The sequence below is a fragment of the Lycium barbarum genome, chromosome 10, assembly GCF_019175385.1.
Source record: "Lycium barbarum isolate Lr01 chromosome 10, ASM1917538v2, whole genome shotgun sequence".
Lineage (NCBI taxonomy): Eukaryota > Viridiplantae > Streptophyta > Magnoliopsida > Solanales > Solanaceae > Lycium > Lycium barbarum.
This window is the reverse complement of record NC_083346.1, coordinates 5882666-5954754: the sequence shown is the minus strand read 5'-3', so window position 1 is coordinate 5954754 and position 72089 is coordinate 5882666. Positions and strand designations below refer to the sequence as shown.

The following is a 72089-nucleotide window of genomic DNA, read 5'->3' as shown; positions in this document are numbered from 1 at the left end:
ACGAAGAACAAATATTGAAGAAGAAAGCTATGGCAATTAGAGAACAAAATATCCAGTGGTATTGATCTCGAAATAGGGTTTAGTTAATGTAGTGATGCTATTTATAAAAGACTTGACTTGGTCAAACAACAAGTAGAATCTAAATTCGTTTTATAGAATTAAAATTTGATTCCTACGAGGATTACGCAAAGGGGGTCCCACAAGGACTCCACAGAAGAAAGCGTAGAAATAGGGAAAATTTGGTAAATCATAATCCTTTGATGAATCAACTTTTACTTCTATAAGGAAAGAATTTGGATTATATTCTACTTACTTTGACAAATTTTTAATAAATAGAATCACAAGATCAACCTTAAGTTCAATATTATGGCTATGAAATCCCTCAACAAGAGAATCAACAGTACTCTCTCATTCAGAATTGTCACCAATGGATTTTTAATTTACGGATTAGGATATGACTCTACCAATGATGACTATAAAGTCCTTAGAATTGATGGCGATGCAAATCCACAGGATGAAATCTCGTACTAAAAAGTGGTTGGTATAGAAAATTGATGAAATCGCAGGTATATCGATTGCCTCGTTATTGATATCTAATATGTATTGTTTGGCATTCGTACATGGAGCATTTCATTGGATCAGCTTAACACCAAGGTTCTCTATGGCTTCATTTGATATTCAATGAGATCTACAAGAAATACCATTACCAGAGATGATGCACATGACAAATGACGTGGGTGTATCTGTGTTAGGAGTAATGCTTTGTTGTTATAGAACCCGTTTGGATTAGCTGAAAAAAAGTAGCTTTTAAGTATAAGCGCTCAAAGTATTTTTTAAGTGCTGAAAGTTATTTTATAAATAAGCAGTTACATGTTTGGATAAAAGTGCTTAAAGAGTTTTTAGAAGTAAGGGTAGTATTGGAATTAACAGAAAATATAAGAGATAAAAGAGTAAAGTTGTTAGTCAAACCACACTACAACAAAATATGGTTTTAGCGGCAATTAATTTGAGGCAATAACTTAATTGCCGCTAATTATATTCTAGAATCAATTATTACCGGCAATACCAAACTTTAGCCCTAACAATAAATGCCGCTAAAGACTTTAGCGACCTTGGATCTAATGGCATTAACCAGTTGCTGGTAAATGTTTTTGTGGTAATAACTATTGCCACTAAAAGGAAAATATACTGCCACTAAAATGTGCCAAAATGGCTTTTAAGCCAAAAAAAAAAATAAGTTGGGGTTGAGCAAATTCTTGATTTGGCTTATTTTAAGCACTTTTTAAATTAATTTAAACTGTTTTTTATTTTACCAAACTCCCAAATAAGTTAAAAGTGGCTTATAAGCTGGTTTGACCAACTTATAAGCCAATCCAAACGGGCTCATGGTAACGGCAAGATTACTTTTAATTTATGGATAATGAAAGACTATGGTGTCAAAGAATCTTGAATGAAATCATTCACCATACCAAATAGTACTGGGATAACATCAGTCACACCCATGAATGGGTTTTGAGATGATGAAGTGCTATTTAGATATATCACAAGTTCAGTAAGAACCGTACGTTGGACATCCCCTGGATAAAAAAAGAAGAAAGACATCCCCTGGATTATTCAGATTAGGCAATTCAGACATAGGATACTACTATGTTTCTCATTACGTAGTATTACTATTCATTTATGACGATCGAGGTAGGCACTTTTTTTCATGTTACAAACTAACTACTATTCTCAAATTTTGTTTTATCAAGTAGAATATGAGTGATATTTTTTTCATCAGAGTGAGATAGTATAGGTGCAATTACCTCATTTTCATTGCCGAAATAGATAGAAACATCTTTTACTTTGTCTATGTTTGTTCTGATCTCCTTTAAGGGTTTGTTCGGTTTTCCTATAAAATATTTTCTTTGAAAATAAGTTGCTTTTTTACTTATTTTCCGGTGTTCGATTAATAAGGAGAAACTATTATCCAAGAGTATTTGAGTCTCAAAACTTTGGGGTCTAAAGCAATGGCTTTACTAGCCAACCCCCACCCCAACAAACTTGCTATGAAATATTTAAGGGAAAATTACAATCAAATATCATTCAGCTATCTAGTTTACAAAACATGTACACGATGTATAAGTAGTGCATACTTTGCCCTAAAATACATTTACTATACATATAATATACATACCTATACACAATATATATAATCGACGTGTATAGATAGTGTATACTTTGACCATGTTGGTAAACTAGTTGGCCGAAGGGTACATTTATGTAAGTTTCCTAATAATTAATCCTTTTATGTAAGTTTCCTGATAATTAATCCCTTCTTTTTGTTCGTCTCTTATTTACTGTCTTTTTTTTCTTTTCATTTCGGGTGATAATTGATGCAACAAAAATAGAGACTATCAATTTTTTTTCCAAATTGGAATCCTGGAGTGAGGAGGGTGGGGGGTGGGCGTGGGTTGGTAATCTTTTACGATTGTTCAATATATATAGTAGCGTATAATATTTATCAGAAATACGAATTGCTTTCGTTCTCTTAATTCTCCATTTAACCACTAAATATGTCATTCTCAACTACTCAAAATTTCAATAACCTCGTGAGGCTGCAAATAGTTTGAAAGTTAGGACTTTTTTACTCGAGCAAGGTCCGGCTAAGAACAATATTACTTGACTACAATAGTAAATATGCACAATGCTATAGCAAAGCACCAAAAGTACAACAATAACGTTCAACGCTCGGTGCTCATTTGAAACTTTTACGCAAATCGTGTGTCCAATTTCCCAATTAGCATTATTGAACCTCAAAATTCTTTAACGGATGAATGATAAATCCCTGGTGTTCTGCTGGTGGGGAGAGGGATGCGGAAAAGTGGGATCCTCCCACCTGTGCTCACTTCCGTTTTAGAAGTCAGATTAGATTTTCAATTAGTGCTCAACAGAAGTGTTCCAAACCTTTGAAAGGCGAGGCAAATTTAACGCTACGCCCTTGTTTTATTCATCCATAGATACATGAAAATTAAAGTAACTCAAATAATGAGTCATAAAATTTCATATTTTATTTATTATTTGAGAATATCGTGAAGGTAATTATTATTTGCTCATTCTTCTAACATTAGATACTCGAATCTTCACTTGTTATTGGTCATTCACTTTTTCATTCTGTGTCTCTTAAAACTATGAGACTTTTATAATTATGTTATTGGAAAGCACTTTTGTATGTATTCATGAAGGATTAAAATTATAGCAATGATAAAGTTTATTGATTGTTTACTTTTAAGTTTTAAGGATCGTTCGATAATATTTTTTAAGAGATTCTGATTCTTTAATTGTTCGAACAGATATTACTATCTCATGGTGATGCAGGAAAGAATGTCACTCATATTATATTAAAAAACAAATTCAATAATAATAATTTGTAACATAAAGAAAGCAGCTCGATATTACACAAACGAATAGTAATATTAATTACTAAGTAATGAGAACCATGCTTTATTATTTATACGGTCATCACACAATTTAGTGCTCCAATTTCGGAGAGATCAAACTTTCTGTATAAATAATATTATCCTGAATGGTAAGTGCATATATATCATCATAATCCACAGGCCATATTCGATTGCTTAATTCAAATGCTCCATTGGATGTCATATATACCATTCTACCCGAATTTGTGCAACAACTAAGTAGCACTTCATCTTCTGAAAACTTGTACATAGGTGTGATTGTACAAATCCCATTACTTGGTATGGTGAATAATTTGTCCAAGAATCCCTGATACCATATTTTTTCATGACCCATAAATTAAAAGTTCCCTTGTCATTATAATAAACACAAAGCATTTCTCCTAATACTGATACGCCCATATGATCTTTCAAATCCTTCTGAGGCAATGATATCTCTCTGTAGATCTCACCTGAAATATTAAATGAAACTACGCATAACCTTGATGAAATGCTCCGTGTAAAAATGCCAAACAATCCATATTAGACCTGAATAATAAGCCATTCGTCATATTTGGGATTTCATCAATTTTTCTCCGGGAGCCATCTTTTTTTAGTACGAGAATTTCATTGGGATCATTGGTATAATCATCAAACCTTAGGACTTTATAATCATCCATAGTAGAGTCATATCCTAATCCGAAAATAGAAGACTCCTTTGGTGGCAGTTCTGAATGGGAGAGCACTATTGACTTTCTTTTGGCGGGGTTCCACAGCAATAATATTGACGACTCTTCATCACGATTACTCCAAATTTCGATGAGAAACAAGCCATCACAACTACAATAGACTCTACTAAATTTGAGTTCGCACCAAATTTGAGTTCGCACCAAAAAGTCCCACGTCAAAATAACCTTTAAAAAAGCTTCGAGTTCTTTTTCAGTTTGCAACATCTTTGTTGTCTCTTCCAAAGCAGTCGCACTGCTATAACAGTCTTTATCACGCGCCTTAGCTTCCTCGACAATGCAGTAAGGCGTGTACTGCAGTTTCTCAGGCTCAACATCCACAAACAAAGTTTAAAGATGACTTTTGCCTCCAAAGAGTCTTTGCACTATCGCAAAGTCATCTTTTTTGGATTGAGGGAATATAGTTCTGAATCTGCAATCTTGGGGACATTTTTTCCTGATATGGGCACAGGCAGCACATCGAATTTCTTCAACCATGGAGATGGATGGTTAAGTTTCTTGAATTGAAAAAAAAATGTTGTGTTTGATTGGGACGAAAGGGTTCAGTAAGTTTCTTGAATTGGAAGTAATGTCCATATGTGGTATACTTTTTTTTTTTTTTATTCGAATGAAATGCCTATTTGTTGAACTGGAATGATCAGGTTTATAAAGGGGTAGGGAAATGAGCGCTCATTTTGTTCCACAATGCTAATTTGAATTTCACTTGTGGTGGTTCTGAAACACTGCTCCGTGAGTATGGATATTTTTGCAAAACTATTGCTTCATCAAAAGGTGGCTAATGAATTCTTGATTCTAATGACTTACGAAGTTATTGGCCTATTGAGATCCATTGACATTATAGCTGAAATTGTTAAGAATCTTTTTTTTTTTTTTTTAGTAGTATGAAGGAGGAATTGTCCAGAGGTTAAGACGTTGTCAAGCGCCACAGGACCGTGCGAAATGGTCACCTATTACACGGCTCGATAACTTTGTTCAGGGTGTGGGTATCTATTATTTATCAGTGTATCCCTATTATAAAAAGCCACCCCTAACTTACTTAAAGGATCTTGGTTAATTACGATGAAACTCCTTCGACTGATGCTTATTCGTTTCGATTCAGTCTATTTTAAGTGGTCCATTGGGTAAGCAGCAGAGGGAAGAGGTCTATACCCATTGTTGGAGCTAAAAGGTTCCCTTTCTTACTTGATTGAGACTGAGAATCAGGGCATAAGAGGAGGGACTCAGAGCGAGTCTAGGGTCTTGCAGGATCACTAGCCAATAGTCATTCTTTAGGTGCATTTGTTTTAGCTTGAGTGCTTTCATGCCCGGTAAAGTTGTTAAAATGAATAGAAATCTATTTTCTTGGATCGACGGAGAAGGAAAGAAAAAAAATCCTAACTTGGTATGGTGAATAATTTTGTCCAAGAATCCTTCATACCATATTTTTTCATGACCCATAAATTAAAAGTTCCCTGTCATTATAATAAACACAAAGCATTCCTCCTGATACTGATAAGTCCATATGAATTTTCAAAACCTTCTCGGGCAACGATATCTCTTTATAGATCTCACCCGAAATACTAAATGAAACTACACATAACCTTGGGCGAACACCTAGCCAATGAAATGCTCAATGTAGGAATGCCAAACAATCCATGTTAGACCTGAATAATAAGGCATTCGTCATATCTGGGATTTCATCAATTTTCCTCCAGGAGCCATCTTTTTTTAGTACGAGAATTTCACTGGGATCATTGGGATAATCATCAACCCTTAGGATTTTATAGTCATCACTAGTAGAGTCATATCCTAATCCGTAAATAGAATATTCCGTTGGTGACAATTCTGAATTGGAAAGTACTATTGACTTTCTTATGGAGGGGTTCCATAGCAATAATATTGACGACTCTTCATCACGATTACTCCAAATTCCGATGAGAAACAGGCCATCACAACTACAATAGACTCTACCATGATATGGTTCAAAGTTTGCCAATCAAGTCTTTGCATATCGTTAAAAGTATCATCACAACATGCTTGGCCAATAAGCATTTTTCGGGGATTCTGATTATTGGTATGATTGAGGTGCTTCTTCTTAAAGTAAGGTTCAGAGATTAATTTCTTCCAATATTTCGTAACACACTTAAATCGAAGAAGAGACTTCACAGGCAGCCCGCTAAGAATGTTCATTAGTAGTTCCTCTTGGATGTGAATTTCCGTTCCCATAAGGGACAATCAATGCTTAATGATGAACAAATATTGAAGAAGAAAGCTACGGCAATTAGAGAACAAAATTTCCTGTGGGATTCTCCAAATAGGGTTTAGTTAATGAAATGATTCTATTTATAGAAAAACTTGGTCAGAGAACAAGTAGATTCTAAATTCCTTATAGAAGTAAAATTTGATTCCTAAGAGGATTATGAAAAGGGGGTCCTAGAATTTAGTTGCTATTTTCATAGGTCCCTTTTTCGTCATGGGCTTGGGCGTGCGATCTGGCCCACGAGGATTCCACAGAAAGAAAGCTAGAAATAGGGGAAAATTAGTAAATGCTCATTTTTAATATTTGATATCAAATATTAGCCACTATTCTAAAAGTTATGTACAGTACTAGTTTTTTACCACTTTTGACATGAAAAAAATTTCTGGACAAAAATATTATAACTAAAATACGGAAGCCTGCAAACGGTGTTGGAATTCGAAGTATTAACAAATGATTTGTATTTTCACCTGTAATGAGATGAGTCCGGAACCTAAAGGGCACAAAAATACACGGTATAAATCAAAAGGGGGGCTGCCTTCCACTATATACCAAAAGGGATATAACGTGGAGGGGCCAACGTTATACCCCAAAAATTTTTTCCAATTGTCAGACCAAAAAAAAAAAAAAAAAATTAATAATATAACGTGGATTGATCCATGTTATACAAATAATTTTGTATGACGTGGATCAGTCCACGTTTTACAATATATGTTGTAAAACGTGGACTGATCCACATTATACAAAATTATTTGTATAACGTGGATCAATCCACGTTATACAATATATATTGTAAAGAGTCCGGAACCAAAATGCCCCCAAAATTTTTTAAATATACGCGGTTTTTTGTGCTCGGACGTCTGATTTACGCGATTTTTTTTTGCAACATATTCGAAAGAAAGTTACGCATTAAAAAATAACACACTTAAGGAACTTAGTGTTTTTTTGCATAAAAAGATCGCAACACTTAGTGTGTTTTTTCATACTTTGACTAACAAGCACTAAAAAAAAAGCAAGCACTATAAAAAAAAATTGGCAAACTTTTTTTTTTTGCAACACTTAGTGTGTTTTTTCATACTTTGACCAACGATTAGTCGTGTGTCAAGACTCCGAAACGTCAATATTTTATATAGAACCTGATATTTTTTTCTGCGCACAATAATGTAGGCTCAATACATCAAGGATACGTATACGTTCGGATCGTCATTTTAGGGGTTGAAAAGGTGCCCGAAGTAAGTTTTGTTTGAAAAAACTTAGTGTTTGACTGTAAGGTTATTTTAGTCAACTTTATATGTCGAGAAAATTAGTCAGCTTTATTTTCAAAAATTGAAACCGCAGAAGTGAAATTGACATTCACAGCTACATTACCCCGGGATTTTTACGTTGAAATCTATTGCGTATCATCATCTTATAAGTAAATAAAACTGAAAATTTCACGCCAATTTGGGGGAAAATTGAAATTGAATGGGATAAAAGGTATTGTTTTAAAAATCGGCTCGGCAAGGCGGTTTGTCCGCATAGATCTCAAAAAAATATGCAAGTTAAAAAAAAACGCGTAAATCGGACGTCCGAGCGCAAAGTTATAACCATCTAAAGTTTGATCACTTTACAACTAGTTTTTCACCTTATATTTTTTAGAATTAGATTTATATTCAAAATAAAGTTATGTCTTGATTAAAAACTAACACGCTTAAATCAAAATCTTAAGAAATAAAACACTTAAACCTTAAACAAAACTTACTTCGGGTACCTTTTCAACCCCTAAAATGATGATCCGAACGTTTACGTATCCTTGATGTATTGAGCCTACATTATAGTACGCAGAAAAAAATATCAAGTTCTATATAAAATATTGATGTTTCGGAGTCTTGACACACGACTAATCGTTGGTCAAAGTATGAAAAAAACACTAAGCGCTGCAAAGAAAAGATTTATTAAAATAAGATGTTGCGATCTTTTTATGGAAAAAAACACTAAGTTCCTTAAGTGTGTTATTTTTTAATGCGTAACTTTCTTTCGAATATGTTGCAAAAAAAATAATCGCGTAAATCGGACGTCCGAGCGCAAAAAACCGCATATATTCAAAAAATTTTGGGGGCATTTTGGTTCCGGACTCTTTACAATATATTGTATAACGTGGACTGATCCACGTTATACAAATAATTTTGTATAACGTGGATCAATCCACGTTTTACAACATATATTGTAAAACGTGGACTGATCCACGTTATACTATTAATTTTTTTTATTTTTTTTTGGTCTGACAATTGGAAATGTTTTTTGGGGTATAATGTTGGCCCCTCCACGTTATACCCCTTTTGGTATATAGTGAAAGGCAGCCCCCCTTTTAATTTATACCGTATATTTTTGTGCCTTTAGGCTCCGGACTCATAATGAGATCATGGCAATTGATCATCGAAATGGAGAGTAGAGTTCACTTCTTGTCAGGCAAGTGCACCACAATCGTTTACATAGTAACTTTTAGATTTTACTGAACTGAAGCAATCTAATTTATGACGAGATAGCCACCATTACTATTTATATAAATAGGGTGAATGGGTCACACATAAATTATCACATTTTTGTGAATTTCATAACTTAACTATCTAGCGTTTTCTTCATATACTTAAACTATCACACTCTTTGTGTTAAAACACAACTCGTTACTGAGTTGGCCAAATGTTTGAAGTCACTCCATAATAGGTTAGTGGGGGCTTGCAAAACCCGAGAAAGTCGAACCACGTCGCATCTATAATTGGTAATTGAACTAACTAATTTTATTTTAAAAAAATTCCTTTAAATCCTTCTCTTCTTCACCTTTTCCATCATTTCTCATATTTTCTTCCCCTTTCTTCTTCACTTTTTCATCATTTCTCATATTTTCTTCCTCATTTTTTGAATTTTCTTTCTCCTTGTTCATTTTTCCATAGAATTTTATACAACCCTAGAATCTATACAACTACACACTGAACTCTCGAATTTTATACAATCCCACAATGAATTTTAAAATTTTATACAATCCTAGAATTTTATAGGTTTCTTGATTTTTTTTTTTTTGTATCAAAATCAGAAGCTAAACAATAATTCGATGAAATTGAATGTTAATGAGGCAAAAATCAAGGCTGGGCACTTTTACCCATTTAATTATGAATTTAGAAACCTAATTTTAATTTTTAACCCCCTTAACTTTTACCCATTTAATAAAAATCACTAATCAATTAAAATCACTAATAAAGATCCTAATTGGATCAGGTGGACAAAATTAACCACGTGGAGTGCCAGTTTACTCTTCTTCTTCTTCTTTTTTTTTTTTGTAAAACGGAGTGTGTATTAGATGCTTTAGCAACTAAAGCAGCGAGATGTGTTTTAATAACTCGGTGTGATAGTTTAGGTATGTAAAAGGAATATTGGATAGTTACGCGACAGTACAATAATTTAGGTGTTTTAACTTAATTATTCACTCAAATAAATATGATGAATGGACCTAAGTATTCCTGCACCATAATCATTTGATTCTGGTCCACAGAGCATCAGTTAATTACAAGCTGAAGCATCTATATTGCAATGACTTCAGTACATTGCAACCAATAATAATTAGATAACTGAAATATCATAATCATTTTACATTTTAACGTTTTGCCTTATACTTTGACAATTTTACACCGTTGATGTCCACTTTTCGTCAAAACTAGTCATTGTTAACTGATATTTTGTTGAGAAAGTTTGTTATATTAATACTAAGTCGTAATATTATTCGAACGATCGATTAGCCCATTTTGGAAACTCCATTGTTATAATGCATATATTGAAAAAAGTTGGTTGATTTTATACTTTTATTAGGAAAAATCCATCTAGCTACTAGAAAATGCATTTTGCATTACTGTGACACTTATTCTACTCATAAGTACCTTCCTAAAGTATATGTCATGAAATGATTTGTTACGGTCATCCAGATTAGAAGAAGATGAAGACTTACAACATTAATACTATCTGATAAAAGATTATGGTGGAATGGTAAATACTCACCAATAAGAGTTGTGGTGAAGTGGTAAATACTTCTTCATTATTAATTAAAGGTCTCGCGTTCGAGCCCCTTAGTAGGGAAGTAGTTGCCGCTTTTTTAAATAGCGTTTTATCCTCAACGTGGGACTTTTTGGTGCGAACTCAAATTTAGTCGAGGCTCAATACGAGTACCAAACATCGGATAAAAAACCAAAAAAAGATGCAATCAACGACAAAAAATGGGCTGAAGAAGTTAGAAAATATAACACGAACGTACGTGTTTCTAAGAATCAAGGAGTTTCCAATCCATATTACCAATTAAAATTGCAAGTAGTTATTTACACCTACTTGGGTGTGTAGAAAAACTAAAATGGCAATCCCAAGATATGCAATCCACTACTATAGTCTACTATATATGTATTTTCCAATAACATGATTGCCGGTCCCAAGATATGCACTCACTACTATTGTGTACTACTATATATGTGATGTCCCAAGATGATTACCACTTTATTTTTTATTTTTTTGACGAAAGATCACTTAATTCTTTGTTTGAGTAATGTAGAAGAAGGGGCCTTCTGGAGTCATAATCTTGTTGATTTGAATAGGATCCCTTATCAACAGCTTATGTTTCGTCTCATATGTTACTCACCCCTCGGCTCCAACATTAACTCTCCATCGGTGTTGCTTGTGAGAGTAAGAACATATCTTTCATTTTTTGCTCCATGGGGTTCCACTTCATAAACTATTTTTCCTTCGACTTGTGGTAGAGATGTATTTGAGTGGTTCTTTTTAGTTTATAGCAGGTACAAGGGATTCACTCAAATGAAAATGTTTTCAAAGATAGGCTCATGGCTGATTCTGCAAAAATATGAATAGTTTAGTAAAATAATTAATTTTTAATAAATAACTTTTTAAGGAATGTGCCAAGTAGTTAAAAAAATTGTTGGGGGAGGAGGAGAGGGGTTGTATTAGTAATGACAAGACTCCACATAAACCGAGAATTTCAAACATCATTTTAATATTCTTTCAAACACCATAAGTTTCCTATAAAAAAAAATTCTTGTAAATTATCAATTATAAAAATAAATTATTTGCTTTGGGATGTTCAGGATATATATTCAGTCACCAAGCATATTCAAGTATAATTTTGAGAAAACTGACAATTTTCATGGTGTCAAAATCCAACTAATAAGATTGTGCATTCTTCAAATTTCTCTTCTGATATCATTTTCAAAATTAAATAACGGCCCATAATTTGGACAACGATGGAAATTATATCAAGTAGTACTTTGGTTAGTCAATGTTCACTAGACCTCTATTTGTTCCAATATTATAAATACATAATATTCTCAATTCAATTTATTTCCGGTTAGAAATTAACGTTTAGACTGCAACTGTCTGGCTAATATTGTTTATCTAGCCTTGGGGTGGAGTTTGGGTAGTGATGGGCTAACTTTGGATTGTTTCCCATTATTTTATGGGCAATTTGCAGGATTGCCCTTCGCTGGGGGTAGTCTTTAATTTTTGCCCCTCAAATTCGTGGTCTTTAACTTTGGTCCTTAAGGTCTCTGCCCATGCTAAGGCAGAATTTGGGCCTTAAGGCAGAATTTGCATTGGTAGAAATTCTGCCTTAAGGCCCAAATTCCTTCTTACGATTTTTATTTTTTTTACTGAGCTGGGGTTCGAACCCACAACCTCGGGGTATTAGGCGAAGGGCAAAACTTAAAGACCACCAATTTGAAGGGCAAAAATTAAAGACCACCCCAAATGAAGGGCAATCCGCGCAAAAAAAAAATTGTTTTATGGGTTGATTTTGGCTAGCTTTTGTTATGGGTCAAGAAGGGTTATGTCCAAATCAACCCATCAAGAAAAATGTTTCAGCCTAACCCATTAAATGTTAGACGGGTTAGGCAGATAACATGGGTTTGGGCTGCTTTTGCCACCCCTATTATACATCCATAATATGCAACAATAATATGAAAAATGGAGGAAATCATTGCTAACAGGGGCGAATTAATGTACCAAATTTGGGGCACGTGAACTGATATTCGGCTAAAAAGTATATATTTAAAGTACATTATCGCCTCATATCTTGACTATAGTTGTGCGGTTTATGTATTATTTGGTTGCTTTGAGCTTATTACGTGTTTTATGTGTGTAGGAAGTGTTTTGGATGGAAAGAGCTATAAAGGAATGAATTGCCACGAAATCGAAGCAATAATAATTGAAGCGAACTGAAGGAGGCCAATTTGCTTGCCTCGCGAGTCAGGCAAGTGAGCTGGTGATGTTGGCAGTGATACAAATCACCGAAGTTGTGCCAAAAACGTCCTCCATAGCGTGCAACTTTCTGAATCTTGGCGAAGAGGTGCTCGTCAACCTCCTCGCTTAGCGAGCCCACATGCGTGCGACTTCAGTTTTTCCTGTCAGACTTTGGATGGGCTTGAACAATCTCCTACACAACCTAAGTCATATATAAACCCCAAAAAGTATATTTTTGAAGGGAGGAGGGACGTAGAGAGCACGGCCACAGAACAGGAACGCACTAATTTGGAGGCAAGAACAAGCACGGAGCGGAAGCGACAGGATTTAGCTTAGAGTTCCAATTTCTTCCATTCTTTTACTTGTTTGTTATGGAATTCTATGCATGTTCTTAAACATCTATGCATATTCTTAAACAAAATTATGAGTAGTTAGATTCCTTATCTAGGGTTTTGATGGAACCTTTTGTAGGATGAATTCTTGTTATGTTTTTATATAATTAAGCCATTGGATTTTTTACTTGTTCAACTACGTGCTTATTTTAGTTGATTGAAAGGCCATCAATTGATCGTGTCTATTTATTATGTGTTGCTTGATAAAGAATGCATATTTAGGTTGTTGTTGAACAACGTCACTCCTAGGTATATAAGAGATCAATATTGTGGGTTTAAAAGCGGGTTTAGAGAAACGAAGCTTAGACGAGGTCATGGTGAGCGGTGAGAAATTGCTAGCTAGGGTAGTTCAAGAGAATACATCTAGTAAATTATTGTGATTGCTTGAGACAGAATTACTATAAGTTGAGTGCTCACGATCCGTAGAGAATAAATGGGTGAGATTATAGATAACGTAGCGAGAATGATTCCGATAATTGGGGAAATCATAACCCTAGACCTCCTTAATCTTGGCTCCAACTTCATCCTCTTTAATTGATATTTTTTACTGCTTTATTAGTTAAGTAGTTTAAAATAGAAATCTTAATCTTTATAATTCAGAATATTGTTCGAACTTATTTTCTCTGTAATATTGAACAGTTATAGCTAGCGTTAGTTCTCCGTGGGATTTGACTCCAGATTTATAGACCGGATTATATTTGCAACGACCGCTTATCCTTTTTAGCACTAGAGTTGGGCGTGATCATGAACCCATGGTCTCTTCATAAAACTAGGTAATTTTTATATATATTTTTAAAATTGGTATAATACTATCTGTTGGAATCCATGCTACAAGAAGACTAAGTGGTGCACTTGATTAAAGGTTGAGTTAATTACCTAGAGAACTAGTGATAAATTCCACTTAATACATCCCTTCTTTTTGCCTCTGATTGCTAAGGTTAGTAAATGACACTTAAGGGTTGTTTGGTTGGGAAAAAAGTTATCCCAGGATTACTTATTGTCACACCCCTTTTTTCGCCCCGCGCGCGATAAGCACAAGGGTTTTCTATTATTAAAGGGTTTTCCCAATCGAAGTGACGTTTTGAAAAGAGATTATTTATTTACAGAGTCGTCACTTGAAATTGAGTTTTGGTGTTCCAAGTCACCTTATGAATCCTTAATCAAAAGGAAATGACTCTTTTATTATTGGGCCGCAAAAACAAAACACCGGGTAAGGAATTATGTTGACCAGGGAGAAGGTGTTAGGCATTCCCCGAGTCCCGTGGTTCTAGCACGGTCGCTTTATCGACTTATACTTAGCTTAAACTATTTTTGGATAAATTATGTCCCAAGCCTTGATTTGCTCGTACTTTTATTGTTGAACTTTTATTAGTCTGAACCCGGATGCGTAACCGCATTCCGAATCTTTTAAGCGTCTCGAAATAAGATGCGTAACCGCATTCTTAATCGAAACAAACGTCTTGAAATGCACTTAAAGCTCGTCTAGCGTTAAAGGCAATTATTTGTCTCTAAAATTCGAGACTTAAAATTATTTGGTTAATCTTTCACTCTTTTGACAACTGGTTTTGAATAACTTCGCAACCCATCTCGCTCTCTTATATTTAAATATAATTAGTTAGGCCATAAATCAATTTTGGCCCAAAGTTACACGGCTAAGTAAAGATTAAAATACCAACAGTTCTTAACAATTATCATGGTAAGATATATCCAATCAAATAATGAACATCCAAATATTATAATATAAAGAGGAAAAGATCACAGTACTATGTTGGTCAATTATGTTTCCCAACTTCCACGTAAATTTTCCTAAGTTTCCAAATATTTGAACTTCAAACCACTATTTTACCATTACAATACTACTTCTAGATAGGCTTAAACTATATATCTTGGCTTATTAACACACTGGACCAGGCCTTTAAATGATGAACACACACACACACAAATAAAATAAGAAAAAGCACGTCATTAAACATTATTATCAAGACATTTAAATTATTACAAAGGCATTCATAAACGTTAATATATTACCCCAACATATCTATATCATATTTAAGTTCAAAATTCTTTAATGTCATTAGCTCAAACCAAACAACACTTTATATTTCAAACTAGAAATGAACCTAACCAAATTTAATAATAAAATAGTTCCTATCTCAATAGTGGGTAGCTAAAACATAACAAAGCTCACTGAAGTTTCTGAAGTAGTTAACAAACGAATTCATAGAATTGATCATGATTCACGAGCATAAATACAATAAAATGAGGATCGAGATGGACCTTTTTCACGAGTCAAGATTTTTGTATTAAAAGCAGCTCAGTTGATACACAGACAGCTACAACTTCTATTCCGAAAATGGAACCCGACAAACAGAGCTCAATGTAAGACCGCTAACTGAATTCGATCGGAGCACCGAAAACTCGCCGGAAGACCAGCACCGACCGGAGAAGTCGAACGAAACTTGCGACGCCTCCAAAATATAAAGGTATATGAGTGAAGGAATGGTGTTGGTTTAACAAATGGCTACGGACTGTTTAGTAATGGTTCACATGGCTATGAAAAATAGAGTTTTCAAGAGGTGGTTTTAATGGAGTTTTGGAAGGTTTAGGCAGCTTGGTATGCTGTCAATGGCGGCTTAGCTCTCGACCTTTTCCTTTCTTTTCTACTAGCCACGGCTGATAATGATGTCGGGTCTCTTTTTCCATCTGTATCTCTATATGAAGAAAAATTATGGGGACCACACAAAATAATATTCCCCCTCTCAAGATCAGGAAGAAAAAAACGTGACCCCTCCCCCTTTTGTGATAAGGTTAGTGAGGTGGTATAATTCCATTTGCTCATTTCCTCCTTTGTCAATCTTTTTTTTTTTTTTTTTTACCTTTTATTTAAATGTAAAATGAGAAATACTTAATAACTATTCCTAAATAGAGAAAAATATACTATTTAAAAGAAAATAACTAGCTAAACAAAATTAAATCCTAAAAATAAAATAAAAAAAAATTGTAATTTTTCATTCTTTTGAAACACCCCATTTGTACTCTAGAAATAGTAAATATTTTTTTCTTTTTTAATGTATACAAATAAAACCTGCTAAAAACAATACAAAAACCGAAATATCGAGATTAAATCTAAAAGAAATATTTAACTCTAAAATGGCGTAAAACCTAAGGGAGAGTCAAAAATCACGTGTCTACAGTTATCACACCCTATCACAGGGATAAAATAACACTATAATCCTGGTATTAGTTATACCACGATTTTATCCCAACCAAACATGGGATAAACTCATTTCAAATTTAATCCCGAAATTATTTATCCGTTATCCGTCATACCAAACGAGCCCTAAAGGTGGCAGCATAAGTACGTCGCTTAAGAGGGCCATAAGTAGGGGTGGGCATAAACACCGAAAACCGAAAAACCGGACCGAACCGAATTAATTCGGTTTTTCGGTTTCGATATTTCGGTTCGGTTTTGGTTTTTTTTTTTTTAATAACAAATTCAGTGTTCGGTTCCGGTTCACCAGTTCTTCGGTTAAACCGAAAATTTACTAAATAATTTTTAATGATCACTTTTGAATTGAGAGACAGAAACTTAATGGTCACTTTTGAAACTTATTTGTCTGTGTTTTTTATAAGGATTTATCTGTCAATATACTTTTGATCTGTAAACACGTTGTGGTCTGGCAGTTTTCATTTTGGATACTAATTAGCTTGTATGATAATAACTCGAGTCAATATTAATTAAGCCACCTTCGGGGAGTATTTTATGGTATATTGGTATGTCTAGAAAGCTATTTACATTCTTCTCTTTCAGCTGTTTATTTCCAAACTTTATTTCCAAACAAATGCCAAAGTTTCTGTATGAACCTTTAGTGGATTAACGTATTTGTTATTCAACAGAAGGTATGTTATTGTCTAGTAGTTAAATGCCATTTCCATGAACAAACTTCCTCTATCCATTTATTATTCAACTCTATCATTTACATCATCAAGAAGTTACAGTGGTGCTACCAACATAGCATGAACATAGCTAAGTATATCATGTTGTGATCATTCTCTTATGTTGTCTACATAGTTAAGCCATGAAGCGAGGCGCAAAACATGTCGATGAATTGAAATAGATCATTTTGAATTAAAAAAAAAAACATAAAATAGCTCATTTTTAGTTAAAAAGAAAGTCCATTTTACAAGCAGAAAATCGAATTAAAAAACCGAAACGAACCGAATTAATTCGGTGCGGTGCGGTGTTCGGTGTCCACTTTCAAAAAACCGAAACCGAAAAAATCGAACCGAACAACCGAACGTCCACCCCTAGCCGCCATAAGCATATTCCACCTAAAAGGAGGAAAATAGAGAAGATGTAAATTTGCTGGCTCACTTTAGTGTGTCCTTAGCCATACACTACTTTGTCAATCCAACCTTTCTAAGCTGCCATTAGGGTTATCTGAATTGCTTGGTTTTAAAAAAATGTAAAAACTTTTAATTGCTTAGGGTGTGTTTGGCATGAAGAAAAATGTTTTCATGGAAAAATTTTGTTGGAAAACAAGTCAGCTATTCTTACTTATTTTTAGTAATTGGTAAGTAAACAAAAAAAAATTATCCCAAAAGTATTTATATATAATCTAGCAAATTAGTGATTGAACTATGTCCCAAAAGTACTGAACTATGTTGCATCACTAATTATTATACAATATCTTCAAAGCCGAGAAAGAAGAAAAGAATGTTAAAAATGATAAAGAACAGAAAGTTGAACAAGTTCAACTAAAAAAGACAAAAGGAAAATCAGTAGTACTTTTGGATTAGATTATCATTTATAGAAAAAACCCAAAGCCTATTTTCAAATAGTTGCTTTCATGGGTTAATTTTTAGATTTTTTTTTTTTTTTGCTTTCATTCAAATTCAAACAATTGGTAAAATAAAAATATCAGAGGAGTAATTATTTCTTAATTTTTTAAGAATTATGAGCGCAGCCGGCACGTCGAGTTTTTTCAGCCATGTAAGTTTCTTGAATTGGATGAGTATACTATTTGTTTGATTGGAATGAAATGCCTATTTGTTGAGCTGCAAGGATCGGGGTTTATAAAGGGGCAGGGAAGGAGTGATCACTTTGTTCTACAATGCTAATTTGAATCTCACTTGTGGTGGTTCTGAAACATTGCTTCGTGAATATAGATATTCTTACAAACCTATTACTTTATCAAAAGGTTGCTAACGAATTCATGATTAATGATATATGAAGTTGTTCGCCTATTAAAATCACTTGACATTATAGCTGAACCTCATTTTTTAGGGTGATTGTATATTTCGTACTTGTTGTTTATAGTGTAATATTCATATGGTATTATTATTATTATTATGTATATTGGTAGGCATTACTTCAAGTTAATAAGATGTTAGCATTTGTTTGCAAATACATTATATTGGATGTTGTTTTACTAAATATATTTATTAATAGTAAGATTTAAGTAGTTTAATATAAAGTTCTAAAGTATTTTTACAATTAAAAAGTAGACAATATTTCTTTCTTCTATTTTTAGAAAGATTTTGTCTGTTTTTCTTTTTCCCCACAAATTCCAATATTGTCTAAGCAAAAATAAAATAATAAAATTCAATATTAAAAACTTTGGGGCGTCAAAACTTACGACTTCGCGGAGACCCGTTTTTGGTAAACAGTCGCCCGGGTCTGGTCACTGCGACCCCTTTGTGAGGAGGCACCCCTTCTCCCGAAGTTACGGGGCTATTTTGCTGAGTTCCTTAGAAAGAGTTGTCTCGCGTTAGTGGGGAAGAACTACGAAAGAATTTCATCGGCTCCTCGTCTCTTGTCCTCTTGATGCTATCTAGTTGAAATGGTTGCTGGATTGCCCCTAGTACAAGCTCTAATTCAAATTCCGACTCCTAAACTCAAAACTCACTGGAAATGCCCATTTTGAGCTCGCTCAGGCGGATGTTTTCACTGATCTTGACTTTACTAATTGTCAGCTTCTGTATTTCCATACGGAGTCTGGCACTTTTCTTGTCAGTAAAGCAAAAGCGTTACTAGCCTCCCGAGTGCAAATAACTTGAAAGTTAAATAACCTCATGCTCAATATTGTTCTCCTATGTTTCATTTAACAATTACAAATATCAGTCTCGCACTGAAAGTTTCAATAACCTCATGAGGATACAAATAGCTTGAAATTTGAGACAATCAACCAATAAATTTATTTGTGGTTTGGTTATAACTTATCATTTGATTTTGAACTGCCTTATGGGAGACAATATTATTAGATTGGGACGGGATGGAATCAATTAAAGTCAATTACTTGATTACAATAGTAAATAGGACAAAGGTGAAAATATACTCCTCAACTTCGCGATTTAGAGCGGATATATCCCTCGTTTAAAAAGTGGTTCGCCGTTACAAAATGGTGCAAATATACCCCTGCCATTACACAAATGGTGCAAATATACCCTTTTCGCTAACGGGATTTTTTTAAAAAAAATCATTTAGCTCATTTTTTAATTTAAAATAATGCCACGTGGATTGAGAAAAAGTCTACCCATTTTTTTAGTAGACATATTTTTCTAAAACCACAAGATAATTTTTTTTCTGGTGCGTCGGGTCTGGTTCGTTTAAAAAAAATATCTCCGTGACTTTAAAAAAATAAGTCTACCCATTTTATTAAACGAACCAGACCCGACCCACCAGAAAAAAAATTAGCATGTGACTTTAGAAAAATATGTCTACTCGAAAAAATGGGTAGACTTTTTTTAAAGTCACGTGGTATTTTTTTTAAAATTAAAAAATAAGTTAAATGATTTTTACAAAAAAATCCGTTAGCAAAAAGAGTATATTTGCACCATTTTGTAACGACAGGAGTATATATACACCACTTTTTTTACGAGGGATATATCTGCTCTAAATGACAAAGTTGAAGGGTATATTTACACCACTTGATAAATATGCTCAATGCAATAGCACGTGACTAAAACTTAATAGCGTAATGATATCAAGTGAGTCTTTCATAAGTGTAAATTCGATTCTTATTACCCTATCTTCCCTTTAAAAGAGAAGAATAAAACAACACATGACAAAAATCATATTTAGTCAAAACAGATGGACTAAACGTACAAACAAGGTACCAACGTAAGTGAATGTTATGTTTTACGACTGTAAACTCAAAATAATTTTATTTATATAATATGCCTAATAGATAATTAGATAAAATGGTCCTTCTTCTGAATTAAGGGTGCAATAGAGTTCAAATTAAAATGCATTCTGATTAAGGAGCCTTGTTTTAAATTTCTGGATATGTTCTTATTTACTATAGAGAGAGGGAGGGACTTCAATCTAATTTTGTCAAAATGAGCATACAAAAAGAGATTAAAAAATTGACCGGACACTTCTCTTGTAAATATTTTTGGGACATATTTAACTAAACCGCGATAGAATTTCAAGTTCCTAACTATGATTTCATCCGATATAAAATGTATAAACTCGTCTTCTTTTGTCCGGTAAATTGATATATCAGACACTCTTATTTACCTTCGTAAGAGAAAAATAAAATAACATATTGTGGTAAACGAAAGGTATTAATAGTAGTATTTATTGTCGGGGGAGGAGGGGAGGAATGTTTCAGGAGAGAAAATAAAAAATGGATCTCAAATATTATATTTATCATAACAATACAGTATAGTACGATACAATACAATACGATACAATGCATTTATGAAACAATATGTAACGTGAGGAGTTAAACGAAGCTACGAGCTTACCTTGCCATCATGCATAGTAATAACCTCTCAATTACCACACACCACCTCTTATGAAGGTAGTGATCACCCAAATTTCTAATGTCTTAATTCTGTTATATCCAATAAGTTATCAACTTCAGTCCCTTTCAAACCCCAACGTTGACAAACGCCAATTGTATGATATGATAATTTGGTGGATGCATATTATTGAGACCAAAGTTCAAATTTAAATAAGAAACCCAGAGAGTAGTGCAACTATTCTCAGGATAGAGTATGCACCTGCTGCCTTAGGGGAAAACTCTAAACAAGTCCCGTTACATGTTGAACTCAGATAGCGTGATAATTTTAAGATTTGTTTTTTGTTATTTCTTAAATAAAATTTTATGCGTGGTAGTTTATTTTATTATTTTGTTTATTCTTATATTATGATTTATTTATTTATTTATTTTAGTAAAAATTTGGTTCGTTTGCCCACAAAAAAAAACAGAGTGACCAAGAATGAATCAGCCCAAAATACATACTATAAACCCTACTTCTGAAGAGTGACCAAGAATCACCCCAATCCAACTAAATGAGGCCTCAACCCAGCCCAAAATACATACCATAAACCCTACTTCTGAAGAGTGACCAAGAATCAGCCCAATCCAACTAAATGAGGCCCCCAACCCAACCCAAAATACATACCATAAACCCTACTTCTGAAGAGTGATCAAGAATCAGCCCAATCCAACTAAGTGAGGCCCCCCAACCCAGCCCAAAATACATACCATAAACCCTACGTTTACCCTACAACTATAAAACGAGAAAAGGCCATAAATAGTCTCTTATCTATGGGAGTAGGTCTAAAATGGTCCCTTAACTATACACTTACCGATTTTAGTCCTTTAACTATCCAAAAACTTATCAAATTTGGTCTCCGTCTATTTTTTTATACAAACAATGTACAAACTCATAAACCTTCATGAGATTAATCGTTAAACCATTCCTCAGACCTATATTTCTCTCTCCCTACTTCTTTTTCCTCAAGTTCATTCTTTAACCTCAACTTTTTTCCTCAAGTTCTCTCTCGCGTTTCGTAACCGATGGACTGCGTCGATTAAAACCGGCAAAAAACCGATCCATTCCGTCGGTTTTGTTAAAAAAAAAAAAAAAAAAAAAACCGTCGGCCTCACGTCGGTTTTTTTTTTTTTTTTAAATTGAAGACTGAAATGTGGGAACATGGAATCGAACCCGGGTATGTTCCTTGGCATTAAAGGGCTTTACCACTAGACCACTGATATTTTTTGTTCATATACTTACATTGATTTAATTTATACTGTTTTTTCGCTCTAAAAACGGAGACGGAAAAAAAATCGACGGACTCCATCGGTTTATTTTAGAAAATAATTATATTTTTTCACGCATTTTTGTGCAAAAAATAACCCACGCAGTCCGTCGGTTTTCTTAAAAAAAAAAATTAAAAAATTATTGAAAAAACAGACGGAATTCGTCGGTCTTTCCGTCGATTTTTTCCATCGGGTTTTTTTCGTCGGTTTTTACCAGTGTTTTAGTAGTGTTTGAGAAGAATGGTTGCAGAAATTTTGTGCCTGAGTTTGTCTTTTCGAATTTTAGAGACTCAAGAGTGCCAGAATGCTCTTTTTTTTTCTTTTTTTTTTTATCAAGAGGAACTTGAAGAAAAAAAAGCAGGGAGAGAGAAATATAGGTCTGAGGAATGGTTTAACGATTAATCTCATGAAGGTTTATGAGTTTGTACGCTGTTTGTATAAAAAAAATAAACGGAGACCAAATTTGATATGTTTTTGGATAGTTAAAGGACTAAAACCGGTAAGTGTATAGTTAAGGGACCATTTTAGACCTACTCCCATAGATAAGGGACTATTTATGGCCTTTTCTCGCTATAAAACCCCCACTTTTGAAAAATTCATTTTCCCTAAAATTTTGATAAACCCTAAAATGTCGGATCTCCCATGCCAAGTTTGTTCTTCACTGGATGGCTTTATTCCCTATAAGGGATGCATTTTCTGTGATTATTTTATCACATAATTTTTACCTCCTTGAGAAACTCGAAGCACGATCAAGATTGATTCGTGATATATTGAAGTAAGTTTTTGCGGTTTTAATTTTTGTATTATTATTTTATAATATATCCTTGTTTTGACTATCTACTCTCTATTATGCAGGAAACTTGTTTTGATTATCAAGTTTTCTGCATAATAGATGGGAGAAAGCTCCATGGGTTCCACCTCATAAACTCTTTTCCCTTTGACTTGCAGTAGAGATGTATTTTAGTGGTTCTTTTTAGTTGATAGCAGGTACAAGAGATTCACTCAAATCCTCCGCAATCAAAATCTTTTCAAAGATAGACTCATGGCTGATTCTGCAAAAATATGGATAATTTAGTAAAATAATTAATTTTTAATAAATAACTTTTAAGCAATGTTCAAAGTCAATAAATGACGCCTAAAAGTTGATTTAAAAGGGCATCCTCTAATCATCAATGGAAAACTTTGTGGAAGTGTTTAAGTCGAGGACTCTTTCGGTAAGTTAGACGAACCGAAACCGGAGGGTTGGTGAAAATCTATCTGTACACCTCCCCAAAACCAAGATGGATTGGTGGAGCTACTATACTAAGGGCGAGCCTGAAATGTATATTCAGAAAGCAAAAGCTAAAAGTAGCAGCATTTTTTCATTTTTGGACAACATAAAAAATGCCAACAGGGGAGATGACGTCAACGTCGAGAAGGGAGATTTCTGGGACTATGTTAAAACATTTTCAAACGACGAGGAGGAGGATGTTGACACTTTTCTGAAATAGAAGCCACACTCAAATTACGATTACTTTAATGGTTGAGTTCACTTAATCATCCTAATCCAGTAATCCTAGTTAAAACTGCCAAACCTTTTTTGGGTCTATATTTTGTGTGTATTGTCTACATTTAATACTCTTTAGATGCAGTATGTTTTGTGTTTATTGTCTTGAAAATACTTTTTAAAGAGAAAAAAAAAAGGTAGAATTATTTCAAGTTAATAAGATGTTAGCATTTGTTGGCAAATACATTACATTGGATGTTGTTTTACAAAATATTTTTATTAATATTAAGATTTGAGTAGTTTAATATAAAGTTCTAAAGTATTTTTATAGTTAAAAAGTAGACAATCTTTCTTTCTTCTATTTTTATAAAATTTTTGCATGTTTTTCTTTTTTCCTACAAATTCCAATATTGTCTAAGCAAAAATAAAATAATAAAATAATAAAATTCAATATTAAGAACTTTGGGGCGTCAAAACTTACGATTTTACGGAGACCCATGCTTTTGGTAAACAATCGTCCGGGGTTGGTCACTGCGACCCCCTTTGTGAGGAGGCACCCCTTCTCCCGAAGTTACGAGGCTATTTTGTCGAGTTCCTTAGAGAGAACTGTCTCGCGTCAGTGGAGAAGAACTCCGAAAGAATTTCATCGGCTTCTCCTCTCTTGCCCTCTTGATTGTATCCAGTTTAAATGGTTACTGGATTGCCCCTAGTTCAAGCTCTGATTCACTCCGACCCCTAAATTTAAAACTAGCTAGAAATGCCCATTTTGAGCTCGCTCAGGCGGATGTTCGCGCTGATCTTGACTTTATAAATTATCAGCTTCTGTCTTTCCATACGGAGTCTGGCACTTTTCTTATCAGTGAAGCAAAAGCGTTACTAGTCTCCTCTTAACAGTGCAAATAACTTGAAAGTTAGATAACCTCATGCTCAATATTCAAAATTTGTTCTCCTAATGCTTCATTTAACAACTACAAATATCATTCTCATACTCAAAATATCAATAACCTCATGAGGATGAAAATAGCTTGAAATTTGAGACAATCAACCAATAAATTTATTTTGTGGTCGGTTTATAACTTATCAGTTGATTTTGAACCACCCTAGTTGAGACAGTATTATTAGAGTGGGACGGGATGGGATCAATTAAAGTCAATTACTTGGGTACAGTAGTAAATACGGCATAGGTGCAAATATACCCCTCAACTTTGCGATTTAGAGCAGATATACCTCTTGTTAAAAAGTTCAAATTAAAATGCATTCTGATTAAGGAACCTTGTTTTAAATTTCTGGATATGTTCTTATTTACTATAGAGGAGAGGGGCTTGTTCAATCTAATTTTGTCAAAATGAACATGCAATAAGAGATTTAAAAATTTACCGGACACTTCTCTTCTAAATATAATTGGGACATATCGAGTAACTAAACGTCTAAACCGCGATAGAATTTCATGTTCCTAATTATGATTTCATCCGAAATAAAATGTATAAACTCGTCTTCTTTTGTCCTGTAAATTGATAAATCAGACACTCTTATTTACCTTCGTAAGAGAAAAATAAAATAACATATCGTGGTAAACGAAAGGTATTAATAGTACTCCCTTTGTCTCAATTTATGCGATACACTTTTCTTTTTTAGTCTGTCCCAAAAAGAATGATACATTTCCTCATTTGACAACAATGTAACTTTAAACCTTCACTTTTACGCTTAACGGGATGATCTATAACCACACAAATATCTTTGACTTATTTTAGACCACAAGATTCAAAAGTCTTCCTTTTTAATTAAATTCCGTGCCCAATTAAACTATATCACATAAATTGGGACGGAGGGAATAGTATTTATTGTCGGGGGAGGAGGGGAGGAATGGTTTAGGAGAGAAAATAAAAACAGGATGTCCTCTTTTTGGTAACTATAAAAGTCAAAATCTATACCAAATGAACAACTAGCCCGAGGCAAAAAACATCGCTCATTCATGTAGGGTCCGGGGAGGGGCCGCACCCCAAGGGTGTGTGATGTAGGCAGTGTACCCTGAAGTAAGTATTGATGGCTGATTTCACTCGAACTCGTGACTTATAGGTCAAAAAAAGACAACTTTACCGTTGCTCCAAGGCTCCCCACTCCCCTTCAAAAGGGATAGATTACGTTGATCAAAATAGGCTCAAATGAAACGATATGGACATTGAAATTCCTCGTATTCTGCCTCCTTAACAACTAGTCAAATTTCCAATCGGGAACTCAAATCTAATCCAGGTTCGATCTCATTGAGTATGACTTTATGGCCTGGACCTGTAATGGGACCTTTATGAGCTTTTAAAATATCTTTTAGTAAATTATCAATATCTTAGTTGATCCTATATATGTGCCAAGTTAGAATACTACCAATATCTCAGTTTGTCCTCTATATGTGACATGTTGTTAGACAAAGAATTGCTTGGGATTGAGACATAAATATTATTGTAGATAATACGATCTCCTAATCTTATGGCAACAACTTTGGCATCAGGGGGCCAAAAAAAAAAAAAACCAGAAACCCAAATTGCAAATTTTAAATTCAAAAAGATGATCTCCAGTTTCTTTTCAAAAAACAGTATCATAGGATTACAGTTACAATCTAATAGTTTTAACTTCAACCTGAACCTGAATAGTAATGTTCAAATGACTGTGGCCTCCTTCCTCTATTCATTGGCCTATACTCCCACTGTTTCTGTAACTTACAAGAGCAAATATTACCAAACAGTGAAAAATGGGAGATCAGCTCCCACTCTCTCTTCATGATCTTCCAGCTTCTGCAGAGGCGACACCAGGATTTGAACTTTACAGGTTCTAAATTCTAGGATAGCGACATCATGTGTTAGAAAACTAGGTTCTAATTTCTACATATAATTTTTGTACTTATTCAGTGAATTTCTTCATACAAGTACAAGGTTTGAACTAAAGCTTCAGGGTTCGACCAAACCCATACATCGGCTTCAAGCTCCAGCCTTGAGCTTCTGGGGTCTAAACTCTGTTCGCCTGCAACATTTATGAGTCACCCGGTAATTGCATAATAAAGGCCATTCAGCCTATTTAAAGATGAACATTCACAAAGAGTATCAAAAGCAGGGACCTTGGTGCATCTCGCGTGCTCCTGGTGGAAAAGTTCCATCTTGCTTGGACAAGAACTCAGTGCTTAATGAGCATTCCAGGCAGTAGTGATCCTGAATTTTCACGGAGAGTCCAAAATTTGCCAAATCTAGTAAGTTTACTGGACACACATGTTAATTACATGTGCATTTCAGTTCATCCAGGAAGTAAAAGTCGGTGAAGTCCAGAACTTTTTCTTGGAATTTCATCTGCAAGTTCATCCGCTTGAGTGCTGTACGGATTTCTTGAATATTTGGATGAGAGGTATCCCCTCCCAGAAAATAATGCACCTTATTTTCAATCTCTGTCCAACTATATGCCAGTTGCTTTTTGATGCCATGTTCTTTCATCAAGCCTCTCACTCTCGTGACCTCCCCCCACATACCTGCTTCAGCATATATATTAGATAACATAATGTAAGGCCCTGAACTATCACCGCCTAATTCCATGACTTTCTCTCCAGCAAGCTTCCCCAATTCTACATTGGAATGAGCACGACAGCCAGCAAGAAGGGCACCCCAAGCAGTTAAATCAGCTTCAACCGGCATCTCTTGGATAATGTTGTAAGCCTTATCCAGCTGACCTGCTCGGCCAAGTATATCAATCAAACAAGAATAATGCTCGTGCCTCGCAGTAATTTTGTAGTTTTTCATCATTGAATCAAACCAAGAAACGCTCTCACTAACCAACCCCGCATGGGCACAAGCAGATAATAAGCTGAGGAATGTTATACCGTCTGGTTCACATCCTCTGAGAACCATTTGCTCCAAATATGCAACTGCTTTCTTGTACAGTCCGTGCTGTGCAAATGCAGAAATTATAGTGCTCCACGAAACAAGGTCTGGATTTGTGATCAGTTCAAAAGCCAACTCACACTCAAATATGCTGCCACATTTGCTATACATAGTAATCAGAGCATTACATACAGAGACATTCGAGTCTACCCCAAGTTTAATAACAACTGCATGAGTTTGTCTACCTACTAGAGGAGATGCAAGAGCAGCACATGCAGAAAGCACTGAAGCACATGAAGATTGATCTGGTCGAAGAGACATCCTAAGCATCTCGACCAGTAACTTGACTGCCTCTTCGCTGCATCCGTTTTGTGCATAACCTGTGAGATACCAACTGAATGAATACACAGAATATAGTGATTGACACCTATTTAAATAATACATAAAGAAGTCATCACGCATCAAACATGCTGATACTATTATTTTATTTGCTGGAAATAAGGGGCTTAAGCCTGAACTTTAAGAATCCCTCTATAGAAAAACCCTTATTAAACAAGCTAACTCCTGGAACCTTGCTGTGTTGCATGAACTGCATTTCTCCTAGTGCTCTGGGCAAACCCCTCAGATATTCATCCACTACAATTATTTGACTGTTGACTAGAATGCTGTCACCACACAAGAAATGCATTTTGAATTTATATGCCACATAATGTGATTTCCTAAACATTCCAACAGTTACCTAAGCCAGCTGTATGGTCACTCATAACAGAGGATTTCAGACTCAGAATGGTAGAGCTGAAGCAGTGTTAGTTAAATTAATGAAACCTCAGACCTAATTGATTCTTAGATGTAAATTTGAAAACTAAAAGATCATATTTCCCACCTAACAAATTTTTAGCAGTTACTCAAACAAAATTTCGGCTTTCTTGGCATCCCAAGTCATGCATCAGCTTGTAATTAACTGATGCTCTGTGGATCAGAATCAAGAGATTATGGTGCAGGAATACTTAGGTCCATTAATCAAATTTATTTGAACGGTAAGGTTGTCTATCTCTTCATAAACTAGATTGATTAAATTTAGTAAGATATTAATTAAAGTTACTAAGTAAAAGATTAAGGTGCACTTGCCTGACAAGAAGTGAACTCAACACTCCATTTCTACGATCAATTGCTATATGGTCGCATTACAAATGAAAATTTAAATCATCACCATGTCTATAATTATCAACTTAACGACAGGGAACAGACCATCTAAATCTTGAATATCATACTTTACATACCTGAAATCATGGCATTATAAGCAACGCTATCTTTAGACAGTATTCCGTCAAACAAAATCCTTCCTTCCTCCACCCTTCCCTCCTTGCAATACCCGACAACCATAGCTGTCATTGCAACGACATTCTTATTCTTAGCTGGCATCTTTTGAAACAGCTCCTTTGCCTCATCGAAACACTCGTTCTCTACATACCCACTAATCATCACGGTCCACGAAACCTCGTTCTTTTGTGTCATACGATCAAAAAGCAACCTCGCCTTCCCAATCTCGCCTTTCTCCATATACCCATCAATCATCGCAGTATAAGAAATGACATTCTTTTTTGGCATCTCATCAAACAACCTCGATGCTTCCTCAACCATACCATACTTAACATAACCTGAAATCATCGCATTCCAGGACGAAATATTCTTTTCAGGCATAGTTCTAAAATACATATTAGCATCATCAATGCAATCATTTTCCACACAACCGGCAATCATTGAGTTCCAAGACACTACCGTCCTCACAGGCATTGATACAAAGAGTTTCTTTGACTCATTTAGATACCCATTTTGCCAATAGGCAGTAATCATTGAATTCCAAGAAACCGCATCTCTTTGCGACATTTCATCAAACACCTTACCGGCGAGTCGGAGTTTGCCTTCCCTTGCTAATGTGTTTATCCTGATGTTGCATGCATAGACAACTTGGGGTGATTTGGAAGGTTTGCTGGTGCGGCGGGAAAAATAACGTTCAAATTTAAGGATAGATTTGAGATTGGAGCTAGGAAAATGGCGGATAAACATTAAAATTATGTGTATATGAATAAAGGTTGAAATGAAATAAGGAGTTTCATGGGCCAGTAACTAATGTAGGCTATTTCTTGATTCTAATCATATATTAAGTTGTCTGACTATTGAAATAAAAATAATTACTTGTCACTCATAACTGAAACTGTTGAACTAAACCATTGTGGTGCTTGAATAATATTTTTCTGCGTTTACACTGGAAAAAATAATTGAATTACGTAGGAGGAAGATAACAGAATGGAATAGTATCACATGGAGAGTTAAATTGGGTGGTTTGGTCACGCTATTCTTTGAAATGTTGCAACTCCGTCCGCGTTTAATATTTACTACTAGTAGTACTCCCTTCTTTCACTTTTACTTCACTTTACACACCTCTTAAAAATAATAAATGAAATGTTTAGTTTATCGTGATATTCATATTAATTGATGTATAATTTTAATGAATTTGAAAAATAATTTGAAATCGGTAATTAATATCATGAGTAAAATAAAAAAAAAGAATATTTCTTCCCTTCATATGCTAAAAATAATAAATAAAAAATGAAAATGTATTTTTAGAAACAAGTAAAAGTGAACGAGGATGTACATGCTACAGGTGGGAGGTGGTCAATTGGACTTTCAAATAGATTCATCAAACCGACTTTAACAACCTTCTACGGCAAGACCGCATGATTTTTTGTTTTGCTTTTGCTTTTGGAAGACCCCTAATAGTATGCTATGATGTGGACATCCCGTTCCCCAAATCCTCTGCGGAGAGCCAAAGAAGCGTATGGCCTTGTCTTGCCGTTTGAATTCTTTTCCCGTGACTAAAAATACTCAGTAACAATCTTTTAATTACAACCGACTGGCCTCTCTGGTGAAGCATCTGATTACCCAAATTTCTAAAACGGAAAAGGGTTAAATATACCCCTGAACTATCGAAAAATGGCTAAATATACCTCTCATTATACTTTGGATCCAAATATACCTCTGTCGTTATACTTTGGGTTCAAATATACTCCTGTCATTATACTTTGATCCAAATATACCTCTCATTTTAACGGAGGGATATGTGTCATAATTCTATTGGCCTATTTTAAATTATCCCTAATTAATTAAAATTCAACCCATGACCCGATATCCAATTGACAAAACCCTATCGGTATCCAATTAAAATGGAAGCTTCCCTCCTCCTTCGCATATTCCTTGTTGAACAAATCCAGAGCTAACTGAGACAATTTATCTATAGAATTATTCATTATATTTATGATAATGGATTGAAGATTGTATAAGACCTTTCAATATTCAATTGATTCTTTGCTGCAATATGTTTTCCAATAGATTAACAAGCTTTTGGATCTGTGGTCAGTATATAACTTGAATACTAAGACAAAAATAAGAATGAATAAAGATAAAATCCTCGTTTAAGTATTGGTCTGTGCAAATTACCAATTTAATTTTGGTCCATTCGTTGTGGTAAAACTACAGATCGCTTGGAAAAGAGCAGATTTAACAAGTTGATAAATCAAATAGAGCCGCGTCCTTCGCTTGAAAAGGTTTAACTAGACAATGTTCACGGGTTTAACTAGACAACGTGATGATGATTACATGGACAATGTCAATTTCGACAACCACAAAGGCATCTTCTACGAGTATATATCACAATCTGCAGGGTTTCACATACGGTGATACCAGACATTCAATACCAAACCTCAACTTGACCAAAAAACATCATCCCACTGGCTCACATCGAAACTTTGAAGTTGACGGATATAGGTAATTAGAGAGACAATTACCAAATAGTAGTTGAGCTAACCATTAGATGAAAATTCCGAAACAATGTTCGACACCAGTGGTGTGACAACAAAAACATAAAGAGATTCAACCAAATACTATGCATTTCCACCCCAAAACAGAACATAGAACATCCCTACTATTAGATTTCATTACCAACTTAAAGTCTTCACAAATAAGCTAACAAAAGCAAACAATAAAAACAGCCACAGTTGATCAACTTAAGCACGCTCGCCCCTGATACGCCTAGCCAGCTGAATGTCCTTGGGCATAATGGTCACGCGCTTGGCGTGAATGGCACAAAGATTGGTGTCCTCAAACAGACCAACCAGATAGGCCTCAGCTGCCTCTTGCAAAGCCAACACAGCATGACTTTGGAAACGTAGATCAGTCTGAAACCAAACAAGTACACAGAATAAATCAATCACCAAATAACCCCAAAAAGATCACACGTTTTACTTGCGAGGTTGGTTACTTTTAAACATAAAAGGTTAACCTTAACTGATTCTTCAATTGACTGTTACTTTCAAGGTGTAGGACTACAATGATCACTTCCTTACACACATTCTATTTTGGTCACATTGTATATATGGAGTACTAAAACATCACTTTTCCAATACACCATACATTAACAACCATTTTCTCCCTAAAATACCAAAGCAAGCATAAAATTTACCTTGAAGTCCTGGGCAATCTCACGAACAAGCCTCTGGAAGGGAAGCTTCCTGATCAAGAGCTCAGTACTCTTCTGGTACTTACGGATTTCACTGCATGTTGTAATTGATCAATACACAATCTAACACTAGTCATGTACACTATTCTCCTCAAGACAACAGGATAACTATACGATTAACAGCTTTATTACCAAAATACTTACCGAAGAGCAACAGTACCAGGGCGGTATCTGTGAGGCTTCTTCACACCACCTGTAGTGGGAGCAGACTTACGAGCAGCCTGATTCAAATACCACACAAAGTTAGAAATATTAAACACAACATATATCATCACAGCACGGAAAAAAACTAGATACCTTGGTAGCCAGTTGCTTCCTAGGGGCCTTTCCTCCAGTCGACTTACGCGCAGTTTGCTTCGTACGAGCCATCTGAAATACACGCCCACAATTACACCACTAACAGATTCACTTTCACCCATAACATAAACACCAAACAAAGATTCAATTTTCCTATACTATCAAATTTTGAAATTGATAAGGTAAGATTTTAGTCTAGGGAGTTAATTAGAGACACCCAATTAACTAAATCAAAAAGTACCAAAACTCAGAAGTATTCTACACTATAATTTTAAACAAAATTCATAAATCGACAAGCAAATTCAAAGAAGAGATGAAAAATTTAATTAAAACCGAAAAATAATAAATCCAACAAAAAAAAAAAAAACCCCATATGATTATCAGAAACCCTAACCCTAGAAATGCAGAAAGATCAATAAAGCAACACGTATAAGACTAAGAAATACCAAGAACAATTTAATTTAAATAAAGTAAGGCGCGGCAAAAAAATAGAGAATTAAAAAACATAAAACCGAATTTCACCTTTTTTTTGTTATTTCTTCTTTCTTCTTCTTGTTAGCTTTGTGGAGCGTATGCAAAAGATTCAAAGATTTGTTGGTTATCAGCTATTTATATTATTTTGTGATGGATAAGATCCGACGGTTGATATTTGTAATCTGTGTGCTTTTTTTAGTAGGGATCAACGGTTATTAAAGGTGCTAGTTGTGTTTTCTCAAACTGATTTCACGGTTAAGATTATGAAGAAAAGGGTATTTGACGGTTGAGATGCTAAGTGAGTAGTTTGTTGCGGATTGAGAAGACTCAATACTTGATTCTTATTGGTTGAAAATTGTTGAGTTTTAGGAGGAGTATATTTTTGTTTTGGGCCAGAAAAACAATATTTATTTATTTATTTATTTATTTGGTTTTGGGCGGTTAACTCCACAAAACAAGAAAATAGGATTACCATAATATTCTACGGGTAATCCTATCTCTTTTCTTAATATTGATTGTTACACTTTCTTTTGAAATGTTTAAAATTAATATTGTAAAACTTTGTTGTATCATTTAGGGGTCGTTTGGTTGGTGGGTTGGGATAGATAAGGATATTCTATGGATTGAAATATTCTTTGAGATTATATTATCTCACCTTCTATATAAGATAACTTACCACCATTTATATTAAAATGGTGGGATAAAATAATCTTGAGATTAAATACAAAATGACATACTTGAGACTAAATACAAAACGACATATACTCAGTGTAATGTCATAGGTGAGTCTGTGAGGGTAAAATGTACACGAAACTTACTCCTACTTTTATGAGGTTTTATGGGGTAAAGAGATCGTTTTCGAAAGACCCTAACTTAAAAAAGGAGACATCAAAGTGCAATATAGAAGATAGATGTAACAAATCTTGGGACTAAATAATATGCATTAATTGTAATATCTCAGGGCTATTATTCTTATCCCACCAACCACCATTTCTACACTTATGCTAAAAAGTCCTTTTGTTCATTGTAATTGCTATTAGTAGCATATTTTTTAGTGCAATAAGCTCAAACTACCAAAGAAAGATAACGCATCTGTTTTACAAGCATGGTAAAAAGTGTCAGCTTGTGTAATACAGAGTAAATTTAGAACACAAAAAGGAAGAGAAATTGCTCAACTAATAATTAAAGAATTCAACTGCCAGCTTCTATAATACAGGATACATATGAACAAATTAGCACTAATTCCTGTAGAAACAAAAATACATGACACAAAAAACTCAGGGTGACTCTTCTATCAGCAGCAGACAATTTCACCAACTATATGCTCCCTATCAACGACTAAATAATAAAGAAAACCCCCAATTTCTACACATGAAATGAGAAGATATTGCTATAAACTAAGTAAACCGATCACCTAAAAGAATGAGTTTGTACTTCCAATCAGCACTTTGGTTACTAGGGTGTCTTTCTTTATCGAAATGCTGACTGGTAAGTTTCTGGATCTCTTTACATCATAAAGGGAGCATCACATATTTCACATGTCTGATGAACAGACATTTATGATTATTCAAAATCGAAAACAATCTCCAACTTTTAGAAGCTTTGCAAGTCGTCTGATAGCTGGTTGGACAGTTTCAGAGTTCGGTGAGAATGTATCAGGAAGCTTCGGGAGACAAACAGGCAAATACTCATCGCCACGTTCGTGCAAGCAAAATAGGCCAAGCACAGCACGGCAGAATATGAATCTGCACAGGAGAAATAAAGCATGTTGTTAACATCCAAGTAGGCTACTGCGACAACTTGTAACTGAGTAATAACTAGAGATTGGTTGAAACAGAAAATGCTTACCTGAGAATAAGCCGTCGTAGAAAAGGGTCAGATAAAACTTGAGCCCAAACCAAATCTAGGCTAGTCAACGTACAGAGGATCACCTCCCACTCCGCAAATGCAGTGGAGATGATGTCATCAGCCTCATCATAACAATCCTGGAGAGCAATAATGTGAAAGTTAGAACAACATACAACTGCTCGGCAAAGCAATTAGCATTGCTGTCCATTTACCATATCCTTATCAGATGAGACAAGGCCAACCAACTGGCAGAAAGCCTGTAAGGGGGCAGCCAAGAATAAAGTGAACTGACTTCCAGTTTGTGTTACATCAGTGTCTGGGTTCTTGAATGATGGCCTCAGAGGAGAGAGAAATAAAGCACTTTTTTCTCCTCTTTCTGCCCCATGTAGAACCTGAAGAGCAATGGGCGATGTATCAGCAAAGAAATAGTCCTCCTCAAAGATAATAACTTGAAATTGAACTTGCAATACAATAAATCGTACGTGAAGTACAATATTTACAACAGTAATTTTCCAACCACCCAAACAGATGAGGAAAAAAAAAGCAATTGATTTTGAGTAGCTTTAAAGTACTTAATGAGGTGGAATAACAGCAATTATAGATTTGGAAAAATCAAACTGTCCCTTCTTCAACAATTGACCACTTCAATATGAGCCACTTCACATAATTCAACAAACGTGATCAAGAACAAAAAACACGTAATTTTGGACATTCAGAAGTCCAACATGTTATCAAGCACAGTAAGGACTCGATCAGAACAATGAAGACAGTACAACCATTTAAAGGTCTCAAGACATGTAGGCATTTGGGAATCTTAGATGAGTGTAGCTCAGGTACGGATTCTCTGGGAAACAACTAAAGCACCGAAGAATGACTATCTATAACAGATGTTTACCACCGAAGCAACCTACACTTGTATTCCACTTATTCCCAAGGAAGCAAATGAGAATAAGGTAGATTTTTACTGGACAAACACTCCACAGTTTCATAAAATACGGAGCTTTAGAAGGCCAGAAAATGGAATGATGGATCCTCTAATTTGAGACTATCCAATCATACGCTTACTGTGTTTTGTTTGGAAAAATATGCCAGATTAATATCCATAAGAAGCTGTGATAATGCCAAGTTTTTTTCTCGCATCATCTGCAAATTGCATCTCATACTCACTAGACGTCACCAAAATATCTCGTCATTTTCTCTCAAAAGCATTACACAGTTTCTAGACAACAAGCAGAATCCAAACACGCTTTGGAATCTGTGTCTTACTCAGGGATAGATCATCATGATTCAATGAGTTAGACACAAACAAACCTGCCTTGAATGCATCGCTTTTGTCACTATCAATTATTGCGAAGAGAGGTTTTCGTGTGAAAGGAATTAGATCGCCTGGATAGAGGTTATTTGAACCTGCAAGATCCCAATTGGTAAAACTTATGCAGTTAGATTTAGAATAGTATGAGACAATCATGAACCATTTTATTAACTGCACATAAAATATGTTCTGATAGTGTACCTCCACTCCTGCTAGGACCTAAGCACAAACAATTCTCGAAATATTGACCCGTATCTCCATTAGTGTTACTATAATTTTCATGCAAAGCACTCTTTTGTTCATACGACGTACGAGAAAGAGCACTGCCCTTCGAAGATTTTTTAGAACTTGAAGAGCTTTCTGAGTGAGAGGTGGTACTCTGAATTGTATTTCCTGGAAATACACCACAGGATTGAGATTTCAGCCACAAGGAGCATATCTAGAGCTGAATTTCACTGATTAAATAGCTAACCTGATGTTTCGGTTAGGAAAAAAAATAAATTAAAGTGGCTAACCTGATGCAGAAATATATATTAATACCACACTCTCTGGAGGGAGCTCCTCACACATCGTGGCGACGACCTGGGGGTGCCAGAACAAAACGACTGAATAAGGATACACACTAGGAGAGTCAGAAGCAATCACTCAGATCAGATATTATTCCATAATCGAAGCAGTTATGGGCACTTGGCAAGGTTCAATCTTAAAATAGATTAATCTAAATAGCTATCATGTGGACAGGTGCAAAGAAATCATTATTAACATCGAGCACTCAGGCAACATTCAGTGGGCAACATAAGCAACAAGAGCGAGATTTCAAATTCTACTTTCCACGTTTTGCATAGTATAAGGTGCTTCAGCATTTAGTTGTCCAATCAGTTCCCAAGAAAGGGAACCAAATAACTTAAACCAACAAATCAACCAGCAAGATTATTTTCTACATTCCCCTTTCCTTCATATTTCAGTATCGGACTCCTTAACTATGGATTAATCCAAACGGAAACACAGAGTAAACATAACGGAACTCACAGATATCAACAGTGGAACAGAAGGACGATAAAGAACAGCCTTCTTGGGATTTGGAGGCAAAGCTGGATCCATCATCTCAGCAGCCAAGTTAATATCTATCAGTCCAGAAGTTATAGATTGGTCGGTCACTGCACCATTTTCTCGTGGTTCAACTGGACTTCTATGATAGAAAGATCCACTGGGTTCCCATTCCAAGCATTGCAGCATTCTGAAAGTGTCCAGGGTTAATTCTGCAAATTTGGCCTGAAATAAGAATGAGTATCGGTTAATTGTGCAACAAAACTGAGCACAACTTAACACTGAGGTAATTGGATGTTGTCAATACCTCATTTTTGTGATAACTCGTCAACAGTGCATCTCGAAACTTTAGCACCTTCTTAGCATGGAAGCGAGCCACATATGGATGAGATGATGGATGTGAATCGTAGAGAGCACAATATCGCAAAGGCCTGGCATCAGGAGATGGAGAATCAGCTCTTGTGAATCTAACAATTTCTTGCACCACCAGTCTCCACTCTTTGAAGTTAGTACCCTGTGAAAGTATTACTATGGTTCATCTTATGGAAAGAAGTACAGAATTTCTGTTGAAACATAAATAGTAGTACAGGACTAAAGTGGCTGAAGCATCACTTCATTGGTTAAAAGCAATTGGAAAATGTAATTGTGCTTCAAGCACAATCAAAGTAACTTCAACTTCAAAGCAACTAATCTACCAGATTTGCATTTGGATATGAAAAGAAGAGGTGCTAGAACAACTAGTTCCAGAAATTAAAGTACGAGAATCATCTCCTATGTACTCAGTAACCATTGCAAAACATCTTTGCTGAGATGTCGACGGGCGTAACAAAAACTGCATCCACAGTTGGAGCCTTTTGAAGATAATATGCAGAAACTCTTGCATAATATATTAATATGTGACACTTCTTTCATTAGGAGTAAGTTAAATATTTCCTCAGACATACTTCCTTTTTGATTTTGGAGTGACGACCACTACCATTAATGATATAGCATACAACTCAATCAAACTTCTTAATGTGTCTCTCTTAAAATGTATATTATAACAGCTACGTCTATGTGTACATATCCATATATAAAAGGCAAAAGAAAGAGACGGAACAAAACAAAGAGAGCATTCCATGACACCATATAAAAGGCAAAAGAAAGAGAGTGAACAAAGTCATGGAATGCTTTGCAAGGTTCACCATCCCCAGTGCACCTCCCCCACATTCATAATGTTAACCTTATTCACATGCATAGGTGCAGAATGCAAGTTAAATATTCAAAACGGCTTGAAGTGTGTATGCATTTTGTTATACATCCTTATGTGTTCCTTTCAGAGTACAAAGTAAAGGGGCAATTAGCACTTTGGCAACTACGGTAAAATTAAAACCATTTTTCAGACGACGCCATCATAATATAGTGTGGAATGGTCAAAGCTTTAGGTCTGAACACCTTGAAGTAAGACAACAAAGGCACCAACAACAAAATTTCCTCCATCTCTTTTTTTTTTTTTTTTTTTTTTTTTAATCCTTTTCTTAGTTAAAGAAAGTCTTATCCCAGCTCAACTCTGGAAGAACTCGTGGTATATTAACCAGTAAAAATGTCATCTCAGCTGAAACCTTTCTCCATTTTTTAAGAGAATGACCATTCTTTACTATGAACTAAAAAGACAAGTCTCCATCACTACAACCAAAAGTATACTACCTGACAGAGCTGAGTCCAGAGAAGCCATACTATGTGACTCAATTGTCACAAGTTCCAATCACTTCAACCAATAATACATGACAAAGCTTAGCCTAGAGAATCCATATTACATGTCTCAATAGCTCAAGTGACACTAGAAAGTTTAAATGCCAGAAATTTGGCTTGTGGTAAAAAGCGCTATTAGTGAGGCACATAATTTGCTAGAGGTAAAGATGGATTCTCACTTTCCAAACAGTTGGAACGAAGCTAACTTAAGTGATCTACTGAAAAATGCTAAAAAAAGTCATGTTAATTCCTCAATCTAACAGCTAAATTTGTGGATTTTACCTTTTACCCTACATCTGACAAATTCCTTTTAATTGATAGACTTCCAAACAGTTTGACCAAAGGTGACTTAAAAATCAACTGAAATCTGTTAAATTTCATGTCAATTCTTCAATGTAACAGCTAAACTACTATATGTCTATCATACAAATAACAGTTCTTCTTAAGCTTCATTTCCATAAAATTGAAGACAAAATCTAGAAATAGCACTAACTGAAACCTAACGATTTAAATATTTACTCAAAGCTCATCCATCCGAGAGCGATAAACAGCAGCACCAAAACAATTACTTCCATTTTACAACAAAAAGAAAAAATCCAAGTATTTGTTACAAATGAGCTTCAAGGCCACAAAAATGGAAACAAAGTTACAAAAAAAAAAAAAAAAAGGTATTAGTACCACATGATTGGAGACAAATTTTAGAAATAGTGGTGACTTAAACCTAACAATTTAAATATGTACTCAAAGTTCATTCATCCGAGAACGAAAAATAGCAAGCACCAAAACAATTACTTCCATTTTACCCCAAAAAACTGCAAGTAGTTGTTACAAATGAGGTTCAAATCCACAAAAATGGAAACAAAATAATGTTAATTCCTCAATCTAACAGCTAAACTACTATATGTCTATCATACAAATAACAAATTCTTCTTAAGTTAAGCTTCATTTCCATAAAATTGAAGACACATTAAGAAATAGCAATGACTGAAACCTAACAAACTAAATATGTGCTCAAAGTTCATCCATCCGTGAACGAAAAATAGCAAGCATCAAAACAATTACCTCCATTTTACCCAAAAGAAAAACTGCAAGTTGTTGTTACAAACGAGCTTCAAAGCCACAAAAATGGAAACAAAATTAACCCAAAAAAAAGGAAGCAGTACGGGAAAAGCAGTTTTACTGTCATCAACTAAAACATGTTAAAATATCATGTTAATTCCTCAATTTAACAGTTGAATTACTGGATTTTTATCATACAAATGACAATTCTTCTTAATTTAAGCTTCAGTTCCACAAAATTGGAGACAAAATTTAGAAATAGCAATGACTTAAATCTAACAATTACTTCTATTTTACCAAAAAAACTGCAAGTTGTTACAAATGAGCTTCAAAGCCACAAAAATAGAAACAAAATTAACAAATATGTTGACGTTTCATGTTAATTCCTCAATCTGACAGCTAAATTACTGTATAATCTTATTAATTTAAGCTTCATTTCCACAAAATTAGTGACAAATTTAGAAATAGCAATGAAAAACCTATGATTTAAATATTTACTCAAAGTTCATCCATCCAAGACCCAAAAATAACAAGCACCAAACGATTACTTCAATTTTATCCCCCCCCCCCCCCCCACCCCAAAAAAAAAAAAACTGCAAATTGTTCGTACAAATGAGCTTAAAAGGAAATAGAGACCGGAAAAGCAGCTTTACTGTCCTCAACGATAGCTTTAAACTGCTCAACTAACAGCTTCACCATTTCAAAACTCGTTCAAAATCAAGGAAACCATTAAAAACCTAGCATAAAACCTCAACTCCTTAAGCCTGACCATCCTATCATTTCCAGAACCTTCAAAATCGCTTCATAGAAACCTAATTTCACTAGTCCTCATACATTGACTAAAGTAAAGTTGACCGATCCGTAAAGTGATCTCATACGATTGACAAATTATTCTTAATTTAAGCTTCATTTCCATAAAATTGGAGACAAAATTTAGAAATAGCAATGACTGAAACCTAACAACTTAAATAATTTCTCAGAGTTCATCAAAAATAGCAAGCAAGCACCAGAAAAATAGCCTAAAACTAAATTTTAATCCTGAGACCTTAAGTATAGGGGAAAAAAAACCAAATTATTGTTACAAGAAATAGCAATGACTGAAACCTAACAACTTAAATAATTTCTCAGAGTTCATCAAAAATAGCAAGCAAGCACCAGAAAAATAGCCTAAAACTAAATTTTAATCCCAGACCTTAAGTATAAGGAAAAAAAAACCAAATTATTGTTACAAGAAACAACAATGACTGAAACCTAACAATTTAGATATTTTCTCAAAGTTCATCAAACATAGCAAGCACCAGAAAATGACCTAAAGTTAAATTTTAATCCGAGGCCTTAAATACATATTAAAAAAAAAAAAAAGCAGATTGTTGTCAAAGATGAGCTTGAAAATTAACAAAGAGAACGAAATTAGTACCGGAAAAGCAGCTTTACTGTCATCAACAATAGCTTTAAACTGCTCAACAAGCAACTTCACCATTTCAACCCGGTTCAAAATCAAGCAAACCATTAAAAACCTAGCATAAAACCTCAACTCTTTAAACCTCACCATCCTATCCTTTCTAGAACCTTCGAAATACTTTCTATTCAGAATAGCTTCATAGAAAATACAGGATTCAAGTAAAAACCTAATTTCACTAGTCCTCATATATTGACTAAAATAAAGTTGACCGATCCGTGAAGCGATCTCACCGATCTCCCATCTTTGTAAACCACAATCAATCAACTTGACTCTATGCTCTTGTTGATATTTCCATAACTTCATATACGCTTTAAATACTTTGTGGAAATAATGGTTACTTGTTTTAGCAACTCCATATGCCGGCAAGTCACGTACACGCGCGTATTTTTTTTCGGCTGATTCTACTAAAGCTCGAAATGTTTTTGGAATGACGTCGTCTGCCATTACTTTTTTACTCACCGGAAAAATTTGTATACACAGACCTATGGATACATGGAGTATTATATATATGGTAGGGGTGAGGGCGTAGGGGGTAGGGAGACAGGTAAGCTGTTGTGACTTGTGAGATTGAGGGAATTTTGTGAACTGTGATGATCAAAATATTCTGTTATTTTGTTTTTCTTTGTATATGATTTTTGGCATGGTTTTTTTTTTCTTATACTGTTATAGAAGTGTGAGCAGTGTAAAGTGGACGGCGATTGAAAGAGTAGGATTCCGGGAACTTATTGGAGGATTTGTTTATGTGGTGCAAATACTAAGATTTAATTGGACCTTGAAATAAATACCTCTCCCGTCTTATTTGACATTATATTCGATTAGATAGGGAGTTTAAAAAAGTAAAACAAGTTTTGAAATTTATGGTCCAAAATAAATTTTTAATTTTTTTCTTAAAATGGTACTCCTTCCGTCTCAAATTATTTATTGTAGTTATTAAAAATAGTTATCTTAGATTATTTATCGTCTTTAATAAAAATAGTTGTCTCAAATTATTTATTATCGTTTTGGAAGTTTAAGGCACAATTAATTATTTTTTCTTCATTTTACCCTTGGTAGAATTTTGTTATTAATGGAGATGACACAAAAATAGAGTAAACATTTAGTAGAGAGATATTATAACTTAAACATAAATAAAAGTTAAGTTAGTCAAATTGTCCTCTTAATTAATATTTCTCAAGGAGCTTGTAAACCACAAAAACAACAAATAATTTGAGCCGAAGGGAGTGGTGTTCTATCTATCAAAATTAAGACAGATGGAAAAAAATTAATTTTTTCATCTCAAGAAACATGAGAACCCACACCTTCGAATACAAAAGTTTCAAGTACTTGAAAGACGAAACAGAGATGCGATCCCGCTTAGCAATTTCGAGTGTCTGCTGACCCCAGTGTTCTTGTTACAAATAAAGATTAGTCAGGTCACAAAATGAATTATAAATATTAGATGAAGAAAAAAGTATATTTCGTTGGTGAAATTAATTTTTGTTGATAATTTCTATTATTCTACTTAGTTTGATAAGATAAAATGAACTAGAATGACAGGAAAAACAAAAACTTAAGATAGAAATTCATCTTGATTGGGAAATTAGATAAATTGTGATTTAACATTTAGTTTACTTTTGAAGAATTGAAATAGTTACATTGAGCATTGATAATTTTAATAATAGTAATTGTAGACTGCGCATTGTTGAATGCTCAAAAAGTTTAGATTACAAGAGAGCTTAAGGTGAGTAAATGTTAATTAAATAAATGAATTTCGATAAAGTTCATATTTTATGTGTTTGATAAACTGACTGATAGTGTATTTTTGTGTTTTAAGTGTTTAAGGAGGCAAGTGAGTGTTTAGTTCATCATGTTACAACTCAGTACAACCTTGTGTGACTTGCACGCCACTTGGCTCAGTTCTCAACATATGATTTGGTTATTTCATTTGCTGATCAGTTGTGTGTATTTACTGTGTAATGCTTATATTCAGCTCTGATCAGTTTATTAGTACGATCACATTCAATTTGGGAAAAGTAGACAAACATTTTTGAGCATGAGTGTCACACAAACCTGGACTATCAGTTGTCATTTATCAGTTTCAATCATCATATACGGAGTCAGAATTTAAAATTTATGTACAATTCTAGATTATGGAAAATCCATAACTAACATACTGCTCTGACCCTGCAGCCATCCCGATTTAAGGGCTTAAGATATGCACGATCTTTCATTGTTGAAACTTTGATTTAGATTAATTCCTTATGTCTAGTCTTTCTTGATTTAAAAATTGCACTCAATAAACATAATTTTTATTTATTCCTTCTGGACTGCCTTTTTTTATAGTTGTTTTAATCAAATCTTTCTTGTAATTTTATATTCTCTTGTGAGAAATGATTTGCTTAGTTGTAACTAACAATGACTATCTAATAAACTTAGAAAATAAGTCAAGTTAACAATATACTTTATCATCTTGAATTATACTAGTTTTTGGAAAACAAACATTTACACTCTCTATAGATATGAGTTAAACCAATAGTTAAATATAACACTGTAAAAGTCTCCCTCTAAATTTAACAATGAAATAAAAATGAAGAAATTAGGACGTTGAAAGTAGGTGGAGAAAGTCCACTTAGACGGGCAAAGAGTCAAATTAAACAAACTTTAAAATTAGAAAATGAAAACGAGTAGGCGTTGATCTTGGCACGAATTAATCAACAAACGATTAATTAAATCTGTCGTTGAATTTCTAACGTGCATAAAGCCAAAATTTTGACTAGCTGTTTAAAAGGAATCTAATATATACATTGAAATATGTACTTGTATTTTATTTTTACCGTTAGCTACTTCTTTTTCTTTTTGTTTTGTTTAATCCTTTTCAGAATGAATGTCTTTAAAATCCACTTGCATTGGCAGGTGGAATATTCAGGTAAATAGATTTTAAAAATCTTCTTTACAGAAAGTGTTAGCAACTCTTTTGTGGTATTTGAATTTGATTTTTGGTTTGGTTTTGAAAAGAAAATGATTGGATTGGATATTTTTTTGAAAGAATTAATTTTTTTTAAATAGTGCTTTTTTGGAAAAGTTTCATCAATCTTATAACGTTATAAATGCTTTCGATATTTTTTTTTTAAAAAATCTTAGAGTCCAAACCTGGGATTTATAAAAAAAAATTGTTTTGCAATTTAGTGCCCAGATGAAAGTCGTTTTGAGAAGTTGTCTCAGTGTATGACCTTTTTCTCCCTGAGTATGTTTATTTTCTTATTTTCTACCGATGATTTTTCAATTTTTGTCATTTTTATTGAAGTATTTTAGAGATTCGTTAACCAAAAATTTCTATCTAATATTCCTATCTCCTTAATACACCTATACACGAACATATATTATACACAGAACATGTGCATGTCTATACTACTACAACAAATAGGACTATGAATATACCTAGGGGAGGTGAGAGTGGGGTTATTATTCATTAAAATTATTATGAGAAGTACACTTAATCATATGAATATTATTTTCACATTTTTTCCATTAATAAGTGGCCCTTTCGAAAGAATCCTTTATATACATTGGCTTACTTGATCATGGGCACGAAATTATTTTTACATTATTATGTAGTCTTGTTTTTGTTTTTCGTCAACTCCATCATCACCAGCACACGAGGTTATTTTTATAATAGTAATTTTTTTCTATATATTATGAAATAATTATTCCAAAGTTTCCAAACAAGATGGTTGGAGCATTTTGAGTTAATTCGTCAGCATACTTTTAAACTATAATGTCTAATTTGTGCAACTTCTTTTCCTTAGTTCTGACGAGGTAGATTAATCATCCAAAACAGTGAAATGCTTGTTTAGTTCTCATATGTCTTTACGGGTTCTAATTAATTTTCCTTCTTTTCTTTTTTCCTTTTCTAAACATGCAATCAGGGAGGAGCTACGGTATTAGAAACGGATTCTAAAGAATCCAGTAACTTTTGTTTACACCTCTATATTTGTAGTAAAAATTCTATCAAATATTTAATTGCGAATGAGTAACTAAAATGAGCTATGAATTTTGTGATGATTTCAGAATTAATAAACTTCAAATCATGGTTCTGCCTCTATATTAAAATGGGTGTTATATTGGTATATGGTGTCTAACATACTTATAAATTAGGCACACCAAATTGATAACCACTTAAATTTGATTTACACAATCGAACTATAAGCACCTGAACACATGATAAAGTTTTTCTATTAGACACTGCCCCCTCATATATTAGAAAAGTTTTTTGCGCGTATTCTCAAGCTGTCATTACGTATGTAAGTTAATCACATAAAATATGCCTCCTCTCGTAATTATTCACTTCATCGTCAATTAGGAACAAACCTGAGGTTTTACGACTTGTTGAGGTTAATGCCCATAATTGTATGACGTGACATATTTTAATTTGTTAACTTATCTACGCAATGGGTACTTGAGAACAAGCACAAAAGTTTTTCCAAAATTTTAAATCGGAAGTTTCTGATAGGAATACTTTATCATGTGTTCCAGTGCTTAAAGTTCGAGTGTGTAAATTTCATTTACTAACAGATAATTTGGGATGGAGGGATACCAAATTTATTGATTTGTTAAAAAAGGGAAACTTAGCAGCTTTGGATTCCTAGATTATTGTTGTGGTGTTTAATGCTTCTATTGTTTGTCACACCCTCCACAGCTATGTTAGTGAATGTAGAACAAAACACATAGAATTAGGCAACCAAAACACCTAATTATGCTGCTATGCATTTTATGTGAAAAGAGCATAAGGTGGTTTATAGGAGTGTAAGTACAAGTGGAAAAAGTTAGGGTATTTTACTTCTTGGAGTCTAAAGTAGGGGTGGGCGTTCGGTTTTTTGAAGGTGGACACCGAACACCGAACCAAACTAGTTCGGTTCTTTCGGTTTCGGTTTTTTAAAGTTCGGTTCGGCTCGGTTTCGGTTTTTTCAATTCGTTTTTTTTTATATAATATTAGAAGAGATTCCATTGACACTAATTCATATTCTCAAAAGCAATAAAACATAAAACTGATAAATTGAAATCAAAATCAAACAAACAGGATACACAAGAACAGAAAACTATAATCATGATATAGGATTCCTAGGTGTTATATACATACCGTAAGAATAATTAAGAAAACACATAAAGGACATACATTAATCCTAAAGACACATCCTAGTTACCTTTCTTTGTTAAGGATATTTGATTTTCTCAATTGAAGTGGAAAATTAGGGATACAAATGCAAAAGAGGACTTATTACAATTGGGTTTTTTTTTGCTGTAAATTTAATGGGCCAAGACTTTTTTTTTTTTTAGGTAATGTATTAAATTTTGGTACGCGTTCAGTTTTTCGATTCGGTTTTATCAAACTTCGGTTCGGCTATTTTGGTTTCGATTTTTTTAGGGTGGACACCAAATACCGAACCAAATTAGTTTGGTTCGGTTCGGTTTGTTGAAGTTTCGGTTCGGTTCGGTTCGCTTTTTCGATTTTCGGTATTTATGCCCAGCCCTAGTCTAAAGTAACTCCATATGCGCTTGCGCACATTATCGACAATTAATCCGAGTTAAGGAAGCGGATTGCGATAGGCTGGCAATTAACGTAAAATTTGTCAATTGCTAACGAATCTCCAAAATAAATATAGTCGTATTCCAATTTGTTTAGGACTGTAATTGATATGGCTTCATCCAAACACAATAATTTTAGTCCAAATCTATAAATTACAGCCAATGACCTTGAAAATTAGTGGTATTGGACTTTTGACCCCACTTATCCCATAGGTAAATCTCAGAGTAAAAAGTCGAAATTTGTTAAACTTAAAGTTTTACACATGAAGCAAGCAAGGTCAAAAGTTCAAGACCACTCATTTTCAAGGTCAATCTTCTTATAAAATAACGTTCACGAATTCAATAAATTACTACAAATAATAAAATTTGGACCCATTGAATCAATGGATTGACTATGATAGATATCTTACTCCATAGGGCCTTCTCATCAACTGCTGAATTGGTGGCCCGCATCTCTAAAAACTCGACTCGCAGGCATTCTTTTCGCGGTAGAACACCAAACGTCGTGCTTGTGACATGCTATGCTTTTCCTTTCTCTTCCAAGGTAAAGGGTGAGTCACATGCGTCTGTTTGCTGAGTGCGGTCTCATACACTAATCCTTATAGCCTTATAAGTGCCCATAGTAGGTTGATCGTCCTACATAAACCAATCATCATATCGATCCCTAAACCTCATTATGCCAAGAAAGGCTTGGCTTCAAAATCATTTTCAAACTCATAATTCCAGAATGAATCAAGATTGAAGCATAACTTTTAGCAGTAGTACTATTTCCCCATTTCAATTTGTTAATCTTATTTTTCTTTTTAGATGTTTAAAAAAGAATGTCTCTTTTCTATTTGGCAACTTTTTAATTTCAACATCCTACATGGCATGTTTAAGATCAAAAGACCAAAGGACATTTTGATATAGGGTAAAAATCATTTTAGTCCTCCAACTTTACTTTAAAAATCAAAGACCTCCCCCAACATTGAACAATCGACATTTTCATCCCCTTATCTCAACTTCCGTACATTGACCGGTAATTTTATATTATTTGACTGTCATCAAAGGGTTAAAAGGGAATTTCGCTTATATTTTTAATTAATTAGTTAGTACCCTAATTAATAATATATAAATTTTACATAGTTTCCTCCGTTAATTAATTCTAACACTTTTTGCTGTCTTCAATTTTTCTCCATAACCTAAGCAGTTCTTCGTATTTTCAGAGAACCTTTCAAACTCTGATAAACAATTATCTCTAGAAATATGAAGGTTACAAGGGTTTGAAAGGCTCTTCGGAAATATGAAGAACTGCTCTGGCTATGGAGAAAAATTGAAGACAGCAGAAAGCGTTAGAATTAATTAACGGAGGAAACTGTGAATTTTTTTATATTATTAATTAGGGTACTCACTAATAATAAAAAAAAATAAGTGAAATTCCCTTTTACCCCTTTGATGATCGGTCAAATAATATAAAGTTACCGGTCAATGGCTGAATAGGTTGAGATAAGAGGATGAAAATGTCGATTGTTCAATGTTGGAGGAGGTCTTTGATATTTAAAGTAAAGTTGGAGGACTAAAATGATTTTTACCCTTTTGATATATTATACATATTTTTAGTTTATGATCATAAATTTCAAAAGCCTTTTTTATTTTTTTTAAACTTTGCACCCGGTCAAACTAACGCAAACAAATTAAAAAATAAGGAATATGAGAGACGCATGTTTATCGCTTCTTTTTCAGCCAGGATTTGCAGGAGTAAATATTGTTGGACAGATTATTCGGTGTCAATAATTAGCTGTTTCGACAGTTCATTAAATGTTTTTCTTAATTAACATATCTGGAAAACTCTAAATACTTTAGCTAAGTAAAGTAAACACTTATTCTTTCTATCTCCTTCACGTTTCCATTTTTATTAATTAAACGTAATCACCGGTTTATTAGATCATCCCATTGAAACATAAAGCGTAAAAAAATTTAAAAATTATAACTTATGCTGCGAGACAAGTTCTAGTACGTATGGGTTACGGCATTTATTAATCTTATTTATTTATATACAACTAATAAAGCAATTGCTTTGGTGTTATGACAAGACTATAGAGTAAAGAAGTCATTTCCACATGGATGTATGGTTACTTAATAGTGCAATCAGTATTACTATCTCTAAAAGGATAAAGTACTAATTTGATAACAAATAAACTCTTGGCCTAAGGATAAATTCCATATCTCCCGAAAGCTCAAGCATGTCAACTGAAGCGTGCACAACATAATATCATCGGAAACAAAAATATATGTGATTTTTTATCATTTATTTAAATTTTAGTGAATAAAGTTATTAGTTATTTGTGCAAAATGAGGGGAGACGGTGTCCAAAATATATACCACAATCAATGCCTTTGGTCCCTAGCTCCGTGCGTATGTCATTTTCATATTTATGGATTGGGGGACCTTTCATAATTTTGTACCATTTAAGTGTATTTTCAAGTACCATCCCATCAAACTAAAGTTTATTTTTTCTCCTGCAATTATTGTGCTCCACAGATTTTCCATTGGATCAAAATAATAAAAGTACTTCAATTTGTTATCAAGAACAACCAATTCAATCACGTGTCAACGACCATACTAATTTCTAATTAATACTTCGGTACTATCATATTACTATATGTCATCCTATGCTTTCAAAAAGTTTCAGATTAAAAAAGATTTATGACTTGTAAACTCAGTGCTTAAGCGGAAAAAAAAATACTTATAAATCATTATAAAAAATACTTATTAGTGTTCTCATTTTAATTCGGGGTCGTGATAGTTAAATTGACTGATTGGTGTTAACACAAAATACGATCAAATATTATGTAAAAATAATAATACACCTAAAAAGGGGGAGGGGGGAGGGGTTGTAGAAGCCAAAATGTATCCACATGATACTGCATATTATATGTTTACACATAAATTCTACTATTAAGGTATGTTACTAAATAATATGCATTCTTACCACATTAAACCACATAATCTTGATAAGTTAATATATAATTTAATGTGAAACCCCAATGAAAGTAAGTATTTATTGTGATTAGACTCCCCTGAACAATTTTACCTCTTATGTGCATGTCACCCATGATGGAGGATGGACCGACGAGGGTGGGTCATTGAGAAAGAGTGAACGAGTTATGTTGACAATCTTCTGGAGAAGGGATTGCACGTGATGTCTTAAACGAATCTCACATTAGAATGAGAGATGAAAGTGAAGAACTTTATAAAGCATAAGACAAATTCACATGCTACACATAATTTTAAACTCGATGATGGCATAACTCGAAAACAAATACGTGAGATCTCTTAAGCCAAAAAAATACATGTTATGAACTTTAGTAGGGACATCTAATATATATATATATATATATATATGCAAAAGAATAAAAGATCCACTGAACTTTCAAAGGAGGAATATTTCCTAGGCCTTAACATCATATAGATGCCTTTTCTACTAAGGGTTGACTAATATGAGGTAATGTGAGGCTGTAACCAATTTGTTTTTTCTTTTTTTCTTTTGGGTAACAGACATGACATGCCCAATCAGAATCCCAACAACTCTGAACTCTCTGTCCTGTTGTTATCATAATTTACTCCTTTTTTCTTTCCATAATTACGGGTCTTCTTAAATCATTGCTTTGCATTATTGGGCAATTTCATTCAATTTATTAATTGTATATATATGTGTGTGTGAAAATAATTTTGTAATAAGGGTGCTATTGAGAATGGGCTGAAACATTCAAAAAAAATTATGACACTATGACTTCATTTATTAAGTTATTGTTGTAAATTGTAATTGATATACACATTTGTTGATTCGAATGTTATAAGGCTCTGAAACCACATTTTGAAGAGATTTTTTTGCTTCAATTAAAGAAGAAAAACATAGATGCACAACTTAAAAAAGAAAGTATCGAGCAGAAATTAATATCTATTTCTTTGGATAAATAACTCAGCAGTCAACATGGTCCACCATTTAGTATTTCTAGAGCATGGGGCCAATAAATAATATTAGATCAATTGTAAAAAAGAAAAATAACAGTTTTAGTCCCTAAGTTATTGCCTAATTCTGATTTTGATCCTTGTGTTAGTGGACTAAGCATAGTAAACCTTTAATTAAACAAATTGTGCTATTTTAGTCCTTTAACCTAACTTAAAGTTAACACCGTTAACTTTTTAATTCTTTTCTTAACCACTTACGCGGGAACACATTTTACGGTATCCTATTAGAGTTTATCCCCCATTTTCAATTCCATCTCTCTTACACTAAAGACATAATATCATGGCGAACAAAACTGTTAAACAAACTTAATTAAGAATATTCTCAAAGCTAATCCAATTAGTAGTTGTGTTTCACAATAGTAAAAATCAGTAATTGAAGATTGTAAGTTGTAACACAGATCTATTTTAGATGATGCACCTAGTAGTACTAAATGAAAGAAAGTCAACATTGCATATTAACATTGCATATTGTCAATAATATCACATAATATGCATTGCTAGTAAACTAGTCTTGTTTTAAGAATGTTGTTAGTAATTAAGCTACTGTCCGGTGGAACTTTGGCACAAAAAGTAATTCGCACATTACAATTCTTCCTTATTCTTTGACTTGATTGATTATATTGCCATAGCCAAGTTAACAACAAGGAATTTATGAAATGTAAACTCTGAGACTTTTAACTAGTACACTGCATCTCTTTCACAACTATACGTAAGTTGTTTCCATTGAAGGAGATAACCACAGAATAAAAAGTTAACGGTGTTAACTTCAAATTAGGTTAAAGGACTAAATTACACACTTTATTTAATGAAATGTTAAATGTGCATAGCCCATTAACACAAGGATCAAAACCAGAATTAGGTAATAACTCAGGGACTAAACCTGTCGTTTTCCCTTCTAAAAAATATGTACATAAAATACTTATCTTTACGGGAAAATCATGGGTTCACATGCACCATAAAATGGGCAACGGGAAAATCATGGGTTCACATGCACCATAAAATGGGCAACGGGAAAATCATGGGTTCACATGCACCATAAAATGGGCAATAAATCCGGCCATGGCTTCAACTATGACTTCCTCTCTTGTAAAGACAACTAGTATAACATAATCATTTAGCATAACAACGAGGTCAAGATCATGTTGTTCATTAAGAGTTTAAAGTGGGAAAACAAGCAGACATCGAATAATTAATTTTAATTTTTTATTATCGTAAAATTCGTCATCAAGATGAGTCACCCTTACGCGATCAACGATACTTAATGGTTATATTGGGAGGTCAAGAAAACGGAATGAAAAATGAGATAGTAAGAATTGAATTTACACCTGTTATTTAAGATACTCTCAATGATATCACTAGATTGTAAGCTTTAATGATCTTCGCTCCGTTTTAAATTCATGATTTAAAATATTGATCTATTGTGAAATATGCTGTGCTCATTTCTTGATCATGGGAAATATAAATTAAGCTTTTAACATTCAACTCCTTGATTATTAGTGAAAAAACATATTTTGATTATTCTTGTAACAACTTTCTTTTTCTTGTTGTGACAAGTACGCTATTGACAAAAAGGTTGTGGAGTAGTTGAATGTTGAATGTCTTATATGGCAATTAAGGGACACCGTACTCTTCAATATTCACTTGTGTCATTTTTATATTATTTATAACATATATTATCTCTCTTTATGACATTGAAAAAGATAAAGTTTGTGTCCTTAGTCATAAACCTTCCTTTTTGGCATTGTTATTATCCTATCCAACTTTCAATAGAAGTCCTTGTCTTTAGCTTTATTAGGTGAAAATCCTTCTTCTTTTTTTTGGGTTAATTTAGTTGAAAATCTTGTCTATTCTTTTACCATAAGTACATGTGTGTGTATTTTGGTGCAAAATTTTCTCATCTACTACATTTCTATGTCTTAATTTAGTTGTGTTTTAGAGCCAATTTTTATTATTTATAAAGTAATACTATTCAATAAGTAACTGGAAAAGGTATATTCTCTGTTGGTGAATATATACCACAAATTATTACAGTTGAAAATATAAATAAAATGAACAACAATATAAATAAATATTCTTCAGACTGAGGCGCGGATATCTCGCTTTCTTTATGGAAATTCAAACCCACTGCAGCATAATCTTCACCGGTCCAGCATTACAACTCTAACTTGTGCCCTCCAAAATATAACAGCCCATCAACGTCGTGTGACTCAAACAACTCCGGACTAGTTGAAGAGTCGAAAGCTCCACTATAAGAACACCTTCCTTCACCATAAAATTACTCTCTTTTGTAGTGACTAAGTTGGAGAGTTAGAATATTTTTCTTTCTCTCAACTATCTCTTTCTCAACACACCAACCTCAAAATATAAACGCAACATAATATTTCTCATCCACTCCTCATCTATTTTTTTTCACCCCAACACAAGAAGGAAGACATCCTTTATATAGGTGTAAGATTTCTTCCACAAGTAAATGTCAAGAAAGTGGATGAGTTATTTGAGGTTTAATGGGGTAATTAGTAGGAGATAATGCTTTTGGGGTTACAAGAAAATTATGACCACATTCAACCATATTCAATGTAAGAAATGAAACCACTTCTAGCCATTTATATGGCGACTAACGTGTATAAAAAATGCAACACATTGTGGTTCTTAAACATGAGCCACCTTAACATAATTTATAATATTAAAATGCTCTAAATTACCAACATTCTCTAATAATAGCAAATACTTTTGTTAATTTGATTGATCCATCCAGTGGATAGAGTTTACTCTTCTCTAGGACAGAGGCTGATTAATAACTTGAAGTTTATTGGTCTTAAATTTTAGGACAGGATAATGTATTGTGTTTGAATAATAATTTTGAACATTAATATAAATTCTGAACAAAAAATTATTGAGTTCTGTCAAGCTCGTAACTAATGATATAGACCAGCCTGCTTTACTATAAATTTTTTGAAAATTTTACTCTTCTTTTTTGGCAGCAAATTTGATGCCTAAGAGAAAAGATTACGTAGCTTTAAAGGGGAGTGAACTTAAGAAAACCAATTAAACAAATTTATACGACTATTTATCTCTTATTAAATGTCTCACTTAATAATGAATGTTGAATAGAAGTATCAAAATTAGTTCATGAAAATATGATTTATCTAACCCCTTTAAGTTTTGACTGCTTAATAATTCATCCATTTATAATTCTGCCTATTTTGAGCTGTCCAATTCATCCCATCCAAAAATTAGACTGATTTGGAGTAATTAAAGTAATCCAAAGTGATTCATCAGAAGAAACATTGTTAAAATATTCTTAAAAAGAGTGTCATATATTGGTATAAATTTTAAAAATATTAAAGCTGGTAATTAACCAAATTATATGCAAACGAGAAATTTAAACTTGGTAAAAATTGAACGTGTTGGGTTATGATCCCTCATTTAGCTCATCTTGACTCATTCCAAATAATCTTTGTACATGTTTAACACATTGTTTAGCTCATTTTAACCCGCCTAGTTTAGTTCGCATTTAACACAACTACTATTGAGTGTTGACTTGCTAAATTTAGCATTACCATTGCAGTAAGTGGAGTGCTCATTTACTGACTACTGATATATTTAGTGAGAGATAAGAAATTGTGCAAAAATTGAATAAGGCTATCAACTTTTTAAGAAGTGTGGAGAAACTTAGAAAAAACAACCAAGTAAAGTGAACCGTAGGTGTCCAAATCCAACAATTTTTTCACAAGTAATTAATGACTTAGCCAAAAAGTCATCCATTTTTTTGAAATATTCAATGACCAAATCCAACAATTTTTGCACAACAAGAAAAAACTGAAGAAGCGTGTGGGTTCATTATTTCATCACCACTAAGAAAAGTGAGTTAAGGCCACTTTAAGTTGGTTTTGGAAAAGAGACTTAAAGTTAAGTGGAGACACAATCTTTATCCTAAAAGAAAGCAACAAAAAAGTAAAGGCATTAGAGTTCAAACTCTATTGAGAATCTTCCAAAGCATTACCTATTTAAGGTCAAAAGATTAAGAAATTGAAAAAAAGAGTAAAAAGGGCATCTAATGATGATACTAAAAGAAAAGAAAATATGATATGGACCTTTTGTTTTGTGAAGGATATGCTTTAAAGCCCCCTAAATATGGCTGGCCCATCAAAAGCTAAGTTCTTTTTGGCTTTGGATTTCATTTAATACTAAGACAAAGTGACTTATCCCTTTTGGGTTATGAGGGAATGAATGACTTAATGGTGATGTTTGAGTTAGTATTCAACACTTCAATTATGTCACCGGACACTTTTACCATATTCCACCAGCATATGCATTTGATAATTTTGTTCAGTGAAAAATCTAAAGTTTTTATATTGTAGGTCTTCAACTACTTTTTAATCGAAAATACCAGTAAATTTTTTATACATAAAAGTAGTGTTTGGCTCCAGAATCAATGGATGCTTGAGCACCCGGTCCGCCATTGACTCTGTTTATAAAGGTTTAGATATATATAAAAAAAATTACCTAGTCAAACTTTGATCCCACTTAATTTACTATAGGAGGCCACATCCTTGGGTACTATTCACATATATAATTTTTTATTTTCTAAAAGACTTTTCTAGGAAATGTACCAACAGATTCCCAAGAAAAGAAAAAAAAAATACTACAAGGTTTTGTAAAATTTCCAACTTAGCTTTGTTTGGTTTTGTATATACATATTTCTCCAATAGGGTCCAATCTCTAAGATCCTAAATGCGTTGAAGAACCATGGGCCTTTTGGGTTATATTAGTCCAATGATGAACAAGATATTGAGGAATTAACATAGGCCTACCACGTGAATAATTGGCATAAAATGATCAAATCTTTTATTATTGGCAAATGGCAACACTACTATAGGAAAGAAGACATTTGCCAATAAAAATATTTTTGTTGTCATAAATAGATTATTGTTGTAAAAAGTGCATTTGGCAACAACATTTTTTTTGTTGTTGCATAAACTTTTTCCAACGATTGTTATTGCAACGACGTTCAACAACTTTTTTGTTATTGCCAAAAGTACTTTTTGCAACAATAGTCAATACTACAGCAACAGAATTAATTTGTTTGGCAACCAAAAAAAAATATATTTTTAAAAGATTCATCATATATGCCAACAATAAAACTAAGTTTTTGTCAAATATTGACTTTTGCCAGCTATATTATTTTTGTTGCCAAAAGAGCTATTGTCATTTTGTGTACTTTCTTGTAGTGTAAGTTCTAAGTTCAGGCTTCAAACATACGTTAATTCAACCCACAGGGCTACCAAAGCGCATGGTTCTTCATCATCCACAGTCGTACAAAAGGCATACATCATCAACGAGTAGGAAGTTCAAATGTTTGAAAACTCCATCAATGAAGTCTGAAGATTGAGGGTTTGAACTTTGAAATTCGATAAATGTTGTTAAATCGAATGCTGTTGTTGTCAATAGTTTGGAAACATCTTTGGGAAGCTAAACCTGAAATTGGCTCAATTGGAAGATTTGTTGTGGAGTTGGTTCGAATTTTGCTGGTTATGGTAGCTATGTTTATGTATATCTTCATGTATTCGTGGAAAACCTAGAAGTACTCTTCCTGTAGTGGACCTTAGACTCTCCCTTATTAGGCTCCCAAGTTCATACCAGATCCATGCCTATCTACACTGACAATTCATGAACATGTGTATCCACACGTATGTAAGTGTACATCCCGTGTATATCCATCCATCTCATGTATATTCATGAAAATCTCTGTGATATACACTAATATATATGATATACAACATGATATGCACGTCGTAGGTGTTGTCTCCTACAAATGTAACAGTGATATACGTGGGTTTATTTTAATATACATTGGGATATACATGTTATTTCATGAAATTGTCTGAACTCATGAATTTGATATTTGTGTGAATGTGTGCAGTAATTTTTTGGACGATTGTGGTAGGTTGACAGTACATCGACGTAAAATTAATCAATTCATTACAGCAGTCATCATCATTATGGCAGCAAATTCGAGGCTTTAAGTCAAAAGATTAGCTCATCGTTATAGCTTTGGACAACCAAAGAGGATGCTTTTTCATTAGTCAGGAACATTTATCTCATGACTGAAGCAACATGGCAAATTACTTTTACTTCCCGAGGAGAGGTTGAAAATTTGTTACTCAATAAGCTGCTCTTTTCATAAGTTAAAAACTCGGTTTTTTGTATGTACATAATGAAATATACCACACGGTAAAAGTATGTATCATAAATATTACAGTAGTACCACTGTATATAGGGGCGGAGAGAAAGTGTCCTGAGGGTGGTCAGGTGAACACCCTTTGTCGGAAAATTACATTGAGCCGAGGGTCTATCGGAAACAGCCTCTCTATCCCATAAAGGTAGAGGTATGGTTTGCGTACATCCAGGGGCGGAATTGTAGGGGTGCAAGGGGTGTCAATCGAACCCCCTTCATCGGAAAATTGCACTATATATGGGGTCAATTTTTTGATTCATGTATAAATATTAATGTTGCATCTCCTTAACATGTTGGAGAACTCAGCCCAGTGGCTGAGTTGCCTATTATTGAGCCCATGGTTGTGGGTTTGATCTTCTGTAACAACACTTTTTTTAACCCTTTTTCATCCGGTCCCTTTTTCTTGAACCCCCTTATCAAATGTTCTGGCTCCGCCCCTGCGTACATCTTACCCTCCCCAAACCTCACTTATGGGATTACATTGGGTATGTTGTTGTTCTATGAAGATTAAATATTACATTTTGTTCATAAATTCCTAAGCTTGAATACGCAGTACATATCAGATTATGAATTATGAAAACCTCTGTTTCTACTCTCTTCCTTCTCCCTTTTTGGCTTTTATCAAAATTAATATGTTTTTCGCCAATGATCACTTGTTTATTTATTTCTTTTGATTTCATCTGTGATTACTGATTGCTAAATATGACATTGAACTGAAGGCCTAGTTTTTTTTTGTTTTTGGTTGAATTGCTACTTATTCTTACTTCATAAAAGAGAGGTTTTGTGCACTTATTTTATTCTGTTATTATGGTATATTTTAATTGTTATTTATGGTACATATGTTACCTACCTCTTAAATTCTCAAGTATTATCCTTCACAACTTACAAGATACATGATACATCCCACAAATTTTGTTTGTGATTAGAAGGAAAAAGATAAAAAAAAAAAAAAAAAAACAAGAGAAGATACTAGTTTGTAGTTAACTATTGCTTTATCTCACTGTATTGTTCTATCAGTAAGAAAAATTTCCCAGACCATAAGATGACTATAAAGAGAAGAAAATAGTTGACTATATTGCGTTGACTTGTCCATGGCATACATGTTCTATAAAGTATATTCGGTAGTGAAGTTTATCAAGTATGATTTGCGGTAATCGGGCTCGAATGAATAATGAATATATTTCTTTTGTTGACTTCGTTATGTTAGTTTTGATTTATACATTATTAGTTTTATCACAAGAATCTTTACGATTTAGCTAAATATTACTTAGTTTGATTAAATTTTCGTATGTGCCCCACGCATCGAGAAAAAACTTATTCAAAGTTTGAATATCTTTCGTAAAATTTATAACTCCACTACTGACGGTATATATTCTTGGGAAAGGGACACAAATGGCTATCCGGCCCAAATTATTAACACCGGATGGCATAAGAAACTTAAAAGACAATTTTTAGCCTTTTTCACATAATTTCATTTTTAGCCTTTTTCAACTAATTACAACATATATATATATATATATATATATATATATATATATATATATATATAAATTGTATCATTGTTTTATAGAAAAAAATCTATCATATGTGTATCGAAACTGTATCACTGTATAGAATAAGTATCCCTGCAGTATGTGTTTAGAAAATGTATCATTGTCGTATAATTTCTGTTTAATAAATGTAAAATCAACGTATACTTACTAATTATACACAATTATACATGTTTTACGATGTTTCATGAAGGCTCAATCAACGTATACTAATTATACACATATTATACATGTTTTGGATATCTTTTGAAGGCTCAATATTAATTTTTTTCGTCGATCTATAGTGGCGACTAAAAAAAGTCTAATATTTTTGTAATGAACCTTTAGTGGCGACTTTTTGATCTTAAAGTTGCCACAATAAAGTCTGTTTTTTTTTGTAATGAACCTTTCGTGGCGACTTTCTTAGCTTTCGCCTGGGAATAGTTTGGGCCAAAAGCCAAATCGCAGTATTAAGCCCAAATATGGGCCGAACAAATCCCTAATGGGTAGGTAGTGTCCTTTCATATTCTTTAGGGGTGTGTGAGGTTTAAAAAATTTCTAATTTTAGTGAGTTTTTCAATTTACTTTAAAAAATAAATTATTTAGTGTTTGAATGAAATCTGAATGTAAGGAAATGGATACAAATGATTCGAACAATCATTTTCACTCCGCTACTGACTGTATATATTTTTTAATTTTGTCGCAGTTCAGAAGAATAGTAGTTGACTAGCTCTTAGTGTAACGTATGAAAATTATGGTAATCGTTACTATTATATTTTGCCAACATTATTAACAACTTTCGAATGGATTTCAGTTTTCGAGTTAGATTTTGTGGTCTAACAAATAACATAAATGTATTTTCAACGACTGAAATGACGAATATACAATTAAAATCTACAAAGAATAGGAGAAGGATAATCTACCATGTATCAATAATATTGTGTCATATAATCCTAATAAATAGCTAGGTTACTAGGGCATAAACACATAAGGATGATGGGAAAGTTATTTACCTGAATATCTATGACATATGCTGATATTTGTATGTAAAAAAAGCACTACAAGAAAATAAAAATAAAAATTAGCTATACAATTCGTTGTTATATTGCTCATGGCTAACAAAGAGTTTTTTGATAATCAGTAGCTAAATAGGATTAGCGACGTATTTGTTGTTTAGATATATAATTTTTCTGTTGCTAATTCATGCTTTTTTGTTGGCGAAGAATCCAGTTACTAAAAATTACTAGTCTGATTCCTTCATAATTGTAGTTGATACCAAAATAATTATCATCATCTTTAGTCTTGAAATTTAATTTGAACAAATAACTTTAACAGCGCAAAGAAAAGAAAATGCTATCTTCTCATAACTAAAAAAAATCCAGCCATATATAAGTTGCTTAAATCCATGAAAAGAAAACCTTACTATATATCAGGAAAAATTGACAAGCCTAAAGTAAATTAATGTAGATTTCATTTTAGATATCAGACACCAAAAAAATTCGTGTATAATGTAATATGATATAGGGTGTGTTAGGTATGGAGGAAAACATTTTGTGGAAAATGTTTTTCAATTTTTTCATGTTCGTTTGGTCAAAAATTTTGGAAAACATTTTCCTCAAAATTGGGGAAAATGACTTCCCTAATAAAAGTAGGGAAAACAAGTTCACAAGTTCATTCCACGAGAAAATACTCAAAATACCCCCCAACGTTTGACCAAAATCCCAACTACACACCTAACCTTTGCGGGGGTCTTATTACCCCCCTGGACAAATTTTTTCAGTAGCAAAATGACCCTTTTTTGCTGATGTGGCAGAGAGCGTGAATGCACCGCTCAGTGGCGCGTTATGGACTTCAAAAATCTGCATCTGACGTGTTTTGGACGCCAACTAAGCTGCCACGTAGATAAAATTTGAACTCCCTCCATTTTTACACCCAAACGGCTCCATTTCATCTTCTTCTTCACCCATTTAATACCCATCTCCATTTTTTTTTATCAAAAAAAGCTAACAACTCCATAACTTCAACCACTCCAATCGTTATACTCCAAAAATCAACACCTTAATCGCTCCAATCGTTGGAAAGAGGTTCATTAGTTAGGGTTTATTTCTCATTTATTGCTCTTTAAATTCGTTCATGTGAAATTTATTGTTTTAAATTTCTTGAGTAATTCTTGCTCATATTTAGTCATTTTGTCATTTCTTAGGGTTTGTTATGGAAAAAATTGACCTTGGTCGATTGTGTATGGATGAGAGTGATCCTATGCTTAGAACCGTGGTCCAATGTCAACACGGGAATTTGTTGCAAATGCAAACTTCTTGGTCTAAAAACAACCCTGGAAGAAGATACTGGTCTTGTCCCTATTATGGTGTATGGTCTTGCTCCTATTTTTTGACTTATTGAAAAATTCAATTTGTAAAATTATGCTCTGTTTTGCTATTTTTCAGGCTAAAAAATGCAAGTTTTTTCGTTGGAGGGACAGAGATGAAGTTGATCCGAGATCAAAATTTATCCACCCGAAATTGGTTAACAAAATTAGAGATTTAGAGAAGGAATTGGTGCAATATCGGAGTTTGAAGATGGAATTGGATGAGATCACTATTAACGATAATAATTCGGTTAGTGTTGACATGGGTTTGGTCGAGGTTGATGGACCAAAAAAAGAAGACACAAGGAAGACTAAAGAGGGTAGGTTCCATAGGAATTTCTTTTTTTGTTTTGTTGTTTGTATTATTGTTGTGTTTGTTGACACCCAATTTTGTCCCTCCTTTATTTAATTTTATTTACTCGGGCTTCTAAATTTGCTGACGAGCTAAATACTTTATTTTCACTACTATTAATATCGCTACTTTTATTTTTCAACATTATAAGTATTACTCTATCACAGATTTTAAACGGTTAGTCATCGTTTCGTTTTTTCGGGTTTGGACTCGTTAAATTTATTACAAGACCACATTTTTTCAAAGTCTTTATTCTTCTACATATTAATTGTCTTTACATAATATATATTATACCAGTTATTAAATTAGAATCCCAAAATATTTTAGCGGAGGAACGGTTAACAATTTTCAGCCAATTAATGGCTTAAAATACAAATGCAATATTATTTCCCTACCCAAATAAATAACCCACATTTTAATACCCAACCCACATTTATATCAGCCCATATTTAAATTAATAGACCGGCCCAAACGAATTATTGGCCAGCCCATTACCCGACCCGGTCCAGCCCATCCATTTCCCCTCCCCTTTTAACCCTAATCCCATTTCTGCCTCTTTCTTTTCCTCTTCTTCTTTTTCCGCCTCCCTCCCCTCTCCCTTTCACCGCCGCTCCCACCTCCCACCATTTCCGCTCCATCCACTTCTCCTTGTCCCCCCACGCCTCACGCTCCTTCCACTTCTCTTTGTCTCCCACTCCTATCGCTCATACGCTCCTCTCTCTCTTTTCTTAAAAAACAAACGAAACCCTATAAATTTGGGGGGATTCAGAACTTTTGGGGGGGGGGGGGGGGGGGGGGCATTCAGTGTTTTTGAGGGAATTCCACGGTTTCCTTGACAGTTTTTGAAAATTCCAAACCTTATTTCTGTTTGCTCTTTTATTTTTTCGAAGTCAAGCATATAAAAAATTCGGGGGATTTTTCGGTATCTTGGGGATTTTTTTTCAAACTTTTGGAGGACACACAATTTTTCTGTCATCAACTCTTAAATTTCCTTTTTTCTTATTTTTGTCTGGATTTTCCTTTAAATCAGAAAACCCCTTCTGTTGAAATATACGATTTGGGACTGAAATTATCATCGAATAGATAGCCTCAATTCTAAAAATAACCACATATTACTCTATTTCCACTTTCCAGTTTGAAACTCTAGCTACTTTAATCGGGTTCGTTCGTGTTCGAGCGTAGATTTGAGACATCGACACCCAATTCACTGCGCCCACAAAAGGTCAGTATATTTTTTCTTTCAAATCTGAAGTTTCGAATATGTTCACATAATTGTTTCGCTTCGATTGAATTTTAGTTTACGACTGGTAATATCGAGCATGTTCAGGATTGGTTAGTTTGGTTTTGATTTTATTGATTCTAGTATATTCGCGTCTTAATTTAGTTCGAGTTTGGCAGTCTAGAAGTTGGTTCGAGTTTGGCAGTCTAGAAGTTGATAGAATCCTTTGTTTATATCATAACTTTAGCTTAGTTCAATTTCAGTATTGTTGGTGTTTAGATGTTCGTGTTAGTTCCCGTAGGGATGCTTATGATGATAGCGTTTGGCCTCTAATTTGACATAGTCATGTTTTACTTTGATCTGTTTAGAGTAGTTCAGTCATTTGTTGTTTGTCGTTTAAAGTGATTTTGGTGTGTGAAGTCCGTGCTATCTTCTTTTCCTCTCGCCATTTTGTCCAGATCTCGAGGTGTATTAATGGTTCTGTGTTTAGGCGTTAGAAGGTCTTTAGTTCGCGAAGTACTTCTTCATATTGTAGATATCCTTAGAATAAGGATTCTTTTCCATTTAGGCTGTATACACTAAAGTCAGTAAGTCTCAGGGCCTTAGTGTTCTGTTTTAGTCATATGACCCTTTCGAACCATGTTCTTAACCGAGGTTACCCTATTTCAAGAACCCTCTTTGGGAATTTCTTCCTTTGAATCGTAAAAAAAAAACGAGTGTAAAAGATTCAGGGGCAGAATGTTTGTAGCCTTCTACATAGATCAGAAATTATGTCTATGGTCTTTGGGTGAAAATGTGTGTTAAAGATTCGTCACTGGTTAATTGTCGTTCATCATTTCATTTAGCTTTATGAGTTTTAAAAAGGAAAAATGGATTATTGTGACAATTGCAAGAAAAAATGAAAATGACCTCGTTCTGATGTGTACAAAACTCAATTACAGCATCAGAATCCTTTTGTCCTTTCCTTATGTGAAATGAACTGCTATGGTTTGTTACAATAGATGACCTAACACCAGTTCGATGAAGTTTACTACATACAATGATCTGGTGGTATTAGGATTTTGAATTTTATGACCACTTTATTTTTGAAGTTTCTTGATTTATTCATGTTAGGTTAGGCAGTTCCTATCACTTGCAAGTTAGACTCTTTTTTTATCCAAGGAGCGTAAATTCTTGTTGATAACAAGTGACGACGAGACTTGAACTCTTAGTGAATATTTTTATGCTACGATGAATTGTGTGATTGTGTCTAAAAGTTTAAGTTAAGAGAGGGGCATGCTTGTTCATCTATCTTAACCTCTTGAGCGTGCAGCAAGTACTTGTAATCTGCAGGTTTCCTGAAAAACAATAGGACATGTTGGTAAAGATAACAATACTAAGGAAGGAATTTTATGTGTTTATCTGCAATCAAATGATGACAATATTTTGCTTTCTGCTTCTGATTCCAGTTCCAAGATTTTTGTCTAGTGAGGGAATTCTCATAAACGTATGGGCGCTTATTGAAATACTTGGTTTGCATGTGGGATTTTTGTTTAGTTCGTTAAGAAGGCTGGCAGTACCAAACAAGGCTTTCGTAATTGTCTTTTGTACTTGAAGGCTTTACGTTTTATGAAGTTACTGTTATGATATCCTACTTGGTTATTGGTGTATATTAGGCTGGTTTGTGGTTGCTATACTGTTTATTGTTACATTGTGCTGCCTCTCACATTACTTTTCTTTGTTTGCATGTACACCGGAGCCGAAGAGTCTCAGTTTGAGACTCAACGACGCCGCCATTACGCGAAGTCCGCACACCCTCACTTTTCTCGCCTTCGCACTGCTTGGACAGCGAATTATAAAAGATTTTGTCCTTCTGTTGAAGCCGGACATGGCTATGGGTCATCTTATACATTTCCGCTTGCTTCCACTTTATTTGCATTAGAATGACTGTATCTTTAATTATGTGTTTTGTTGTGTTAGAAGAAACTAACAATGCGAGGAGAATAAGGATTGCTTCGTTCTATGTTGCCACTCCTTAATAGAAGAAACATCTGAAAATATAGAATCAACAATGGCAATGGCCACAACAGCTGCGGACACTTATACGAAGTGAACAAATATCAGGAGACTTAACGTTTCAATGGGAATATGAATGAAGAAGATAAAAAATGTCGAAACAAACACTGTATAGTTTTAAAAAAAAATAAACGACAAGAAACTAGGAGTTAAAGAAAGTTAGGCCGTATGGAGGGAACAATCTAACGTTTGGCTTTTACTTGTGAGGAATATAAGGATGATCAGATCATGAAAGAACAAGTTTTATCAACAAGGAGCTGAAACCCCACAACGCAATTTTAGTCATTGTTTTTTTTTTTTTTAAACACTAATTCCTACTCTTCTTAGTTTAAATCAACTACTTTATAGGAAAATATTTATATTTTATACTTGGCCTTTTTATCATATTTAAGAATATAAGCTTAGGCATTTCTACACCATCATATGCATATACTATCATTTTTATCTAAAGATCACATTTGTCGAATAATCTTTTAAAAGGCTGTTATTCATACGTAAATTATCCTATTTTCTACAAATCTTATTTTTGAATAATATTACTATATTTCTCATTTAAGGCCTTAGCAATATTTTTGAGTCTCGTTTAACATTTAGAATCTTCTTTTACGCAAATTATTACTTTTCCACAAGTATTATTTTAAACCATACATTTATATTCTCGTTTAAAATTTCAACAACATTTATAAGTCGCATTTCAAAATAGCATTAAAGTACTTTTTTATACAAATTATTATTATTTTTACAAGTTCTATTTTAAATAGCATTCTTACATATTTATCTATAACTTTAGCCATACTTACAAAATTACTTTCCTTTTTCCATAATACTATATTTACATTTAGCCTAATTAATTTTAAGTCCGGTCGGTTAACCATTGTTAATGGGTCTTAAAGGGTGTCTAATACCTTCCCTTTAGACTAATTGAACCCTTACCTAGAATCTTAAGTTTCGCAGACCTTAAACAGAGCTAACTTTAAAAATAACGTTAATAAACTTTAGGTGTCCTAATTCACCATAAATAATTAGGTGGCGACTCCTTAAAAACAACAAATAAAACAGGAATCTCCAATACGTCATACTCTCTAAATTAACTACTTTAACCCGGTTAAAATGGGGTATGACAGTGTTCATAAGTTTTGTATTCCGTAGTGGCAATTCAAACAATGGAAAAATCAAATTGCCATAGATAGTGGTAGTGGTGGTAGTGTCTCGGCTATGTTATGTTTTGTTTGCCTTTTGGTATGGCAAATTTTGTAACATATACATCTATTTTATCATGTATGATTGAAGAAGTTTGATGTTAAGGTGTTTTGAAGTGTTTATCCGAAATTAAAATCAAAATCACATCCACATGACATTAATCATTGTCTTAATCAAAATAGTAGCATACATGGAGATGTTAAACAAAGACAATTGAATAATAGAGATCTACTAGTCAATATTTATGATCTCTATCTCTTTTTTAAATACATGAAACCCTATGCCATCTCCACACTCACATTTACACACCCAAATCTCTAGCGTGTCTCCCTCTTTCAAACCTTTTGAATCTATAAATGTCTTCCACCCTTGGCATAAACGAGCATTTTTTCCAATTTTGAACGTCATCTTGTGAACGGTGTCATCTTGATACTTTAACACGGCATGCGTTGTTCTCGTTGGAAAAATGTCATGATGTTCACGTGGAAGTATCTTCAATAAACAAAAAAGATCGTTTACATCATCGGTTTTCACGTAAATGAAATAATAATAACAAATAGAGAAAATACTTACAAAATCATCGGTTTGCACGTAAGAACAGGTTAACTTTTTCTGAAAGAAAGCTAGCATCTTATTTTGGTATGATGTAGACGTTATATGTTGTTGTGTTTGTTGTGCTTGCTGCTGGTATGTTGTTGTGTTTGCTGCTGGTTGCACGTTGATGTTGTTGTTGTAGTTTAGTGTAGTGAATGTGTGATATGGTGTGTGTGTATGTTGTGTTATATAGATGCCTTCCAACCGAATTAATAGGCCATTTAATGGTCCTTGACCATGTCGGATTTAGTGCCATTTAATGGTCCTTGACCATGTCGGATTTAGTGCCTTGAATAACCTTTGATTAAACGTTAAACGAACAAGACAAAATGAAATTGGAACACGTTAAACAACTATGTACTGTAATGGAATTGGAACACGTTAAACAACTATGTACTGTAATGTTGTTTTGATTAAACGAACAAGACAAAATACTAAAATGTCAATCCATAAATGTGTACATTTAAGAACTGGAGGGATAGTTTTCATCATAATTAGATTTTCCATGGCTGCTTGGACTGTGAACAAGTGCTTTCTTGGCTTGGGTTTGCTGATTTACCTCTACCTTTTTTCATTTTCTCCTATATCTCTTGTAGTTTCCTGGTTGTGATTGCTTCATTGCCTCTCCATTTCAGCTTACTATTTGCACTTGGCTTGTAGCCAATGTCACCAGTTACCTCTGCTGATCTGGTGACCTTTGCTTTACTAGTTGACACAATCCCGCTGCTTGACATGCCAGGCTGTTCACACAAATAATAACAAGGAGTTAGTAATGGAAACAACACATAAAATAACACTTAGTAATAGAAACAACACATAAAATAACACTTAGTAATGGAAACAACACATAAAATAGCACTTGTGCTTATTAAGGCACTCACATTAACAACTTTGAACCCATTTTCTGCCTGGAAAACACCCACTCCCATTACTCTAGGCCTTTTATATGGTGCACTAGTGCCACTTCCTCTTCCTCTTTTAGCAGTGGGCTGTGCACTAGTTGCTGCAGGGGCAGAACATGAAACATGAACTTCAACTGGTGCAGGACTATTTCCTACTGCATGGGCAGTTTTCCTAGGTCTTCCTCTTGGCCTCTTTTCAACAGGTTTCTTTGGTCTCCCCATGACCTTGCTTGAAGATGGTGGTTGTGATGTGTTGGCCCTTCCCCTGCTAGAACTTGCTGGTTCTGTCCATGGTGCTAAGTTTTTGTTTTGGACACCCTCTCTTGTTGTGGCCTCTACTATGGCAGTTGCTACAAGTCATGGCCATTCCAGTTTTTGGCATCTTCCCAGACTTTGGAATTTCACCTGCCTCCTTCCTTCTGGCCTTTTGAGGCTTACCAGGCATGCTTTTTATGTCTGGTGGAGCCACACTAGGGTGGGTAGAGACAGGCCACATTTCCATGTTTGTGACTGGTTGAAGAACATGCTCATATGTTCTCATGTAAGTCTTTTTGCTGTAGCAATGGTCAATGTAGCCAAGTGGATCATACCTTTTGAACTGAATTGTAGCTAAAGCATGTGCACATGGAATGCCTTTTAGCTGCCACACCCTACAGCTGCACTGCCTTCTAGAAATATCCACAGTGTGTTGATATAGTCCTTCCCTAATTTCAAAACCAGCAACTCCATTAAACTCAATGTTATATTGCATTGAAAGTTTAGCATTTTCCTCCAACACCTTCGTACACATTGGAGAGTAGTTGCATCTCCAAGTGTTTACAAACTCCCTCAATGTTCCAATCCTTGCCATCATTTTCACCCTAATCTCCTCAAGCATTGTTATTATTGTTTTGTGCCTACCAGTTAGCCAATAAACAAATATTCATGTTGTTATCTACAGACAGTTTGTTAAAACAAACACACAGCAAGGTAAATATGCATTGCTTATACCTGGCAGCCAAGATCCAAGCATTAAAACACTCAGCCATATTGTTATCTACAGAATCTACTTTTACATTAGTGTTGAAGTAGACCTTACACCAATAATCTATGTTGTAATACATCAGTTTTTCCATCATTTTCGTTAGACCAAACAACTTCATCAGCTCAATATTTTTCCTTAGTTGAGACTCAAAGGTGCTTTTGGCAATTCTCCAAAACTGTTGTCTTCTCTGTAGCCCTCTCCATTCTTTGCCGAAGTTAGCCAAGATGTGCCTAGCACACTTTCTGTGTTCAACAGCAGGTAAAAGATCTTGAATAGCAACAAATAGTCCCTGAAACAGTAACAAATACACATGAGTTTTCATGAAAAAAAATTGCAAAAAAAATCAAGGAAACATACCATACCTTCTGCATATCTGTTATCAATGTTAAATCTGTCCCATCTCCAAGTTCCAAATCTTCCTTCAAAATTCTGATAAACCAAGTCCAAGTGCTCTTGTTTTCATACTCCACCACAGCCCATGCTAGAGGCAACATTTGGTTATTACCATCTTTACACACAGCTACCAACAACTGTCCTCTACAAACCCCTTTCAGAAAACAACCATCTAAACCAATACATTTTCTACAGTGCTGAAATGTTTTCTTCAAAGCATCAAAACAGATATAAAAACTCTGAAAAATAGGCCTACTATCAGCATTTGGTTCAGCAAGTTTAACTACACAAGTGGAACCAGGATTGGTCCTTAACAATTCATCCCTGTAGTCAAGGATTTTTCCAAGCTCCTGAATGTGATCTCCCATGATTTCTTTCAGTACTTTTGCTCTTGCTCTTCTAACTGTGGTCTTACCAACATGAAGATTAAACTTTTTCCTAATTAGCTTTTGCAACTGAACAACTTTAATGTTTGGCTGCTCAGTTATTCTCTTTCTATAGGTCTCAACAATAAACTTAGCATTACACAAGTAGTTTCTGGTAGTTTGGAGGCAAGTATGCTTTGGAATGTAAGTTTTAATTTGGAAATCATCTGTGGTTTTATCAAGCCTAGCATACAATATCCATGGACAACCATCCTTGCACCTCACCCTAACCCTTGTAGGCTCATTCACCCACTTTTCTACCTTAACCCTTTTCCTAACAGCCTATTTTGTTACTGCTCTCCTAAACTCATCAACATCTTTAAAGACCATACCCAACTGCCATACAACTTTCTTGGCAGTGGGGTCATGAATGATTTTGTTCTTATCATCTTCCTTCTTGTAAACCTTTGTCTTCTTGGCAGATTTACCCCAACAGATTCAATGTCCTCTTCATCATCCCAACCCTCATCCTCATATATTTCAAAGCTATCATCAGCAGAACTATCAATGTAAGGTTCATCACCTCCTAACCTACCCTCAAGACTAACCTTACCTGTTGTAGTTTCATCAAATCCTAGATCCACACCACCTTCACCTGTTGGAACCTTTTCACTATCAGGTTTTGCCCTCTCACTTCTTTTTCTCCTCTGAAACTCAATCCTCCTTTCAGCCCTCAACTCTCTTACCTTATCAGGCTCATCACTTGCATATTCATCCTCACCTTCCCTTTCTATGTCATCTACAGATTGTTCACTATCATCAGTTGAGAAATCAGAACCCTCATCTAAGGAATCAGATCCAACTGGACCTACATCTTCAAGATCTTCATGAACAACAGGTGTAGAAGATGAAGGACCTGTTGTATTTTCAGCAGCACTAGCAGCACAAGTAAAAGAACAATGGGTTGGATTATTTTCAACTGAAGCTGCAGGTGTAGAAGAGAAAGGGCCTGCTGTATTTTCAGCAATAGTATCAGCACAAGGAAAAGAGGAATGGGGTGTTGTTTCTCCAGGACCAACAGCAGGTGTAGGATAGGTAGGAGGTGTTTTTTCTGGAACAGAAAAATTTGAAGTAAAAGAGGAATGGGGTGGTGTGTTTTCAGCAGTAGCAGCAGGTGTATAGGAGGTAGGAAGTGGTGTTTTTTCACAAGTTTGAGCAGAAAAGGACAAAGGTGTATTAGGACAATCTAAGGGCTCCTCAACAACCCTTTCATTACTACATTTTTCATTAGCCCCTATGTCATCAGCCCCTTTATTAAAAGGGGAACAAGATTCCTCCCTATTCCCATGACTCATATATTCTAATAAAGGTGGGTCAACAACTGCTTCATCAACCATGTGCTTGACAAAAACCTCCACAATATCACCATCATTCAAACCCACAGTGTAGCATCCCCTTTGGAAGGACACCACTTACAAAATAAAAGCTAATTTCACACAAAAATATTTAATAGCGGAAAAAGGCCCATGCGAAAAAAGGTTGAAAGTGCGGCATTTTTTTTCCATTGCGCCCTCCGAAAAATTTCTTGGACGAAATACAATATCAGAGTATCATTTTAAAACGGTAATTCCCTTCTCAAATAGTCAACACATTTAAGAAACTTCGTTTTGAAATTTTATTTCCCAATCAACACCATTGCGGGTCCATAAGATACACAAAACTCAAACTAGTGATTTTCACAAAACTATTATCATCCTTTGTACATAATTACAAGACAAAATATAAACCCAGTACATGGCATGACTTGGGTTAAAAGCAGACCTAAAAATAGCAAAACAAGTCACCAAGCTCAAGTTACAAGAATATGGTCTTGTTTTCCACAAGCCTTCAAAATTTCATACATAAGTGCCACACATGTATCATGTACAAGTCCCCAAAAATTTACAAAAAGTAGATGCATATGCAGATGTGATCTTCACAAGGGCTCCCAAAAAGTCTACTCCAAATGGCCATCTTCATATCTTATCTCGCACATTACCTACGATAGAAAACAACTATCGCTAAGCATAAAACTTAGTAGTGTATAAACTTTGGGCTTGGAGCCATTAGATTCTCCAATTCCCTCGTTCGTCGTAGGTGGCTCAATAAGGTAACAATAAGCCCAAGTGAACAGGTATATCAAAGTATCGAATACAAACCTTGAAGAGTTTCAAAATATCAATACTAATATTCGAAGGCTCAAGTATCAAGAAAGCTTATAATTCAATTCAAGAGAGTTGTCAATAACCAATTTCACCCAAGATGTACGTCATGCCATCACACTAAGCACAATCAATATCAAGACGGGCCGAAGCCCCGAAATCAAGAAGGACCGAAGCCCATATCAAGAAGGGTCGTCACCCAATATCAAGAGAATCAAGAACCATGTTGAAAGTGGCTTTCCACTCGTACTCGAAAATGGACGAAAATCCATCGTCAAGACGAAATGTAAATCCAAAGTCAAGATGGGCAAGATCCGAATCTAGGGGCATGCCAATATAGATGACAAAGTCACCGTAACAAGAAGGACAAAGTCCCAACAAGAATGCAAAATGATCAAGCAATTCGTACAAGTGGGCGATTTACCGAAAGTTTTGCAATACTTGAGATAATAATCATACCATGATATAAGATGAAGAGTAAGGAAACAACCCATCAAGATACTTCAAAATTCCAGAAAATAAGATATTCCAAGTTCAAGTTTATACACAAACCTTGGCGTTTTACCATACAACAAGTTCTACCACAACTCGAGGAGTTCAAATCATCTACGCCATAGACCAACCAAAGTCCATTTCGTCAACCAATTCCTCTTAGCTTGTACAAGAGTATATACACCTTAAATACACAATCAAATATCTACTTAAGTTCAAAAGTCTCAACACATTGAAACTAAACACGAAATCAATGAAAATCAGCCTAAACTATCAAAACAGGAATTCTGGACAGTACTACTGTCTTGTA

General features: G+C 34.2%; 3 protein-coding genes across 6 annotated transcripts; all 3 read right to left on the bottom strand.

Annotated features, from left to right (window-relative positions):
• Window positions 1-26129: 26129 nt before the first annotated feature.
• Window positions 26130-30377, bottom strand: LOC132615268 (pentatricopeptide repeat-containing protein At4g02750-like). Of its 2 annotated transcripts, XR_009572629.1 has the most exons (3): window positions 28752-30377; window positions 26721-27851; window positions 26130-26626 (listed from the first exon to the last, which is right to left on the bottom strand). XR_009572629.1 is itself a non-coding variant. In XM_060329839.1 (2 exons), exons 1-2 carry the CDS (start codon window positions 29536-29538, stop codon window positions 26872-26874), a joined length of 1767 nt encoding a protein of 588 aa, XP_060185822.1. In that variant the 5' UTR covers window positions 29539-30377; the 3' UTR covers window positions 26130-26871. The 2 variants fall into 2 exon arrangements, 1 of the variants encoding a protein (XP_060185822.1); XM_060329839.1 differs by having other exon boundaries at window positions 26130-27851.
• Window positions 30378-31312: 935 nt separating this feature from the next.
• On the bottom strand, window positions 31313-32952 carry LOC132615111 (histone H3.3). 2 transcript variants are annotated; one of them, XM_060329666.1, is made up of 5 exons: window positions 32867-32952; window positions 32345-32416; window positions 32192-32268; window positions 31991-32081; window positions 31313-31706 (listed from the first exon to the last, which is right to left on the bottom strand). In XM_060329666.1, exons 2-5 carry the CDS (start codon window positions 32414-32416, stop codon window positions 31536-31538), a joined length of 411 nt encoding a protein of 136 aa, XP_060185649.1. In that variant the 5' UTR covers window positions 32867-32952; the 3' UTR covers window positions 31313-31535. The 2 variants fall into 2 exon arrangements, with proteins under 2 accessions (XP_060185649.1, XP_060185650.1); XM_060329667.1 differs by having other exon boundaries at window positions 32345-32418; window positions 32870-32951.
• Window positions 32953-33976: 1024 nt separating this feature from the next.
• Window positions 33977-42052, bottom strand: LOC132615110 (uncharacterized). 2 transcript variants are annotated; one of them, XM_060329665.1, is made up of 9 exons: window positions 41233-42051; window positions 37333-37539; window positions 37008-37250; window positions 36494-36560; window positions 36180-36371; window positions 35982-36073; window positions 34879-35058; window positions 34667-34803; window positions 33977-34563 (listed from the first exon to the last, which is right to left on the bottom strand). In XM_060329665.1, the coding sequence occupies exons 1-9, from the start codon at window positions 41719-41721 to the stop codon at window positions 34386-34388; spliced, it is 1785 nt and encodes a 594-aa protein (XP_060185648.1). In that variant the 5' UTR covers window positions 41722-42051; the 3' UTR covers window positions 33977-34385. The 2 variants fall into 2 exon arrangements, 1 of the variants encoding a protein (XP_060185648.1); XR_009572551.1 differs by lacking the exon at window positions 33977-34563 and having other exon boundaries at window positions 35978-36073; window positions 41233-42052.
• Window positions 42053-72089: the final 30037 nt, after the last annotated feature.

Excerpts from the sequence above, each read along its gene's own strand:
- LOC132615111 (XM_060329666.1), bottom strand. The coding sequence starts at position 32,416 with ATGGCTCGTACGAAGCAAACTGCGCGTAAGTCGACTGGAGGAAAGGCC. Across the intron at positions 32,269-32,344 it reads GGAAGCAACTGGCTACCAAG|GCTGCTCGTAAGTCTGCTCC; the intron begins GTATCTAGTTTT and ends TATTTGAATCAG. Across the intron at positions 32,082-32,191 it reads CCTGGTACTGTTGCTCTTCG|TGAAATCCGTAAGTACCAGA; the intron begins GTAAGTATTTTG and ends TACAACATGCAG.
- LOC132615110 (XM_060329665.1), bottom strand. The coding sequence starts at position 41,721 with ATGGCAGACGACGTCATTCCAAAAACATTTCGAGCTTTAGTAGAATCA. Across the intron at positions 37,251-37,332 it reads CGAGTTATCACAAAAATGAG|GCCAAATTTGCAGAATTAAC; the intron begins GTATTGACAACA and ends TTCTTATTTCAG. Across the intron at positions 36,561-37,007 it reads CTGTTCCACTGTTGATATCT|GTCGTCGCCACGATGTGTGA; the intron begins GTGAGTTCCGTT and ends TGGCACCCCCAG.
- LOC132615268 (XM_060329839.1), bottom strand. The coding sequence starts at position 29,538 with ATGTTTATCCGCCATTTTCCTAGCTCCAATCTCAAATCTATCCTTAAA. Across the intron at positions 27,852-28,751 it reads TTATAATGCCATGATTTCAG|GTTATGCACAAAACGGATGC; the intron begins GTATGTAAAGTA and ends GGTATCTCACAG.